The sequence below is a fragment of the Lampris incognitus genome, chromosome 18 (assembly GCF_029633865.1).
Source record: "Lampris incognitus isolate fLamInc1 chromosome 18, fLamInc1.hap2, whole genome shotgun sequence".
In the NCBI taxonomy this organism is placed as follows: domain Eukaryota; kingdom Metazoa; phylum Chordata; class Actinopteri; order Lampriformes; family Lampridae; genus Lampris; species Lampris incognitus.
In genome coordinates, this window is record NC_079228.1 from 10,507,075 (window position 1) to 10,579,163 (window position 72,089).

General features: G+C 44.8%; 1 protein-coding gene across 1 annotated transcript; it reads left to right on the top strand.

The window, feature by feature from the left end:
* The first annotated feature begins 10,553 nt into the window (after window positions 1–10,553).
* Window positions 10,554–15,574, top strand: paqr7a (progestin and adipoQ receptor family member VII, a). Its single transcript, XM_056298336.1, has 2 exons — window positions 10,554–11,087; window positions 11,928–15,574. The coding sequence occupies exon 2, from the start codon at window positions 11,979–11,981 to the stop codon at window positions 13,041–13,043; it is 1,065 nt and encodes a 354-aa protein (XP_056154311.1). The 5' UTR covers window positions 10,554–11,087; window positions 11,928–11,978; the 3' UTR covers window positions 13,044–15,574.
* The last annotated feature ends 56,515 nt before the right edge of the window (window positions 15,575–72,089 follow it).

Below are 72,089 nucleotides of genomic sequence, written 5' to 3' on the forward strand. Positions count from 1 at the left end.
CGTGACACATCCTTTTCCACGCAAAGGTTTGAAATGTAAAAATGTCAAGTTTTGCACGGCTCTGCTGCTGGGTTTGCTGAAAAAACATGGGAGGGGGGGGGTGTCTGTTTGTGAGAACTTTGGACAAACCCTCATGAATTTGAAAGTGTACGGAAAAGATTTACTTACTTAAAAGAGTCAGAGAAAACAAGGGGGGCAGAAGTTGCGTGATAGGAAAGAACACAGAGAAAAGTGCCACGATCAGCAGCCTTTATAATGCTATGTCATGTCCTTATGCAACGTGAAAATAGGAAAATATCACAAGGCTCTGTGCTATGAAATACATCCCATCCGATTCTGACAAAGTGGGACGCTTCCCCATATCTACAAACCACCCTCCCAGCCCCTCCCTATGGCCAATCCACTGATCAATTCCATGTAATTAGTGTAATTGGTGATACTGACCCTCTGCCCAGAGTGCGGCTTTTCGGCCTTTTGAGGAACGCGAGGCCATTACAGCTGGCGGGAAACTGCTGCCGTGCAGCTTCGAGCTTCTCTTCACTTCTGTCTCTTGGTGAATGTGGGATGCTCAAATCTCCCCTAAAATGAGTTTTAAGAGCCACAGAAGGAGACATCACACCCTGTATCGTTGCACACTCAAGTGCAACGTCAGAATATGCCCTATACTAAAACAGTGACTAATCAAATCAATTTTATTTGTATAGCCCAATATCACAAATTACAAATTTGCCCCAGTGGGCTTAACAGCAACACAACATCCTGTCCTTAGACCCTCTCATCGGATGAGGAACAACTCCCCTAAAAAACCCTTTAACAGGGAGAAAGAATAGGAGGAAGAAACCTCAGGTAGAGCAACAGAGGAGGGATCTCTCTCTCCCAAGACGGACAGCGTGCAATGGATGTTGTGTTCACGCAATTTACACAATACAACATAGAAAGAGGAGAACAGAATTATAATGGACATAAAATGTATGAAGAACATGATGCACAGGATGCCAAGCAGTGTCCACGTGCCAGCGGAGCAGTCCAGGACCCGAGCCACGCGACCAGCATCATCAAGTACTAAGAAAAACTTAGGCGAGTAGTGGAAGGGCAGGCCGCATCCAAATGGCGGCCACCATCACCATGGAGGCCTGGACTAATAGTGACAAGATACGCCTGTAAAATTAAATATCCAATATTGGCAAAATGGGAGCTTTTCTACTGGCCAGGTTTGGTTGCAGGAAAGGTTTAATCTGGAAGTAGGGATGTGGAATACTTTCCCAGTCTGTGTGATCCTGCTCACCGGGCTGCCATGCTAACAGCTTCAGCTTGCATGGCATAGTTGCACTGTAACCCTGCTACTCACATTATCTCCACAAGGGTTGGCATTTTTGGACTCACATTATTCCTATGAGGGTTGGTATTTTTTTTAGGCCAGTCTAAACTAAATATACTAGCAGCATCAGGCATTTAATCTGAACGTATACTCGCTTATTCCATCGTTCCGTCTATAGATACTGAACCGCTGAACTAGCCGCTGTGCTGTGAAACAGAAATGTGCAGAATCAATGATCATTAAAACTATTTAGGTCACATAAGATTGCATGAAAACACCTGGGGACGCAACTGGCTCAGGATGCTGTAGGTGGACTTTTCAAGCAACTTAACATCCAACAATTTCAAGTGATTTTCATCTCTCTTAACTACTTGAGCATTGATTAATTAATTAATTAATTGATCTACTTAACAGAATTTGTGGTTGGGGAAGATCAATATGTTATACTTCACCCCAATCCAAACACTATATTCTAAAGAGTTTGAGGTCAAACAGCTTGTTCATGATGGAATTGCTCCCATCCAGGATTGGGCAGTAACATGGGTTTAAAACACATTATAAAACACTGCCTCGGCTCGTGTTTAGCAAATTAAGAGGGTTCAAATATGGAAATCGACGAATTCACAAACGAGACCTATACATTATGCCTCCCCCCCTGATGATCAACTGGGTTACGGAAGGAAACACTGCCCCTTGGTGGATAAATCGTGTACTCACCAAAAAAAATGATAGCCCTCTTCTCCTCATCAACGATGGCTAAAAATCCTTAAAATGTCTCAGAAATTCATTACAATTGCATAATAAAATCTCTGAGACATGTCTTGGGAACAGGTGGGACAGCTTGAAAAGCACACAGGAAAGAATAAACCTTACAGGTTAGTCGAGGAAAGGAAGGAAACCCTACTCGTCCCTGCCCTCGCTCTTTTCACTTTAGTATTTTGGTATACAAAACTTCATTGAATTAAACTCTCAACGGTAAGGAAAGTGCTCAGCAATCTTATCTATCTATCTATCTATCTATCTATCTATCTATCTATCTATCTATCTATCTATCTATCTATCTATCTATCTATCTATCTATCTATCTATCTATCTATCTATCTATCTATCTATCTATCTATCTATCTATCTATCTATCTATCTATCTATCTATCTATCTGTCTATCTATCTATCTATCTATCTATCTATCTATCTATCTATCTATCTATCTATCTATCTATATCTATCTATCTATCTATCTATCTATCTATCTATCTATCTATCTATCTATCTATCTATCTATCTATCTATCTATCTATCTATCTATCTATCTATCTATCTATCTATCTATCTATCTATCTATCTATCTATCTATCTATCTATCTATCTATCTATCTATCTATACATATATATAGTATATCCATTCATACACACATATAGAACAACCCAGATATCCACTCGGTGTCATATAAAAGAAAACGAAGAAAAGCAATCAGGGATGTTTGACGATAAGCACAACTTTTAACAGTTAACACAACTCTTCATCGTCCCTGTATCTCTTGAAAACCAGACCTTTGTACTTCTTCTTCGACCGCGTAATGTTTGTACTTTGTTTGAGTGCCATGCTCAGACTGTTCCACAGTCTGACCCCGCAGAGCGAAGTGGCCCATGCTCTCCAAAGTTGTTCGAACACACAATTGTGTTCCCCTTATCGTCCAACGACACCGCGGTCGCCGACAACTTGAACACGTCGACAGTGGGAGCTGTTTAGAGTTCAGCCTCCCTCCGGGAGGAGGGCTGGCTTCTGGCCCTCCCTGAGGTCAACAGTCATCTCCAGCATTTACAGAACATTGAGCTCCAGGTTGGTCTGGCCAGACCGCCCCACCTCCCGTCTGTAGGCCCGCTGCTCCTGGCGCTTTATCAGCCCCATCAGCACTGTAATGTCAACAAACCACGGGGGTGGGGGGGGGGGAGAGGGGCCCTAGCTGAGGAAAAACAGAGGCAGCTGGTGTGAAGTGAGTTAAGTGAGACGGCAGCTCTTGTGAAGATGGTAAAGGCGTATATTAATTTCAAAATCAGTATCCGATCGTCTTTCAGAGATGTCAAAAGGCCCCTTTGTTTATATGTATTTGTCTACATGGTGATGCTGGTGGGTGGCGTGGCTCGGGTCCTGGGCTGTTCCGGTGCCGTCTGGACACTGCTCGGCATCCTGCGCATCGTATTCTTCATACATTGTATAAGTCCATTATAATTGTGTTATCCTCTTTCAGTGTTGTGTTGTGTACATTGTTTAAACACAACATCCATTGCACGTCTGTCCGTCTTGGGGGAGAGATCCCTCCTCTGTTGCTCTCCCTGTTTCTTCTCCCTGTTAAAGGGGCTTTTGGGGAGGGTCTAAGGACAGGATGTTGTGTTGCTGTAAAGCCCACTGAGGCAAATTTGTAACCTGTGATATTGGGCTACACACATAACACTGACTTGACTTGACTTGACTTGTGTAGTCTATTACACCGAGGACGGTCGCTTCCTGGTGCAGCATTTTAAACCGAGATGTGACTCTAAGAGTAGAATAGAATAGAATAGAACTTTATTTTAAAGTGCAGTTCTTATCAGTGCAAAGATCAGTATAAAAAGAATAAAAAAACCAAAACACACACATTCATTTATACAGTCTACTGCAGTGTTTCTCAACCGGGGGTCCGCGGACCCCTAGTGGTCCGTGGTGTAATTGCAAGGGGTCCGTGAAGATAAAATATCTTTAAAAAAAAGATCCTATGACATTTATAGAAATAGGATTATTTTACTCAGATGTGACTGAGACCTTTATCTACCTAAACTATAAAGGGTAACAGGACTTTTTCTCTAATTACATCTGTTTCACAAGTGTAATTTATTGTATTTTATTAAGAGATCTCGCTCCCGTTTGCATTGTTAAAAGTTACTGCATAAAAATTCTGTTGTTACATATATCTGAAAGTTACTGAATACATATTCTGTGTTGTTACATATATCTGAAAGTTACTGAATACATATTCTGTTTTGTTACATATATCTGAAAGTTACTGAATACATATTCTGTTTAGTTACATATATCTGAAAGTTACTGAATACATATTCTGTTTTGTTACATATATCTGAAAGTTACTGAATACATATTCTGTTTTGTTACATATATCTGAAAGTTACTGAATACATATTCTGTTTTGTTACATATATCTGAAAGTTACTGCATAAGAATTCTGTTTTGTTAACTATATCTAAGTTACAACTGAAAGCTCTTATTTTTGCCCCAAAGAGTGAATAAATGCTATAATGCAATTTAAAATGCAGTTTCTACTGTTTCTACCAAATTGCAACCCCCCTCCCCCAAGATCAGGTGGAGGGGTCCTCAGGGTAGATCAAAAATACGCAGGGGGTCCAGGACCCCAAAAAGGTTGAGAACCACTGGTCTACTGGACACCAACATGTTGCACAAAAAGTCAGGAATCAAGACTTAGCAGCATTTGGTGCAGTTATGGCCCGGGGGGTAGACGCTGTCTTCAGTCTGTTTGTCCGAGCTCTTATTGTCCTGTAACGTCTGCCCGAGGGCAGCAGTTCAGACACATGGTGTCCTGGGTGGGATGGGTCCTTGAGGATGCCATGGGCTTTTTTAGGCGGCGGGAACTGTATAGGGCTTCCAGGGAGGGGGGTGGGCATCCGATGATCTTCTGGGCGGTGGTGATGACCCTCTGGAGCGCTTTCCTCTCTGCTACTGTGCAGCTGGCAGACCAGACGCAGATGCAGCGGGTCAGTATGCTCCCTCCATGGAGCAGCGGTAGAAGGACACAAGCAGTGAGGTGGTGAGGTGGTTCTTCCTGAGGATCCTCAGGAAGTAGAGTCTCTGCTCTGCCTTCTTAACCAGCGCTGTGGCGTTAACGCTCCAGGTCAGGCCCTCTTCTATGTGTATGCCCAGAAACCGGAAGTCCGAGACACTCTCCACCGACGAAAACGGGGACGACTGTCCGTTTTGTTCGGTGTGTCATAAGGTGTCCTTTTCAGTCATGGGGGCTGTGACTTGAGACAAGTTCAGTTTCTGTATAAAGGTTTTGGTAAAGTGTTTGAAGGTGTGTCTAGTGATGAAGGGTTTCAGGTTGTGGCGAATGGCTGGAGCGCTGAATGCTTTTAAAGTGGAAGGCATAGTGTCCCAGGGTAGCAAGGTATCAACGACAGATCAAACATTGAATCAATCAGGGGCGTCCGGGTGGCGTGGCGGTCTATTCCGTTGCCTACCAACGCGGGGATCGCCGGTTCGAGTCCCCGCGTTACCTCCGGCTTGGTCGGACGTCCCTACAGACACAATTGGCCGTGTCTGCGGGTGGGAAGCCGGATGTGGGTATGCGTCCTGGTCGCTGCCCTAGCGCCTCCTCTGGTCGGTCGGTGCGCCTGCTCGGGGGGGGGGAACTGGGGGGGAATAGCGTGATCCGCCCACGCGCTACGCCCCCCCCTGGTGAAACTCCTCACTGTCAGGTGAAAAGAAGCGGCTGGCGACTCCACATGTATGGGAGGAGGCACGTGGTAGTCTGCAGCCCTCCCCGGTTCGGCAGAGGGGGTGGAGCAGCGACCGGGACGGATCGGAAAAATAGAGTAATTCGCCAAGTACAATTGGGGAGAAAAAGGGAGGGGGGAGGGGCTTGGTAATGAGGGCTGATCTGGGACCTTGCTTTTAAAGTTCATGACCAATATATTATAAACTGTTATAAACAATGACGTGGCGTGGACACCATGTCGAAAGAGGGCCTCAGTACAGGGTCACTTCCCTATAATATGACTGTATTTTGCAACAAACCTGGAGGCAGTGTGTCAGACTGCAAACTGTCAGCAGGGGGCAGGCTGACCTGAGTGTCTACCGACGAGATCAGAATAGACAAACAAGACCACTGAAGTGAGACTTAACTTTTATTACTTCTACTGTTTTATTTTCTCTCTCTCAGCCTGCTAAAGCTCCTATGAAACGCCACATTTACATTCCCTCCACCCCCGCCCCCGCTTTTTCTCCCCAGTTGTATCCGGCCAATTACCCCACCCCCTCCGCCGCTCCGGGGAGGGCCGCAGACTACCACGTGCCTCCTGCATGTGGAGTCACCAGCCGCTTCTTTTCACCTGACAGCGAGGAGTTTCACCAGGGGGGACGTAGCGCGTGGGAAGATCCCGCTATTCCAGTTCCCCCTCCCCCTCCTGAACAGGCTCCCCGGCCGACCAGAGGAGGCGCTAGTGCAGCGACCAGGACACATACCCACATCCGGCTTCCCACCCGCAGACACGGCCAATTGTATCTGTAGGGACGCCCGACCAAACCGGAGGTAACACGGGGATTCGAACCGGCGATCCCCGTGTTGGTAGGCAACGGAATAGACCGCCACGCCACCCGGACGCCCCAATCTCCACCTGTAATTGGAGCCCTTAAATAATGCAGTTCTGAAAGGTGCTTCTATTCAGGTTGGGAAGGGGCTGGTGCATGTTACCCTGTCCTGTTCCAAAACCAGCATCCTTCATCTCCAGTCCAGCACGTCACCCGGCTTGTGCAGAAGGGAGTGTTGAGGAAAAACATTTTTGCCTACAAAACATGTGATTGGGTCATGAAAATGATAAAAACTCAGACTGTTGTCGTCTGTTTTCAAGGTGTGCGTCTGCCAGCTCAGAAAATCAGATGGCTCGCTGGCTCCTTAAAGTACGTTATCCGCCGTCCCAAGTTGCAAAGAGCAAGAAAACAGGCATCTAAAGCAACTATATTGAGACAAACTTTAGCTAGTGCAGTAGGCTGCTTGATTAATGTAATAGGCTTTGTCTCTAATTCAAACAACAATGGAGGCCTTTGGTCAAAAATCTGTATTTATCCATACTGGGTACAGGATGCCAGAGGTTAATACAACTGGCACGGTACTATGGGCTTTAATCAGACTTTCCCAAAAAAAGCTGCTGGGGCCTTGAAAACAAGGACAGGGCCAGTGGTGCGTATTTCGAGAGATAAGTGTACAAAATGTGCTGACCTACTGAGGTGTGGCTACTGGACTCAGATTTTTTTGGCCTCACATCAGTTGTCAGAGGTCTACAATGTGAACAGTAGCATTCATTCATTCATTATCCAAACCGCTTATCCTGCTCTCAGGGTCGCGGGGATGCTGGAGCCTATCCCAGCAGCCACTGGGCGGCAGGTGGGGAGACACCCTGGACAGGCCGCCAGGCCAACACTGGGCCCAGTCATCTATGCACCATATATATATATATATATATATATATATTATATATTAGGGGTGGGACGATTCACAAATCTCCTCACGATCCAGGGCTCAGGTTTTCGATTCGGTACGATACAGTGGACGCCTTGGTGAGCGAGAGACCAAACCCCGTTGCAGTCCTCTATGTTTCATTCATTTTAAGAATTGGGCCCAACATCTTGGCATTATCGAGGTATTCAAATGTAACGCAAGTGCCAAAGCTCTAACAAAATGTTGTGCCGTCTTGTTGTGTAACACAATTGCTTTACTTTAAAACTTACAATTTTAAAAGCTACTAGAACGACCAAGGCAGTCATTTTGACCATTTTTTGGATTCTCAAAGTTTCATAACTTTGGGGCGTGGGGGGGGGGATACAGACCTGCCGCTCCCTGAATGCTCCTAAAATTGCATATATTTGCATTAAAAGGAGTTTTAGATCAATTGCACACACACAGACACACACACACACAAAAGCTATGATAAGATCTACCTAGGGATTCATGGCAGTCTTACAGAGGCTGACAGCACCACGTCCCGGGGTGAGCTATGAGGACGCGACAACCCCCCCCCTGCATTACTGCGGGTTATATACGAATAAAAAAATGAAGCAAAAAAATACACCTCCCTGACTGGGTTCGCAGGATTTTGCCAAGTGGAGGTAGGCAGTATTACAGGTAACCTGAACAAGTCTTGGCTCCTCGGTCTGGCCATAATTCTTCCGTAGTATTTACACAAGTCACATTCTTTCCCCGCCACGATGATAGTCGTCATTTCAAAACCACGCTGGGCTTCCAGCACGCTGGAGGTGAAAACGTTTTACGCAACAGCAAAAATGCTGGTTCTGACCCAACTGCGTCATTTGTTCCCCAGCTGCTATATAGTTCATAGACAAAACCCAGAATCCCGACTGTTAATTTAACTTCCTGAACACTGAGAGTGTCCAAATGGGTCCCGTTGGGTCCATTTGGACACTCTCAGTGTTAAAGGAACCCTCGGGGTTTTACTGCGCGCGTGACAGCGCCAGGAAGTGAGGGGCGCAGAGCCGCGGGCGCCGCTACCTGCCTCAGCCAGTCAAACCAGAAGCTAAAACCCCCCTCAGGGCAAATCACAGAGGGTTAAATCCGTTCATCCGGATGAACGGATTTAACCCTCTGTGATTTTCTTACCTGGATCATTGAGCATGCGCAAAGACCCTCAGGGCAAAACAAACTAAGTGGCGTTGATTGTCTCGAAATTCAACTGTTGCGGATACGCCTTTATTTATTTTATTTTATTTTAGAACAAAATTAAAATAAAATCTGCTTTTCCCCCACAAGTTCAGTTTTTTTATTGATTGATTTTATTTAGAACATGTTAAGATAACAAATTACACTGGTCTACAAAAATATAAAAAAAAACATTTTTCTTGCGTGGACTTTGGAAACTGTTTTTGGGCTAATTTTGGGCCGCTGAATCCAAATCTGAGCTCAGATTTGCTCTGTCGCATCAGGTTTTCGTGCTATCTGTACGCTCCTTATTCAGGATTTTACAAAAGTGGACCATCTAGTCTGGCAATCTTGGTGGGGATAAAAAATGACCCCTATTCGTTTCCTAAGTAATGTCATGCTAGGCTGAGTGTTTATTTATTCATTGTAATCATTTTTGCATCTATCGATCTTCTAATGCAACAGTGTTTTTTTTAACTTCCGAGTGTAAAATTGCTGTTTTATCCAAAAATAAGGATTTTTCATAGTTCAAAAACCTGATGTGATAGGCAAAAACTGATGCCAGATTTGGATTCAGCACCCAAAAGTGAGCTGGAATCCGTTGAAAAACCCCCATGCAAGAAACATTGTGTTGACCAGTGTAAGATATATAGGCAGGAACACAAAACAAGTGGCAGAAACAGTGAACATATTTTTGCAAACTCTCTGCAACAACACAAGTAATAACTAGTCCATGTTCGAAAAGGGGTGTAGGATGAAGTACAGAGCTTTTCTGGTCCTACCCCCCTTTTTTTATACATTATCAATCCCCGCGTGCCGCCCAATAACCCCTGGGATTGGCTCCAGCATCCCTGCGACCATGGATGGATGGATGGATGGATGGGTGGCTCAATCAAATCAAACCAAACCAAAACTTTCAAAAACAAAATAAAAGTGGGAAAAAAAGAAAGAAAGGCCTAGAAACCATAGAAACCAAAAAATAAACAACAACAAAATAAACAAAACGGCACAAGTCAGCCAAGGCGCCTTGCACGTCCTCATCCACAATGAGCAGTGAGATGACTTTTTGGCAAACTCCGAAAATTGTCCAACAAACATCCGGATAAACATCCATCTACAACGTACAGTCACTGTGAAAACGTGCGAACTGGCGCCCAGAGAGTAAAGTGGCAGTAGTGACGGTAAGAGTCGTGACTCATGTGAACCAGACTCTGACTGAACGTGTTCTGCTTTTCCTGAACGTGTTAAAACCAGCATGTTGGCAGGCAGCCCCGGAACATGAATTCACCTCCGCCCGCCATCGGAACCTTTCTACCGAGGGCCCCCCCACACACACAGGAAAACGTAGACCCTGTTTACACTTGGTTTTAAAATGCGTTTTGGGGGCGATCGGATCACAAGCGGACGGCGAGACACGTCAGGCGTCCCGCTGAGCACTTGTGATCAGATGTCGTCACTCCGGAGTAGAAGAGCTCCTGCTGCGTCCTTGTCGGGGACGCATCAGGACGCATTAGCGTTTACGCTCCAAAAGACGTGCGGTCAAATGCGTCCAAGTCCACTTCGGCAAGTGGTTTTGAGTAAGCGGTTCACGAGACGTTTCGGTGGTCGTTTACACTTGTGTTTTGCGCCGTCCACTTGTGACCCGATCGCAAAAAAAAAGGAAAAAAAACGCATTTTAAAACCGAGTGTAAACGGGGTCATAGAGTCACTTCTTTATCTTCACCCTCCACATGTCAACGGTTCGTCGAATCGCAACACGTTTATCTCGCCCCCTTTTCCCGGCGTCGTAAGGAGCGGCCGGAGAGGAGGCGGAGAGCACATTCTTCTTGATGGAACGGGGTTTTTTTTGTTTCCCCTTTGTACGCGTCTTTACGGTACGGAGACCGGGAGGTGACGCGGACAAAAAAAACCCCAAAAAAAACAATGATAAGTTAAGTCGCGCGCGCGCGCTTTAAAGTTAACTCGCGCGCGCGCGCGCGTTTCTAAGTCTCCCGCGCGCCATACCCGTCTTTGTCTCTCCACGCCTCGCCTTTAGCGAAACCGGTCACGACCGGTACAGCGTTCGGCGGCGCCGAGCCGAGCGGTCCAACAAGAGGTTCCGTGGGGGAGTCGGCTCGGCAAGCCCTCGCGGAAGTCGCTTTTTTGTTTGACAGCGAAGGAAACGACCGCCCCCCTTCTCACCCCCCTTCCCCTCCCCTCCCTCCCCTCCCCGGGCACCTTGCATAGCCGCCCTCCCGGACTGGCGAGACGCATCCTGAGCCGACGCGTCGCGGTGGATCTGAAACAGCCGGAGAGGAGCGAAAAACACCCACAAACCGGCCGGGACGAGGTAAGACGTTCAACCGGGCGAACGGGGGGGTCGCCGTGTCCCCCCTCCCCAGCTGCCCCGCAACACACCGGTGGGGAGGGGGGGGGGCGAAACTTTTCAGCCGAGCCGGCCCGGCGGCGTCATCACCCGGAGACCCGCCGTGGGAAGACCCGCTCTCTCGCTCCTCTCCCCGGCCGAGCAAGTTCGGACGGACACCGACTGCTAGTCACGTGTACTTATACTTAAGTGTTTCGGGTTCTCCTAACACCCCCACCCCCCCATCCCTGAAAAGTATACTTGGAAGTTTATTTCATCAAGTACAGCTCAAGCGTGTGTACTAGCAGTAGACTTGTAAGTATAATTCTGTTTAGTGTATCGCTGGTAAGTGCTTATAAAGTAAACGAAGTGTGCTCACTGGTTTTAGTATAAAGTAAAGTATACTAACGGCACACTTGACTGAGCTATGTGTCCTAGATCCTGGAAGCCTGGAAATTAATGTAATCTTTGACAGTATCTTACTTTTCTCATCAGTAATGACGTATTTAAACGATGTCATGTTGATTAAAAGAGTGTTTTTATTTCCTCTCAAACTTATCATTCAGACCCATATAGGCGTGCTGATCTGCAGATGATGAGCTACTCTCTCTCTCTCTCTCTCTCTCTCTCTCTCTCTCTCTCTCTCTCTCTCTCTCTATAGCAGGAGGAGGCCGTTTATCAGATCATTGCTAAGGCCGCATTACTTTAAACGATGTCATAAAATGTTACAAGCAGGACAACTTTGGCATAAGTCTTTATGTAACCATGATCTGGGTTCGTTCTTGTTTGAATGGTATTCTAACAAAAGTGTTCTTTCTGCCCCAGCCATCCGCTGTTCGAAGCCAAACAGTTGGCAGCGATCATCCATTGACAACCATGGCAACAATAGTCATGGAGAGAATTGGCCGCCTGTTCATCAGCTTGCAGCAGGTCAGAGAGGTGCCCCGAATGCTCACTGAGGCAGCTCCGTCCATGCCTGGCACGGTGAAAGACCACGAGGTCCCGTACTACTTCAGAGAGCGCTACATCCACTCCGGCTACCGGCCGCTTCACCAGAACTGGCGCTACTACTTCCTGTCCCTCTTCCAGCGTCACAATGAGACCATCAACATCTGGACTCACCTGCTTGGGTTGCTCGTTGTCCTGGCTAAATTCTGTCAGCTTGCCGAGACTGTGGATTTTTCAAGTGACCCCCATTCATGGCCCCTGTTAATCCTCCTGCTGTCCTCGGTGAATTACATGTTGTGCAGTGTGGCTGCCCACCTGCTGGCAAGCAAGTCGGAGCTCTGTCACTACGTCCTCTTCTTTCTGGACTATATGGGTGTAGGACAGTACCAGTATGGCAGCGCCGTTGCACACTTTTACTATGCGGTGGAAGCAAACTGGCACGGGCATGTGCAGGGTATCTTCATGCCTATTGCCAGTGTTCTCTGCTGTCTGTCATGCTTTGGCTGCTGCTATGGGAAGTATTGCAACCACAGCCTACCTGACTGGGTACGTAAGGTGGGTCAGGTGGTGCCCTCAGCTGTGGCCTACGCGTGGGACACCAGCCCTGTATTCCAGCGACTCGTTTTCTGGTCTGCGGCCAGTGAAGACTCAGCCCTTTTTTTCCACCTTGGTCAGGTGGCCTTCTTTCTTGCCAGTGCCTTCTTCTTCACCCTGCCACTACCGCAGCGCTGGTTTCCCGGGCACTGTGATTTCGTGGGCCAGGGTCATCAGGTGTTCCACGTGTTTCTGGCTCTCTGTACCCTGAATCAGATCCAAGCGTCTCACCTTGACTACTTGGGTCGCAGGACACTTTATTCACAGCTTCACAGAGACGGTGACGCTGCTCACTTTGTGCGGTTGTATGTTTTCACTGTGGCTGCTTGTGCGATGATTGTAGCCTTTATGACCGGCAAAGTTAAGCTACTGCTCCACCGCCACGCCAAGTCCAAGTAATAGATACGACGTGGTAAGAGTTGTGCTGCCAAAGTATTAATGCTGCCTTGATCGGGATACACTGCCCTGCCAGACTTGGTGTCAACTCCTTAACATTCTGTATACTTGATTATTATGGGACTAAAATGCGGCTTAACTGTAACAGAAGAGTTTATTTCTACTCTTGATTTATGTTATAATTCATCTTGGCACTGAGATTTGAAAAAAAAAATCCTTAAAATGTTCCTTAAGTGCACTTTTCTGTAAATGTAAATGGGAGATATAGAGTGGACCATCCAGCTAAATAAGACTATCTGTTTTGTGTTTGAATTTGGCACGATGGTTCGGTAGGTAATCATTTTATAGATTAACTGAGGCTATTATAACTTCAAGGAATAGAAGCTGAGGCCATCTATTCACAAATACTATCATGCTTATCAACACTGTAGTGTCTGCCTGATCATTTAAACGACGGTGGTACGAAGTCGTATCATGCTACTGAACTTCATATGTATAACAGGTCTATTGGGACTGCACTGTTACTGTAATATCACCAAATAACACCTTGAATGGATTGTTTAGGGTCGTGCCAGCCATGGTGACAGAAAGTGTAGATGGAATTTAAAAGTATATCTGAACGAATCCGGGTTGATTTTTGTTTTTAGTTGAGATTCGGAGTAATGTCCAGCATTTACTAGAATCAAGTGACGGCTCACCAGGACGTGTTGCTACCCCACACTGTTGGGGTTTCTCCACCTCGGCTGAAGGCGTGATGTTGAACACTTTGTATGGCGATGTGTAGAACGGCGATAATGGTGTGTGTATATATATATATATATATATATATATATATACCCAGGTTGGCAAGTCAGATAACACTAACACATGGCTTCAAAATACTTTTGATTTCATGGGCTGTAATCCATCCCTGTGTAGGGTTGGAAGCACCATCGACACTCGGGATTTTTAACGCGTTGCCATTTTAATTGACATCCGGTTCCTGTGGTTTTGTGCTGAATAGATATCACCACTCGACCCGTGGTGACGGTTTAGAAATCAAAGTATCTAGATTTACCTGAAGTGACGCCACTTTTTCTGATCTGTGGCGTTATGACAACGCCACAGAGGAAGACTATCAGAGGAAGAATTCCCCCTTTGTTCCTCTTGAATGAAGCAGTCTACATATTTTCACCCCTGGGCTCGTGGTGTTTTACTAAAGCGTCGGGGTAATAGTAGATTTGAGGTCTTTAAGGGGTACGTGCTCCGATGGACGAGACATATTTGTCCAACATTACGCCGCAGTACTTCTGGATATACCTCACGCTGACGGGCGCCGTAAGGCCATGTGGAGAGCTGGGTGTCTCTGTAAGGGACTACACAATGGTGGCCTGCGACACGTTTCCTCGTGAATACTTGGTACACAAGACCCTGAGCTGATACCGGGAGGCCATTGTGTATTAGGTTTGCTGAGCATTCAGTTGTCCCTTTATAAGTGCTGCATAGTGTTAACGTGTGCCTCGTGAGTCAAAACTAGCAGTTTGTGATTAAACTGGTCTAAATTACAGGGTACCGCTGTACATCTATTCGGAAGATGACGATGCCTGTCACTACTACCTTCTCATTTGGCTTCCTTATATGAAATGTGATTACTTTGTATTACTTTCGTGTACTTTTTGCTTAACGTTCGAGAGAAACGATTATTCTCTAAAATAAGACATTGCCCACTGAAGTGCTGTAATGTCTGCTGGCACTGGGTTTTATAGTTCAGTTTGTTATTCCACCAGAACTCTAACATTGTTTTTTTTGTGTAAATTTGCATAATGTACCAAGCTAACTTTTACCTGAAGGGATATTCGTGGGAGTCAGAATGGATTACGCTGTGTTTAACCCTGCATTTTATTTGGTTTCGCTGCAAACTGCTGCATTTTATTTCTTCTTTTTGTGCGCGCGTGTGTGTTTGTGGTGCTGATGGTGGGTGGATGTGTACTGATGTGTGTGTGTGTGTGGGGGGGGGGGTTGGAGTTACTATTGCATTTTAAAGAAAGAACGGAAGGGGAAAGAGTAATATCCAATATGATGTGATTCTGGAGGCAACCCTGTCTCATTCCTCCTCTTCCTCTGCTGGTTTGCACAGCGCTGTGACGCACGCCAGCTCTCAGAGCCGCACTCATTGGCTCTCACCGGGAGGTCGCCATGGTGACCTCTACTTAAACACTGGTTTTGTCAGCAGGCCTTTAATGGAGGCAAGATGGAAAAAGAGCTGCGCATCTTTAGTGCATACAAATGTGCCTATTAACGTTTTCCTCTGGCCACTTTCCCCGTGTTTGTTGTTGTGGGCCGTGTCCTGTTGGAAAAACTAGTCTCACCCTAATGTGACATACGTACATGACTCAACAACGCGTCAATGGTGTTTTGTTTTTTGTTTTTAACATTGTCACTTCCTGTTTAGAAAGTCAGGAAAATACTCATGTATCTCTGTCTGTCTCTTTCTGGGGGGAAATGATAGAATCTCTAACAGACCAATAAAGTTTCTCTTTGAATTAAAATGATCACCAAAGCAATATCTTGAACCTTTCATTTCATCTGTTCCACACTAAATTAACAGGAATGTGGAACGATCCATATACACACACACACACACACACACACACACACACACACACACACACACATATATGTGTGTACGTATATATATATATATACACACATACACATACACACACATATACATATATATTATACATATACGTGTGTATATATATATACACACACAATACACACACATATATATGTGTATATATATACACACATATATATATGTATATATATATGTGTGTGTGTACGTATGTGTGTGTGTATATATATATATACATATACATACACACATATAAATATGTATATATGTATATATATGTATATATATACATATACACGTGTATATACACACACATATATATGTATATGTATATATATGTATATGTGTATATATACACACATACACACATAAATATATGTGTGTACATGTATATATATACACATATACATATATATAATAATTTTTTTTAAATTGGAGATATACATTTTTTGGGTCCGGGGAGCGTGGCGGTCTACTCCGTTGCCTACCAATATGGAGGTCGCTCGTTCGAATCCCCGTGTTGCCTCCGGTTTGGTCGGGCGTCCCTACAGACACAATTGGCCGTGTCTGCGGGTGGGAAGCCGGATGTGGATATGTGTCCTGGTTGCTGCACTAGCGCCTCCTCTGGTCGGTTCCCAGGGGGGAGGAGGAACTGGGGGGAATAGCGTGCTCCTCCCACGCGCTACGTCCCCCTCTTGTCAGGTGAAACCCCTCACTGTCAGGTGAAAAGAAGCCGCTGGCGACTCCACATGTATGGGAGGATGCATGTGGTAGCCTGCAGCCCTCCCCGGATGGGCAGAGGGGATGGAGCAGCGACCGGGACGACTTGGGAGAGTGGGGTAACTGGACGGATACAATTTGGGGGATGGGGGGGTTGGAGATATTCTCTCCAGCAGACAGATTGACCATTCAGATAATCATCATGCAGCCACATCATGACGGTGAAGCCCACCAGTCTCAGGTGGACTGTCCTGAAGTCGGGTCTCAGAGGATGCTGGCGATTGGTTCTCAAACCTCATAACGCGAGACTGAAAGCAGCACAACTAACTAAATCTAACCAGGTGGCAAGATTTCAGTTCAGTTCGTAATGTTTGCTTTATCACCCACATATCACCCGTCTTTAAAGCAGCAGAAACGGTACTGATATGACGTCATCCCTTAAAAGAAAAACTCGACATGGCTCCAGGTGGCTCTTCGTCAAGGAGACGTTTATAGTTTTACTGCCTCCTGGTGGAAGTGATGTGAACTTCGGGTGCACACACACGAGCTGATCAGCACAGATAACTTAAGGGTGTGGTTTTCCACGAATAAAGCAGAACGTTTCCCTTTCCTGACACCTCTCTCTGAAAGTTGAGACTGTTCACTGTGTGTGGGGGGGGGGGGTGGGGGGGACGTCTGAGTAACCGTGCTGCCTGTGTTTTGGCTCCCTGCTTCAGATGGTGCCTGGTGGCGGGACTATTTGGTTGGTTTACACTGGTCCTTCCCGAGCGGCTGAGTGTCCCAGGAAAAACCTGATTCAGCAGAATAATCCCAGTGTTGGACTCCCTCCCACATTCCAACGTGTACGGCTCACAATGTGTGAGACCTGCCTGCTCTCCTTTGAGCAAACGTCAGCGGCAGGCCAAACGAAGACGTTTTATCACCGCTTACTTAGTGGTCGCCAAATAATTATTCCAGTTATTAGCAAATTCCATATTTGAACTCTGATGAGGATTTTGCTATGTTACGTAACACCCATGTGTCAATGACCTGGCATCTGTGAGCTCGGGTGGAGCTGGTGGCGCAGCTGGTGTTTTGTTCAGATTATATTTTTGGGGAGACTTTGGTGTAACGTTCCAATACAATTATCTTTATAGTAGCACACGATATTGATCGTTTAACGCCACTTTGAGCTCACCGGCAGCTCTGTACTTGAATTCTTTTGCAGGTGTATTAAACCTAACATGCATGTCTTTTTGATGGTGTGAGAGAGATACGATGTTCTTGCAGTAGATAAAGCGCGCTTGTATTTCAATAAACACTCGTGCCACAATAGGTAAAAAATTCCAGTTTTGATTTTCGCCATTTACGCTCCAGTCTCCTGCAGGAGACTGGAACGTCATTAAACCAGGGTGTAGGCCTGTCTCATCATTAAACCAGGATGTAAGCCTCTTTAGTCACCTAGCTCTGATAGTGAGAGGTGCAACTGAATCGAGGAGACTAGAGAGGGCCACATTTAAGTCACTAGTGAAATTTTCAACAGAGTCATTTACCACAGTGAAAGGAGCCAAGACTTCAGGCAGCTGCTGGCCAAATGCAGCTGCAGTGGAGGGACCAATATGGCGAGTGGCAATTACATCTGTGCTGACATTAACTGGACAGGCCAATAATGCTTCAAATTTGATGAGAAAATGATCTGACACAGCAGATGTGGTTGGTAAGACATTCAGATCAGAAACTATAAAACCAAATCAAGGGTGTTACCACTGCAATGAGTCGACTCCTGAACAAACTGAGGGAACCCAAAAGTATCAGCTAGTGCCAGAAAGGCTTTACTTAGAGGATGAGCAGCCTTATTCAGATGAATATGGAAATCACCAAGAATTAGATTCTCATCAGAGTGAGTAACAAGGCCTGAGACAAATTCACCAAATTCTTCAAGAAATAACGAGTAGCAGCCAGGAGGCCGATAGAGTATCACAATTTGGACTGAGCCGAGTCTATTCATGGCTGAGGGAGATGGACCAAGAATAAGAGACTCAAAAGACTGGAATTTAGATTCAAGTCTAGACGTCAGATTGAAAATAGATTTATATATTAAGGCAACACCCCCACCTTGTTTATATGCCCGAGCTACATGGGCATAAGTATAGTCAGGTGGGGAAGCTTCATTTAAGGGAAGGAAAACATTTGGTTTCAGTTATGTTTCACATAACCCAATCATATCAAAACTATGTTCAAGAATCAGATCATTTATTAGTAAGGCTTTGGTAGACAGTGATCTGATATTTATGAAACCAGATTTAAGCGTCTTGTGGAAGTGATCAGTAGTAGGCAGAGCTTTAGAGCTACCAATAGGTGAAAGATTAATTGGAATTAGACACCTTGTTGAGAGTTTTAGCCACCAACGCTTTGGACAATATGTGGTCACATTCTTGATAACATTAGCTGTTTGGTTTTGTAGATTATTAGGTACTTTGTCGCACATCTCACCACTACCAGTGGTAGGAATAATTACTAGATTAATGTGATTCACACATTTAGGAGAGGAGAGCTTGGGAGCAATACAGCAGGGTAGGGAGACAGTCTCAATGTTATAGACCAAGCTATCAGGCTGATAATCTACACGATGAGAAATTCCCTGACTAATATTAATTAAACTACTTGACTCCACATCCACACTAGATTTGAACCCAGCAGGTTCTCTAATCACCTGCAACCTGCTGAATGATAAGTCTCTAGTGTCAAACTAAAACAATTACATACACCGATCAGCCAAAACATTAAAACCACCTGAGGCCACCGGCATCAGGGAATACTGTTGCCATGAAGGGGTATACTTCATGTAGGTGGTAAATGTCAAAGTAACATCCTCATGAATGCCGGTTTCCCAACAGAACATTGCCCAGAGCATCACACAGACCTCTGCCGGCTTACCTTTCTTCCCATAGTGATTCCTGGTGCCATCTCTTCCTCAGATACACAATGCACACACCCTGCTGTCCAAATGATGCAAAAGAAGGGGGGAAGGCTCTGACTGTTGTTTGTGCTTATGCAGCAAATAGCAGTTTGGAGTATCCGGCCTTCTTGGAGTCTCTGGATGGTGTCCTGGATAGAGTTCCGCCTGGGGACTCTATAGTTCTGCTGGGGGACTTCAGCACTCACGTGGAGAATGATGGAGAAACCTGGAAGGGGGTGATTGGGAGGAACGGTCTCCCCGATCAGAACCCGAGCGGTGTCTTGTTAATGGACTTCTGTGCGAGTCATGGATTGGCCATAACAAACACCGTGTTTGAACATAAGGTAGTTCATAAGTGTACTTGGTACCAGAACACCTTAGGCCGAAGATCGATGATAGACTTTGTGGTCGTATCATCAGATCTGCGGTCGTATATTCTGGACACTCGAGTAAAGAGAGGAGAGGGGCTGTCAACTGATTACTACCTGGTTAGGTGGTGAGTTGGATCAGATGGCGAGGAGGGCTACCGGACAGACCTGGCAAACCAAAACATGTAGTGAGGGTGAGCTGGGAACATCTGGTGGAGGCCCCTGTCCGTGAAGTCTTCTGCAGAAGAAGTTCTTGTGTATCCCGAGAGAGGCTGGTGACATGGAGTCTGAGTGGGCCATATTCAAAGCCTCTATTGCAGATGCAGATCACTCCTTCTGTAGAAGTCACTGAAAAAATGCAGAGGTCCTAAACTTTGTATGGGCCCATGTTATAGTGTGTTTGTGTTCTCCAACTATATGATGTTGTGTTTGGGGATACATGGTTGAGACTCAAGGACAGCCATCAGACCAGCTGCTCACCTCTGGAGTGAAAACCTCACGGTATTTTAAGAGAAACACCAGCTCCTCTCAACACCTGTGGAGGCTCAAGGTACCACCATGTCTCTGTTCTTACTGAGCTGCTGTCACACCTAACAATCTTCCTCCCTGTGTGTTACTCACATTGTCTAGTGGTGGCTTTGATTTACTGTAGTCAGCATACAACTGCCCTCCATCCATTAACACTGTCTCTTTGTAGACACCAGCCGAGTATGAAGCGGAGGCAGAGATCCGGTCTGAGGCCAGAGACTTTAGCCCAAGCTGCCTTGATGACCTTAAGCAGGTAAGGGCTCTCTTTCCATCATTCACATTTAGGAGTCAAACTTCTTCTTCAAGGCCTCTTCGTTAGCGAGGGTTGCCAGCACCATCAGGATGACATGCTTGACAAACAAGTCTCCTCCAGTTCTTTCTGTCCTGAGCTGATCTTGTTGCCTCTGATATTTTCAGACTAAGCCATTCTCTGACGTCATCATGATACTGCCTTTTTGGTCGGCCTCTCTTGCGCTTTGCTGGAGTAGTTCCCAAAATCGCCGTCTTGGTTAATTTACTTCCACCTGGACGAGAGATATGTCCAAAGAATGACAGCTTTCTTTTCATTATATGTGCCATTAGTCCTCTTTTTGTTCCTAATTAATGAAGGATGCTCGTATTCGTTCGTTTCTCTGTCCAACAGGAGTCCAACATGAGGACATTTTATAAGGTTTTCTTACAATCAAAAGAACCTCGAGTACTTCTCATTACGTAGCATCATGGACTGGTTTGACCATATACTTGACCCTTGTCCTCCAATACTTTTCTAGGCCCTCACATCTCAGGCAGGAGACTGTGTGACACAGGACAGTGAGCTGGATGAGTTCATGGACCTGCTGAAGAAAATGCTGCAGATGGATGCAGACCTCAGAATAACACCTGACCTCAGAATAACCCCTGACCTCAGAATAACACCTGACCTCAGAATAACACCTGACCAGGTCCTGCAGCATCCCTTCATCACCAGAGACCATGCTGAGGACCACCTCTCTCACAACCCCCAGTAAGAGAGAGAGAGAGAGAGAGAGAGAGAGAGGGAGAGAGAGAGAGAGAAAGAGAGAGAGAGTGTGTGTGTGTGTGTGTGTGAATGAGTGTGTGAGTGTGTGAGTGTGAGTGAGTGTGAGTGAGTGAGTGAGTGTGTGTTTTATGGGCTGTTTCAACAATAATTACTACACCTGTGCTGATATGCAAAACTTTCCATCCCAGTAGAATATTAACACTACCATCCAGCTAAAACATTTCAGAACGTTTGACTAAACTATGCAGTCGACACGAAGTGGGTCAACAGAGGTTTATATTGGAGGACACAGTTTTGACAAAATGAGTTTTATTTAGTTGTGAGCTCTGTTTAATTAGGCCTTCTTAGGTCAAACCCATTCCATGATAATCGAGTTAAAAGGTCTTCTTACAGCCTAACACCATCAAAGATCTCAAAATTACACCAAGCTTTTTACACCATCTCCATTTCCTTTCCATCTCTTCATCCATCCATCCAACTATCCACCTCTGTAAGTCAACATAACTGCATTAGTACTATGGTACACTAATCATAATCTCTTAGCTTTTTATCTTTGGAACAATTGTGTTTGGACCCAATTCATGCCACATGCAATGTTATTTGCATCATCATCATCATCATCATCATCATTATTATTATTATTAATATTATTATTATTATTGTTATTAATGCTGGACTGCATTTATATAGTGCTTTTCTTGTCTGCTATAACCAGTCAAAGTGCTTTACAGTGTCTGCCTCACATTCGCCCATTCACACACACATTCATACACTGATGGTGAAGGCTGCCATGCAAGGTGCCAACCTGCTCACCAGGAGCAGTTAGGGGTTCAGTGTCTTGCTCAAGGACACTTCAACATGCTCTCTGGAGGAGCCGGGGATTGAACCGGCGACCTCCTGATTATTAGATGATCCACTGTACCTCCTGAGTCATGCCGTCACATTTTATTGTCATTATTAGTAGTAGTATTATTAGTATTATCATTATTATTAGTATTATTATTATTATTATTATTATTATTATTAACTGTAGTTGCATGTTATTGTAAAGTGTCAATCATTTCTCATGTGGCCTTGGGGAGCTCCATCGACCAATCACCATTCACGGAGAATGGAACTTAATGATGTCATAATGTTCTAGAACCTGTGGAGAATATATTCCGCCGAGGTGAGATGTCCGTCATTTTACCTTTTTTCTTCAGGCAGAAGGTACTAAACACAGCACGATGAGTTTCTCTCAAGCAGTTTTGGATAAAGAAAGCAGCAAATGTAAAATGAATGTAATGCATGGTAAGTCTATTTGATTAACCAACACATTTTTGTCATAAATTACATAGAAAGTGTGTAAAAAATAGTTTTTCTGACCCGGTCAGCAGTTAAAACCATTCACATTAGTTGGAGATTGACTGGTAGAAGTAGTAAAAGGGGTCTGAGACGGACAGACAGATTTTATGTCTGTTACCACAAACCAGTCATTCCAGAGTTTGAAAGGTCCACTGGTAGGTGAGGGGATGTGTTAGACTACACAACACGCAACAATAAGGAAAATGTTCATCTCGTTAGAAAGCAGTGAAAATAGTGTGTGAACAAAAGTGGCATGGCGAGTGAAACATCCCAGCCCTGCATATGAAGTCTTAGATTAGTAGGTGTGTTCATAGATGTATTGTTGACATTGACATGTTGGGTTGTGTTGATATCCATCCTTATCTATGTGAAGCCGAGAGTTCCCAGCAGCGGGTGTTGTCCCCTGCTGTGGCCGAGGAGCCCTCCTCCTCTCCATCAGCACAACACTTCCAGGTAGCCACAGGTGATGTTCTGCATGCCGCATCCTCACGCTATCTGGTGCTGGACTTCCTTGGGGAAGGCAGCTATGGACAAGTCGCTAAGTGTGTGGACACAAACACCAACACAGTAGTAGCCGTCAAACTCTCCAAGAGGGATCGGAACGCAGTGATGCTGGCTCTGCAAGAGGTGACACAGAAATTGGTGTATCAGTGTATATGTTGAGATGTTGCATATAAAACCTGTGTTTTTGCCAACCCAATATGCACGTTCATAAAGAAACAGAGACACGATGGTCAAAACTAATTTCCGTGCTGGTGTTTTGGTGTCCTGGTCCACACTGGCGAACAAAGGCCCTGTTTTCAATCTAATGTTAAAGCTGTAGGACTCACCGTCTGACCTGTGATGTATGTCTTAGGTGGCCATCCTCAGACAGCTGAAGGCTCTGGATTCAGAGCAGTGTAACTTGGTGACGTGGAACGGCAGCTTCATCCACAGAGGTCACATTTGTCTGGAGTTTGAACTCCTGGACATGAGTCTGGCCGACTTGCTGGACCAGAGAGATTTGGAGCCGCTGCCTATGGAGGACATAAGGGGGATTCTGTACCAGGTGGGCCACACTTGGCCGTTCTCATGCTAACATATTGATGGGCGCTACACTAGAAGAGACCCTTCCATTTGCATCTATTCCCAGGAGATATTGTTTGAAAGTTTTAAGATGTGCTGTGAAAAGCAAGAGTTTTGGTGTGTTGTCATACTTATAAGATTTCATAGTGACCATTTTAATCTGCTGTGTCAGATCCAAGAAACAATTGCCTGTAGCGTTGCGCGTGATAAATACACAAAGAGGACAGCTAAATAAATCTGAATAAATGTTGGACAACTGATTTGAATGTGAATAAACTGAATGCAAAACCCACATGTCTTTTCAGCTGGCCACAGCCCTCAAGCATTTAAAGACCGTTGGGATTATTCATGGTGACCTCAAGCCTGCCAATATAATGTTGGTGGACAGTGTTAAGATGCCTCTGACCGTCAAACTGATTGACTTTGGTTTAGCCCGCCATGTGTCACAGATGACGTTGGGGACCTTTTTCGGCACCTTGGACTACGTGTGAGTGACTGACAACATGCGTAAGGTGTGATGTTAGTTTTGAGGACTGTTGTGTTGAATGTGTTGCTGCTGGTGTCCTCTCAGCTCTCCAGAGATGCTGCTAGGCCTGCCCTGTACGGAGGCTGTGGACATGTGGGCCCTCGGCTGTGTGGCCGCCGAACTGCTGCTGGGCTTCCCTCTCTATCCCGGGGACTGTCCTTACGACATGGTCAGTGTCTCACTTTAACACGACAGAAAGTCCTTTATATGACCGAACACACAGAAACAGCTTCACCAGTAACAATATGTTTGGAAGACGGTGACAATGAGGAGGAATCAGAGAGATCACTCTGCTGATTTAAGAGGATCTGGGACCAGTTGCCAGACCAGCAGAATTTGTCCACATTAGGGGCACCTGGGTAGCGTAGCGGTCTATTCCGTTGCCTACCAACACGGGGATCGCCGGTTCAAATCCCCGCGTTACCTCCGGCTTGGTCGGGCGTCCCTGCAGACACAATTGGCCGTGCCTGCGGGTGGGAAGACGGATGTGGGTATGTGTCCTGGTCGCTGCACTAGCGCCTCCTGTGGTTGGCTGGGGCACCTTTTCAGAGCAGTAGGGCGAACTGGAGGGAATAGCGTGACCGTGATGCTGTCCTAGTACTTATATGCAATGATACAAATGGAGCTGGAGAGTTTCCCTCATCAGTCCTTCTGTAGAAGTCACTGAGGAGATGCAGAGGTCATGAACTCTGTATGGGCCCATGTTATAGTGTGTTTGTGTTCTCCAACTATATGACGTTGTGTTTGGTGTGTAGGTGAGATACATGGTTGAGACTCAAGGACAGCCATCAGACAAGCTGCTCTCCTCTGGAGTGATAAGCTCACAGTATTTTCAGAGAAACGCCAGCTCCTCTCAACACCTGTGGAGGCTCAAGGTACCACCATGTCTCTGTTCTCACTGAGCTGCTGTCACACCTAACAAGCTTCCTCCCTGTGTGTTACTCACATTGTCTAGTGGTGGCTTTGATTTACTGTGGTCAGGATACAACTGCCCTCCATCCATTAACACTGTCTCTTTGTAGACACCAGCCGAGTATGAAGCTGAGTCAGGGATCTGGTCTGAGGACAGAGACTTTAGCCCGAGCTGCCTTGATGACCTTAAGCAGGTAAGGGCTCTCTGTCCATCATTCACATTTAGGAGTCCAACATGAGGACATCTGATAAGACTTTCTTACAATCAAAAGAACCTCGAGTACTTCTCATTACGTAGCATCATGGACTGGTTTGACCATATACTTGACCCTTGTCCTCCAATACATTTCTAGGCCCTCATATTTCAGGCAGGAGACTGTGTGACACAGGACAGTGAGCTGGATCAGTTCGTGGACCTGCTGAAGGAAATGCTGCAGATGGATGCAGACCTCAGAATAACACCTGACCAGGTCCTGCAGCATCCCTTCATTACCAGAGACCATGCTGAGGACCACCTCTCTCACAACTCTCAGTAAGTGTGTGTGTGTGTGTGTGTGTGTGTGTGTGTGTGTGTGTGTGTGTGTGGTTAGTAATTGACTTGTGGTATGAGGGGAGAGGCTTCATGTGAAGAGCAGAGAGAGAAGCAACATGTGGCTGTGATTTTGTGTCATATTCCTCTAATGACCTTTGACATTCAAGAGGTTGACGTTTCCATTGGTTTCAGCAGCATTTCGGAGACACCAGGATGTAAAAAGAGCTGCTCAGCTGGACGTCAGGACAACGGAGACGGGTATGAACACTGTCACGATGGCTTCAGTTATTATTCAATTGAATTTTCACAATTCAAAAACTACTAAAATATCCACCATATCCTCTGTAAAGAGGCTAAAGGACGTGATAGTTCAGTTGTTTGAGCCATGCTTTCATTTTTCATTTTGAACGTGGTGTGTTGACAGAGAGTTGATCCAATTCCTTTATGGAGAATATATTTTCACAAGCTCGTTTCAATTGGTGACCATTTCAGAGTAACCAGAGACAATAACACAAGAAAAAGAGAATAATATTACCCAATTTTATTACCTAATAATAATAGTATCACTATATTAATTGATTAATTATATATATTAATACATTATGTTATTATTATTAATTATTATCAGTATTATCCCCAATGTTATTTACCTACCTATTAATTTAATTATTGTTTTTTTTAATTATCACCCAACTTGCCCTCGGGGAAGAATAAAGTATTGGTAGTGGTAGTAGTAGTAGTGGTGGTGGTAGTGGTAGTGGTAGTAGTAATAGTAGTACTAGTAGTAATAGTAGTAGTAGTTGTGGTGGTAGTGTAGTGGTAGTAGTGGTAGTAGTAGTAGTGGTGGTGGTAGTGGTAGTGGTAGTAGTAGTAGTGGTGGTAGTAGTAGTAGTAGTAGTAGTAGTAGTAGAAGTAGTGGTGGTGGTAGTGTAGTGGTAGTAGTAGTAGTAGTAGTAGCATTAGTAGTAGTACTGGTAGTGATGGTAGTAGTAGTAGTAGTAGTAGTAGTAGTAGTAGTAGTGGTGGTGGTGGTAGTAGTAGTAGTACTGGTAGTGATGGTAGTAGTAGTAGTAGTAGTACTGGTAGTGATGGTAGTAGTAGTAGTAGTAGTAGTAGTAGTAGTAGTGATGGTGGTGGTAGTGTAGTGGTAGTAGTAGTAGTAGTAGTAGTAGTAGTAGTGGTGGTGGTGGTAGTGTAGTGGTAGTAGTAGTAGTAGTAGTAGTAGTAGCATTAGTAGTAGTACTGGTAGTGATGGTAGTAGTAGTATTAGTAGTAGTAGTAGTGGTGGTGGTGGTAGTGTAGTGGTAGTAGTAGTAGTAGTAGTAGTAGCATTAGTAGTAGTACTGGTAGTGATGGTAGTAGTAGTAGTAGTAGTACTTCTCTCAAAAGTGGCTTGTGGGTAGTTCAGTCCTGACAGCTGCTTTTTTTATTGCATATTGTGAATGTTGTGTGTTGAATGTTGTGAGTATAATGTTGTGAGTTGAATGTTGTGTGTTGAATGTTGTGTGTTGAATGTTGTGTGGTGAATGTTGTGAGTTGAATGTTGTGTGTTGAATGTTGTGAGTTGAATGTTGTGAGTTGAATGTTGTGTGTTGAATGTTGTGTGTTGAATGTTGTGTGGTGAATGTTGTGTGTTGAATGTTGTGTGTTGAATGTTGTGTGGTGAATGTTGTGTGTTGAATGTTGTGTGTTGAATGTTGTGAGTTGAATGTTGTGTGTTGAATGTTGTGTGTTGAATGTTGTGTGTTGAATGTTGTGTGTTGAATGTTGTGTGGTGAATGTTGTGTGGTGAATGTTGTGAGTTGAATGTTGTGTGTTGAATGTTGTGTGTTGAATGTTGTGTGTTGAATGTTGTGTGGTGAATGTTGTGTGTTGAATGTTGTGTGTTGAATGTTGTGTGGTGAATGTTGTGTGTTGAATGTTGTGAGTTGAATGTTGTGTGGTGAATGTTGTGTGGTGAATGTTGTGTGTTGAATGTTGTGTGTTGAATGTTGTGTGTTGAATGTTGTCTGTTGAATGTTGTGTGGTGAATGTTGTGTGTTGAATGTTGTGAGTTGAATGTTGTGTGTTGAATGTTGTGTGTTGAATGTTGTGAGTTGAATGTTGTGTGTTGAATGTTGTGTGGTGAATGTTGTGAGTTGAATGTTGTGTGTTGAATGTTGTGTGTTGAATGTTGTGTGTTGAATGTTGTGAGTTGAATGTTGTGTGGTCAATGTTGTGTGGTGAATGTTGTGTGTTGAATGTTGTGTGGTGAATGTTGTGTGTTGAATGTTGTGTGGTGAATGTTGTGTGTTGAATGTTGTGTGGTGAATGTTGTGTGTTGAATGTTGTGTGGTGAATGTTGTGTGTTGAATGTTGTGTGTTGAATGTTGTGTGGTGAATGTTGTGTGTTGGAGGGAATTCATCTGATGTCTTGGTGGGGAATAGATTTTCACACACTCACAATAAGCAGAAACACAACAAATAAAGAGTAATTTGTAAAATCCTGTCTACAAAGGAAGTTAATGTAAAGAGCAGAGTAAAGAGTGAACACCTTCACACCACTTCTTCACATTTCATAGACTGTGAGCAGGTCGATGGTTTGTGAGGGTTTTGTCACAAGTTCCCTCTGCTTGTGAGGACGGTGTTCATAAAGAAACCCTGACATGTGGTCCAGACCCCCGTCTTACTGTGGACCTGCTGCCAGATGGAAGAAACAACGCACATTATACACAAGCGCATCTTTGCCATATTGCTCAGCAAAATGGACCAGAGGAGATTGTGTTCATGTGTGAATAGTTGTGTATTGAAAGTGGGATGTATTGTATGTGTGTATTGTATATGTGTGTCACTGTACTGACGAGAGTTCTGGACTTGGACTTTGCAGAGTTTCATGTAAAACCTCTGAGGGAAAAGCTGTCACCAAACCATCCGGTGAGTCCTCCAGCCAGAAAGACCAGGTGCTAGAAGTAACAGACATCCAGCCAGGTCAGTAAGACGTCTAAAGGGTGCGCCCCCTTGAGTTTAGCTGCAGCATGGCACCAACCAACGCCATTTTTGTGATTTTTCAGAACTTGTTACCAAGTCCAAGAGGTGCCGCGTCAGGGGCTTCTTTCGCAGGATTTGCAGGGCGCTTTGCTGCTGTTTTATGGCTGATGATGAAGACGAGGATGATGATGAGAGAGAGCCTCTTCCCCAGCCTGCTGTTTAACGTTACTAACTGCAGCCACAATAATTAAAGTTACCTGTTTGTCAAATGTAGCATCATGTCTCATCTCATCATTTGTCCTCATCTCTCTGTCCCTATGCCATGCCGCTTCCTCTAGACCTCATGCAGGACTGCACCACAAAGATCTAGACCTCATGCAGGACTGCACCACAAAGATCTAGACTTCATGCAGGACTGCACCACAAAGATCTAGACCTCATGCAGGACTGTACCACAAAGATCTAGACCTCATGCAGGACTGTACCGCAAAGATCTAGACCTCATGCATGACTGTACCACAAAGATCTAGACCTCATGCAGGACTGCACCACAAAGATCTAGACCTCATGCAGGACTGCACCACAAAGATCTAGACCTCATGCAGGACTGCACCACAAAGATTTAGACCTCATGCAGGACTGCACCACAAAGATCTAGACCTCATGCAGGACTGCACCACAAAGATCTAGACCTCATGCAGGACTGCACCACAAAGATCTAGACCTCATGCAGGCCTGCACCACAAAGATCTAGACCTCATGCAGGACTGCACCACAAAGCTGCAATGGAAGGTTACCATCTTACACTCACCTTTCTTTTTTTAACATATATTTATTGGTTTTCAGTTTGCAAATCACATCAAATTGTACATCAGCTGTCGAGAAGAAAGAACAAAAAAAGAACCATTAAAAAGAAAGAAGGTGTAAAGGGTGTTTGTCTGGTCAGTGTACACGATCATATAAAGCTGCCCTACTCCCCCAGAGCTTGTTCTTGCTGAAGCGGGTTGCCAACATTAACATTATGCCTTAAGGAGAACATAAAGGGTCTCCAGATATCATCACAACATTGTGTTTACGTCTAACAACATACCTTATCTTTTCCATTGACACGTTTGACGCCATTTCTTTGATCCACGTTCCAATTCTTGGTCCATCCACATTTTTCCAGTTAAGAGCAGTTAAAGGTTTAGCTTGTAGTGTACACACGTCTATGAAGCTGAACTCTCTGCTTTGTAAATGTGGGTTGGGAGGATATATACCAAGAATAGAGAGCTTGGGATCCAACGCTCATTTCTTTGACAACATTTGATAAGTCATATCAATAACATCTTGCCAAAAGGTTTTCACTTTCACACATTGCCATATACAATGATACAGTGTTGCTCTTGTGTCCTTACACGTGATACAAGTATCAGGAATGTCCTCATTAAGCTTGTGTCATTTAACAGGAGTTATGTATGTCCACATCAGCCGTTTATACTGGATGGGTTTCAAGCTGCTGCTGATTGTCTGCCTCTGTGCCTCCTTGCATGCCTCACTCCAGTCTTCTGCAGATATTTCCTCCCCTATATCTTCCTCCCATAGTCTCAGTTTTGATGCAGATGAATCATCAGATCCAGACACAAACAAGTCTTACAGAGTTGAAATTAAACCTTCATCATAACAGTGTCTTGTGACTGCTCCCTCTAGTGTAGAAATGCCAGGTTTATCTAACGAACGGCTTTGAGATGAGGATATAAAGCTCCTGAGTTGAAGATATTTGAGAAAATGATTCTTTGGAACGTCACATTTGGTTGATATTTCTGCTAAGGACATAAATACTTCCTCTTCACTGTACATGTCTTGCACTTTCCTTGACCCCTTTTCAGCCCACATTGGAAATCCTGGATCACTTTCCCCCCGGTTTGAAACTGGCATTACCCCAAATAGGACTGAAGCGTGACCAGGAAGAGTTTATATTGAAATATTTACAAGCGTCAAACCAAGCATCACTCATATTCAATACTGTAACAGGGTTCTCTGTGTTGTTCCTCAGGTATTTACCACCTGCTGAATACCAATATAAGTGCAATGGTAATTGTAGTGTAACAGAAGAGGATTCCAAGTCCAACCAAGCTGGGGGGGGGGGGGGCTGTCCGGGTGAAAAATAAAACAAAAATAAAAACTGCAATTGAGCTGCCCAGGAATACCATTGGATGTTTGGGCGTTTAAGGCCTCCTCGGTCATATGGTAGATAGAGTAAAGACTGACGTAATCTGGGACGCTTGTTTTGCCAAATAAAGTTGGTAAACAATTTATTGATTCTAGTAAACAAAGACGAGGGAGGGGCACACACGTTACACACACTAGTTTCTATTGCTGTGGTGAAAAAGACAAATGTTGTGTGGTAGTAGGTGTGTAATGTAGATATGCGGCACAAGGCAGGTATTCTTTAAGGACACCAGAGGTTTTAATAATGTTTCCTACGAGGGAATTTATAACTATCAGTTCACAATCTTATTTATTTGGCTGTTGTTTTTTTCTTATTTGTCTATGACTCATAATCCATTTGTGACACATTATACTATAAAAGTTGGTGGATTTCACGTGGGAACTTTTGGTCCTTCAGAGGTCAACAGTGTAATAATTTGGGGTAAGATGACTTCAGTGAATTTCCGGTGAGCTTGGGACACAGTTTTAGTCATGCTTTACCGATAACACCATCAGCACATAAATGACCATGTTTCCATCCATGTCAGTACAACAACGTTACTCCTGGTCTGTAAGTAAACCAGGACTGCTTGAATTCACGTCAAACACACTTGCATTGTCCTCAGAACTAATCATTATCCATTCCACACCTTGATGAACAACTCAGCAATACAAGTCTTTGGTGTGGTTTCATGTCAGGGTCTCTGCAGGCCATGCTAGGGGATGTCTATGGATTTAGTGACATCTAGTAAAATGTCTCCTGCAGCCAGTCCTATCAGATAAACCTACCTACTGACAGCTCTGCTGATAAAACAGTGTTGCCCACAGTGGTGGAAATTAGCATCGACCAAGAAGATAAATATATTTTCATAAGAGACAAAGGATGAAAACATTTAAAACCGTAAATGTACAAGACAAGCAGTTTATTGACATGTGATTTTGCATCAGCTTCCATCCCTCATCTTCCACTGAGTGCTGACAAAGCCCCACAGCTGATCTCTGACGTCACACCATGATGGCAAGGTGTCAGTGTTGATGGGGTGGCTGGGTCTGTTCCATAGTGTACTGCAATGAGAAAATAACAGACAAAGTAAATGTTGACAACTCAGGACAACATGTTAACTCTGGCAGCCACAGAATAAAGGTCCGTCCACACCAAGAATCATAACTATAATGATAACTATAATAACTATGATGAAAACTATGACAATAACTATGATGATAACTATAATGAAAACAATGATGGTAACTATAATAACTATGATGATGACTATGATGACAACTATCATGATAACTATGATGATGACTATGATGATAACTATGATGATAACTATAATGATAACTATAATGACATATAATGATAACTATAATGATAACTATGATGATAACTATAATGATAACTATGATGATATCTATAATGATAACTATGATGATAACTATAATAACTGATGATATCTATAATGATAACTATAATAACTATAATGATAACTATGATGATATCTATAATGATAACTATAATAACTATAATGATAACTATGATGATAACTATAATGATAACTATGATGATAACTATAATGGTAACTATAACGATAACAATGATGATAACTATAATGATAACTATGATATCTATAATCATAACTATGACGATAACTGTAATGATAACTATGATGCTAACTATAATGATAACTATAATGATAACTATAATAACTATAATTATAACTATGATGATAACTATGATGATAACTATAATGATAACTATGATGATAACTATAATGATATCTATGATAACTATAATGATAACTATGATGATATCTATAATGATAACTATGATGATATCTATAATGATAACTATAATGATAACTATGATGATAACTATAATAACTATAATGATAACTATGATGATAACTATGATGATAACTATAATGATAGCTATAATGATAACTATGATGATATCTATAATGATAACTATAATGATGAATAAAATCAAATCAATTTTATTTGTATAGCCCAATATCACAAATTACAAATTTGCCTCAGTGGGCTTAACAGCAACACAACATCCTGTCCTTAGACCCTCTCAACGGATAAGGAACAACTCCCTAAAAAAACCCTTTAACAGGGAGAAAAAGAAGAAACCTCAGGGAGAGCAACAGAGGAGGGGTCTCTCTCCCAAGACGGACAGCGTGCAATGGCTGTTGTGTTCACGCAATTTACATAATACAAAATTGAAAGAGGATAACAGAATTATAATGGACATAACATTTATGAAGAACATGAGGCACAGGATGCCAAGCAGTTTCCACGTGCCAACGGAGCAGTCCAGGACCCAAGCCACACAACCAGCATCATCATGTAAAAAAAGAAAAACTTATGTGAGGAGAGGAAGGGCAGGCAGCATCCAAATGGCGGCCACCATCACCACGGAGACCTGGGAGGATAACCGACTGCACATGCACGCAAGAGAGACTCACATGACACCATTCAAACACAGAAAAGAGAGAGGAGAATACATCATTCAGAGAGAGAGAAAAGACCTGTTAGAGAAGAGAACAGTTTGCAATAGTCATTAGCCATAATCAATTAAGTCATCAACTAGTCATAATCTATACTCTGTAATCTATACTCGATAATCTGGTCGGCAGAACAGTGGTTGGTAAATTCATTGAGACAGCAAACCAACCCGCCATCCAGTACAGGATGTGAAGCACTCAACTTAAAGGCAACTAATTGTAAGCTAAGGCAAAAAGATGAGTTTTAAGTTTGGATTTAAAGACTCAGCAGACTCTGATTGTCTGATAGCAGCAGGCAGGTTATTCCACAACAATGGAGCCCGATAGGAAAAGGCCCTGCTGCCACCAGCTGACTTCTTTTTAACTTTGGGTACACACAGGAGCCCTGTATTTTGAGAGAGGAGAGCTCGAGATGGCATGTAAGGTTTAAGGAGATCAGACAGGTAGGATGGGGCAAGCCCATTTAGGATTTTATAAGTCAGCAGAAGCACCTTGTAATCTGATCTAACATGGACAGAAAATTACAGTAATCAAGTCTGGATGAAATAAGTGCATGTATTAGAATCTCTGCGTCAGCCATGGAGAGAAAAGACCGGATTTTAGCTATGTTACGTAAGTGAAAAAAGGCAGTCTTGGTGATTTCTTTAATGTGCTAATCAAAGGAAAGGCTGGGATCAAACGTAACACCAAGATTTTTGGCTGCCACACTTTGTGAAACCACAGAGTTGTCGATTGTTATCGTTACTTGATCCAATTGGTGTCTCTGTCTAGCAGGGCCAGCGACTAGCATCTCGGTTTTATCTGAATTTAAAAGCAGAAAGTTAATTGACATCAGAGAAAACTATAACTATAACTATGACGATAACTATAATGATAACTATGATGATAACTATGATGACAACTATAATGATCACTATGATGATAACTATAATGATCACTATGATGATAACTATAACTATAACTATGACGATAACTATAACTATAACTATAACTATGACGATAACTATAATGATAACTATGATGATAGCTATGTTGATAACTATGACGATAACTATAATGATAACTATGATGATAACTGTGCTGTCAGTATTAGTTAATATGTACTGTGTCTTTAAGAGTGTTCTGTTCACTGATGATGTCACCATCACCATAGCGATAATACAGGAAGTGCAGTAGTCAACAGAAAACCTGATAAAGCCTTGAGACGTTTTGTTCACGATATCACTATTCTCTACATACATTTCATGCTTTTGGATGCACTGTCGTTTTACTGTTCTGCCGTAGGCAGCCTCTTCAGCCTGGTGATTGGAGGAGGAGTTGTCTATCTGCCAGCTTATGCAGGGCGTATAGGGGTGGCAGAACAGTAAAATGACAGCTTCCCAACGGGCTGAGATACAGCAGAGCAGGTCAGTGCTATCACAACAAAACAATGAAACAGGCTTACAACAGAACACCAGTTTAACAATCAGGCTTCCACGACATTATGGAAGAACAGGGGTCACGATCCCCAGCTGTATTAGCTGGTCTGGTGGGTCAGCAACATCTAAACGCTCTCGCGGCTCCTGTTTTAGCTCAGCGGCTTCCATAGCCTTTGCAGAGACTGAAGAGGCCAAAGCTAAAGCAAAATATGCAGAAAAGGAAATGCAGATTCAAATGCAAAAAGCACACTTGGATGCAGAGAAAGTATGCTTAGATGCACAACTTGATGTCCTAAATGCTGAAAAAACAGCAGCAGCAGCAGTTGCAAAGGCCGAAGCATTGGCAGCAGCCCTCGTGTGCAACAAAGAATCAGACTTTGAGTTGAAAAGTGATGTAGGATTCAGTGCTCATGATTCTGCTCAGCAAACCATTGACTATGTTCAAGAGCAGACCAGACTACGGACTGACGCTCAGGCAGACCCAGTCATAACAGCAGAAGAGCCAAGGCCACCACCAGTGCCATCCCAAAAGTATGGCCTTGACACAGAGAGTAGCTTTCCCCATAGCAGGCCATCTAAAAGAGCCACCTATGATGTTGAAACATATTTCCCTAGTGGACGCACAATCAGCGTGGAGAGACAAGTTATCTACTCCGTTGCAAACACTACCAGGCCATCACAAACCACAGAGCATTCAGGCTTTAGAGAGCAGAAGCACAAAGCTCATTTGGGCCATGTCAGACCACCTGAGAATCACAGTTACTTAGCTGCAGATACTCTCCACCATGGTGTGGCGCAGCCACCAGCCCTAACCCCAGCGCCACAATCTCAGACTTACCCACAGGTCAAGCCACACCCACCTTCACCAAAAACACATGCCCAGTTTCCTGTTAGCACCCCACATGCTCACTATGGAGACAATCAGAATATGTCTGATCTTGTTAGGTTCATGGCACGTAGAGAATTTATTGCCACAGGCCTACTGCAGTTTGATGATCGCTCAGAAAATGATAGGGCCTGGAAAGCGTCATTCTTGAACACCACAATAGGCCTTCACCTCTCAGTTAAAGAACAAATGGATCTCCTAGTTGAGTAGTTAGGTGCAGAGTCAAGAGAAAAAGCAAAAAGGATAAGAGCCATACATGTCTATAACCCAGAAAAGGGACTTCAGATGATTTGGCAGCGACTTGATGAATGCTTTGGGGCACCTGATGAGGTCATTAAGAGTGCATTACTCAAAAGAGTTGACAGCTTCCCGAAGATTTCAAACACAGACTGGAAGAAACTGAGAGAACTGGGAGACCTGTTGAGGGAGCTTCAAGCAGCAACATCAGAGGGAGTGGTTTCTGGTCTTGCCTGTTGAGATACAGCACGGGGCGTAACCAGCATAATTCAAAAACTGCCCTTTAATCTACAAGAGAGATGGATGATGCTAGGCTACACGTTCAAAAAGCAGCATGGGGTCTCCTTTCCTCCATTTTCTGTCCTTGTTGAGTCCATATCAGATCAAGCAAAGATGCGCAATGACCCTAGTTTCTTTCTCCCTCTCCATGCAGACCACACAAAACTCAAACAGAACATCTGTCTCAGTCCACAAAACAGACATCTCTCTGAATAAAACAGCAGACGAAGACATGCAAAAGGCTAACATTGATCCAGCAAAGCTGTGTCCAATTCATAAGAAACCACACCCTTTACACAAATGCAGAGGGTTCAGGAAAAAGTCTCTGGAAGACAGGAAAGCCTTTCTAAAGTAGAATGGCATTTGCTTTAAATGCATAGTGTCAACCACACACCTAGCAAGGTATTGCGAAAGGTCTTTAAAGTGTAATCAGTGCGGCAGTGAGCGGCATCACTCTGCTCTACACCCAGGGCCTGCACCCGAGTTTGTAAACGCCCTCACCCCTACTGAAGATCATGGCGGGGAGTGGAGTGATATTTCCAAAGAAGATGTGTCAGCCAATTACACTGAAGTCTGTGGAGGAAATCTGAGTGGTAAAACCTGCTCAAAGACCTGCCTCGTCAAAGTGTTTCTGAATGGTCAGCAGGATAAGGCAATCAAGGTGTATGCTGTCATTGATGACCAGAGTAATCGTTCCTTGGTGAGACCAGAATTCTCACCAAGGAACAGCCACAGTTCTCCTTACCGTCTAAAAACCTGCGCCGGTGTGGCAGAGACAAGTGGGAGACGAGCACATGGCTTTCAAGTAAGTTCCATAGATGGACATGTCACTCTTTCTCTTCCGACCTTAATAGAGTGTAACAACATTCCAAATAACCCATTGGAGATCCCTACACCACAAGCTGCTCTTCATCACCCACACTTACAGCCTATAGCAGGCCAGGTCCCAGAGCTCGAGCATGATGCTCCAATCATGATGCTACTTGGCAGAGATATTATCAGAATACATAAAGCAAGAGGACAGATAAATGGACTACATGATGCACCATATGCCCAAAAACTAGACCTTGGGTGGGTCCTAGTCGGTAACGTTTGTTTGGGCAGAGTCCATAAGCCACTTAGCGTCAAGTCTTCTTTACCAACACTCTGGAAAATGGTAGGCAGTCACTCTTTACACCATGCCCTAACACTTTTCATGTGAAGGAAAGTGTCTGTAAAGTGTAGGCCCGAGGAATGCACACTAATGTCTCAGCTAAGAAACCGACACGAGACAAGGGCAGATTTCATATGGGAGATAATGGGAACGGAAGATGATGAAAAGCTAGCCCCTTCCATCGAAGACCTGACCTTCCTTCATATCATGAAACAAAGCTTCTACAAAGATAAAGGAAACAGTTGGGTAGCCCCCCTGCCCTTCAAGCGTCAGAGACGGCATCTACCCAATAACAGAGAACAGGCCGTGAATCGTTTCAGGTCATTAGAGCGGTCTTTCTCAAGGAAACCTGACATGAAGACACACTTCTTTGGCTTTATGGAGAAGATACTGGAGCAAGGCCATGCCGAAGTGGCTCCTCCACAAGAAGTTGGAGTCACCTGGGACCTTAAGAGCGACACACTTACATTCCAGGTGTCAAGCGACCGGAAGCAATTCACCCGCCGTGGAGTCCTGTCTACTGTGAATGGCTTATACGATCCTCTTGGGTTTGCTGCCCCAGTCGTCATACGAAACAAGGCTTTGCTCAGAGACCTTACAGCAGACTCTAAAGACTGGGGCGTGCCTTTACCCCTTGGAAAGCTGGAAATGTGGGAACAGTGGAGATAATCCCTGCAAGAGCTCCAATATCTTCACATCCCCAGGCCTTACACCCAAGCATCCCCTTCCACTGCTCTAAACAGAGAGCTCTGCATCTTCTCAGTTGCTTCTGTCTTAGCAATAGGTGTAGTGGCATACCTGAAGATCTAAGACTCACATGGGAACCATCAGACAGGTTTTATTCCTGGGAAGCCAAGCTTGCCGCATGTCCAGACTTAACCATCCCCCACCTTGAACTCTGTGCTGCCATGTTAGTTGTGGATGTGGCTGAGCTCATAAGATTGGAGATGGACATTGAATTTGACAAGGAGAACATCACAGAAGGGACTGTAGTGCTTATGAAAGACTCTCAGCCCAAAACGAATGACTGGCCGTTAGAGCGCATCAGTAAAGTATTCCTGAGTGATGACGGAAAAATCCATAAGGTGGAAATCAAGGTTGTGGATAAAGAAAGGATGAAGTTTTTCCCAAGACCTATAACTCAAGTAGTGAAACTCCTTCCCGCAGAGTAATGATAGGTCAGTTTTTCTTCTGTTTGTGTTGTTACAGGCAAGGGTAGTGGCATCCTAGGATACCAGGCGGGGAGTGTGCTGTCAGTATTAGTTGATGTGTACTGTCTCTTTAAGAGTCTTCTGTTCACTGATGACATCACCAGCACCACAGCGACAATACAGGAAGTGCAGTAGTCAACAGAAAACCTGATAAAGCCTTGAGACGTTTCGTTCACAATACCACGATTCTCTACATACATTTCATGCTTTTGGATGCACTGTCATTTTACTATTCTGCCACCCCTATACGCCCTGCATAAGCTGGCAGAAAAACAACTCCTCCTCCAATCACCACGCTGAAGAGGCTGCCTACTTCCAGTCAACCATTAAACAGAGTGGAACTGAGCAGCCTCTTCAGCGTGGTGATTGGAGGGGGAGTTGTCTATCTGCCAGCTTATGCAGGGCGTATAGGGGTGGCAGAATAATAACCATAATGATAACTGTGACGATAACTATAATGCTAACTATATTGATAACTATGATGATATCTATAATGATATATATAATGATAACTGTGACGATTACTATAATGATAACTGTGACGATATGATATCTAAAATGATAAATATGATAACTATGACGCTAACTATAATGGTAGCTATGACGATATCTATATTGATAACTATGATGATATCTATAATGATATATATAATGATAACTATGATGATATCTATAATGATATATACAATGATAACTGTGATGATAACTATAATGTTAACTATGATGATATGATATATATAATGATAAATATGATAACTATGACGATAACTATAACGGTAGCTATGACGATATCCATATATTGATAACTATGATGATATCTACAATGATAAATATAATGATAACTATGACAATAACTATAATGGTAGCTATGACGATATCTATAAATATCATGATAACTATAATGATAACTGTGACGGTATCTATAATGAGAATTATAATGATAACTATGACGATATCTATAATGATAAATATAATGATAACTATAATGATAACTATGTGAGCATCCACATTGATGAACAATTATGTTGTGAGTAAGAGCAATCCAGCTGTGTTGACGGTTTAGGAAATTGGATATTAATGGATAATATTTCTGCCGCTAGTCTAATACAGTAGAGGTGAACTGAGTTTACTTTGTGCTGCTCACAGCTTTGTAAACTCACAGCTAGAAACATTCAAAAGCAACATCAGCGTCCTCCATCACTCCTACTCTGAATAATCCACACACCCCACCATCGATAACGTTCAGCATAAAGACTTTCTACCTAATAAAAAAGATTGTATGAAAACTGCTGACAAGGAATCTTTGTTTTTGAAATTAGTCAGTTTTTAATGTTTTTGCTTTGGGATTTATTAAATTTCACTTTAACCATGTTTTCATCACCAAAAACCATATGGTGCTGAGAACATGGTTAGTTAGAATTAAAACGTCTCTGAGGTGGAGATATCAGAATTTACGCAACTGACATGAAAACTATCTGCAAGACGAGACTGCGAGAAATGAATGTTTTTGGTTTTTGTTTGTTTCTTTTGGGCCTGTCAAAATGGCATACTAACATACTGCCTGCTGCATACTCAGTCAGTATGTACTGCGTACTGCCTACTGAATGCAGTTGAGGTATGCCGTTACCAGCAGACTGTTCTCAAGCAAGACAGCCAAGTATCCCAGAATGCATTTCACACAACCGGCAGCAACGGTGGAGATTTTAAACCAGGCTAAAATCTGTGGTAATTTTGGCTCTTGGGCGGTACGGTGGCGCAGTGGTTACACCAGCCACCTGCATGTCCTCTCTCTCCACATCTATAAACCTCCTCTTTGGCTTTCCTCATCCCTGGCAGCTCCATATTCAGCATCCTTCTCCCAATATACCCAGCATCTCTCCTCCACACATGTCCAAGCCATCTCAATCTTGCCTCTCTTGCTTTGTCTCCAACCCGTCCAACATACGTGGTCTCACAACCATCTTGTAAACGTTCCCTTTAACTCTTGCTGGTACCCTTCTGTCGCAAATCACTCCTGACACTCTTCTCCACCCACTCCACCCTGACTACACTCTCTTCTTCACCTCTCTTCTGCACTCCCCGTTACCTTGGACAGTTGACCCCAAGTATTTAAACTCATACGCCTTCGTCACCTCCACTCCTTGCATCCTCACCATTTCACTGTCCTCCCTCTCATTCACGCACAGGTATTCCATCTTGCACCTGCTGAGTTTCATTCTTCTCTCCAGTGCATACCTCCACCTCTCCAGGCTCTCCACCTGCACCCTACTCTCACTACAGATCACAATGTCACCCGCAAACATCATAGTCCACGGAGACTCCTGCCTGATCTTGTCCGTCAACCTGTCCATCACCAGTGCAAACAAGAAAGGGCTCAGAGCCGATCCTTGATGTAATCCCACCTCCACCTTGAACCCATCTGTCATTCCAACCACACAGCTCACCACCGTCACACTGCCCTCATACATATCCTGCACCACTCCTACATACTTCTCTGCCACTCCCGACGTCCTCATACAATACAACACTTCCTCTCTCGGCACCCTGTCGTATGCTTTCTCTAAATCTACAAAGACACAATGTGACTCCTTCTGGCCTTCTCTATACTTCTCCATCAACATTCTCAAAGCAAACATCACATCTGTGGTGCTCTTTCATGGCATGAAACCATACTGCTGCTCGCTGATCATCACCTCTCCTCTTATTACTCTTTCCCATATCTTCATGCTGTAGCTGATCAACTTTATACCTCTGTAGTTGCTACAGTTCTGCACATCGCCCTTGTTCTTGAAAATCGGTACCAGTATGCTTCTTCTCCACTCCTCAGGCATCCTCTCACTTTCCAGGATTGTGTTAAACAATCTAGTTGAAAACCCCACTGCCATCTCTCCTAAACACCTCCATGCCTCCACAGGTATGTCATCTGGACCAACTGCCTTTCCACTCTTCATCCTCTTCCCACATCATCTAACCCTCTCTCCCTCTCTCATTTTCTTCATTCATCAGCCCCTCAAAGTATTCCTCCCACCTTCTCAGCACACTCTCCTCGCTTGTCAGCACAATTCCACCTTTATCCTTGATCGCCCTAACCTGCTGCACATCCTTCCCAGCTCGGTCCCTCTCTTTAGCCAATCGGTACAAGTCCTTTTCTCCCTCCTTGGTGTCTAACCTGTCATACAACTCACCATACTCCTTTTCCTTTGCCTTCGCCACTTCTGTCTTTGCTTTATGCTGCATCTCCTTGTACTCCTGTCTACTTTCTTCATCTCTCTGACTATCCCACTTCTTCTTTGCCAACCTCTTCCTCTGTATATTTTGATGTACTTCCTCATTCCACCACCAAGTCTCCTTGTCTTCCTTCCTCTGTCCTGATGACACACCAAGTACCTTCCTAGCTGTCTCCCTCACTATTTCTGCAGTGGTTTTCCAGCCATCCAGTAACTCTTCACTACCACCCAGTGCCTGTCTTACCTCCTCCCTGAACTCCACACAAGTCTTCCTTCTTCAACTTCCACCATTTGATCCTTGGCTGTCTTCACTCTCTTCCCCTTCTTGGTCTCCAAAGTCATCCTATAGACCACCATCCGATACTGCCTAGCTACGTTCTCCCCTGTCACCACCTTGTAGTCTCCAATCCCTTTTAGATGGCGCCTTCTACATAAGATATAGTCCACCGGTGTGCACTTTCCTCCACTCTTGTACGTCACCCTGTGTTCCTCCCTCTTCTTTCAACCCACAACCACTTACAACAAAATGGACCAAGAGCGCCCCTCAATGAATAAAATATCTTCAAATTACAAAACAAGAAGCATCACATGCATTATAAACCATAAACATTACAACCCTCTTTTCCTGGCTTTTTTTTAGCACTAACTGTTAGCCAGTCCAACTCAAATCTTTCCTTTACATTTTACCTTTCAGCCCATTCACAACTCAAAATCAGTGAGGTAAGACGGGGTCCTCTGTTTACTCTGACTGGGTATCTACAAACAGGTGACTGTGACTTCAGGGGTTCGGGGGCTAAGGGCTCTGGGGTTTGTTCAGGATGGATTTCACTCCTCCGAGAATCGTCACCTTAACATTGTGACGATTCTCGACACCTTTGTTGTCGTGTCATCAGCTCTGCGGCCGAGATCAGGCAGGAGTCTCCGTGGACTATGATATTTGCGGGTGACATTGTGATCTGTAGCGGGAGTAGGGTGCAGGTTGAGGAGAGCCTGGAGAGGTGGAGGTATGCACTGGAGAGAAGAGGAATCAAAGTCAGTAGGAGCAAGACGGAATATCTGTGCGTCAAGGGAGGACAGTGGAATGGTGAGGATGCAAGGAATGGAGGTGACGAAGGCGTATGAGTTTAAATACTTGGGGTCAACTGTCCAAAGTAACGGGGCGTGTAGAAGAGAGGTGAAGAAGAGAGTGCAGGCAGGGTGGAAGGGTGGAGAAGAGTGTCAGGAGTGATGTGTGACAGAAGGGTATCAGCAAGAGTTAAAGGGGAGGTTTACAAGATGGTTGTGAGACCAGCTATGTTATATGGTTTGGAGACGGTGGCACTGATGAAAAGACAGGAGGTGGAGCTGGAGGTGGCAGAGATGAAGATGCTAAGATTTTCATTGGGAGTGATGAAGAAGGACAGGATTAGGAACGAGTATATTAGAGGGACCGCTCAGGTTGGACGGTTTGGAGACAAAGCAAGACAGGCAAGATTGAGATGGTTTGGACATGTGTGGAGGAGAGATGCTGAGTATATTGGGAGAAGGATGCTGAATATGGAGCTACCAGGGAAGAGGAGAAGAGGAAGGCCAAAGAGGAGGTTTATGGATGTGGTGAGGGGGGACATGCAGGTGGCTGGTGCAACCACTGCGCCACCGTACCGCCCAAGAGCCAAAATTACCACAGATTTTAGCCTGGTTTAAAATCTCTGCCATCACTGCCGGTTGTGTGAAATGCATTCTGGGATACTTGGCTGTCTTGCTTGAGTATACGTCAGTGTGAACAGTCTGCTGGTGACGGCATACTTCATCTGCATTCAGTAGTCAGTTATCGTCATAGTTATCATCATAGTTATTATTGTTATCGTTATATTTATCATCATAGTCATCATCACAGTTATCATCATAATTATCATCATAGTTACCATTATAGTTATCGCCATAGTTATCATCATAGTTACCATTATAGTTATCGCCATAGTTGTCCTCATAGTTACCATTATAGTTATCGCCATAGTTGTCATCATAGTTACCATTATAGTTATCGCCATAGTTATCATTGTAGAGCCGAAGGAACGGAGAAGACCGTAGGTTCACACTTTAGCCGTGTAGGCAACTTTCTTTAATCCACGGTAAATCAGAGAGAAAACCAAACCACAGCTCGACTGAGCGGAGGTGGCAAGAATAACCAGAAAACTGGCTGGACAACCATAACTTAACCCTGCGTTAACCTGCCAGGGCAACCATGACTTAACTCTTAGTTCCTGGGTTGAATTCTGTCCCCAATACGTGTCCACCACATTATCATAGTTATCATTATAGTTATCGCCATAGTTATCATCATAGTTATCATTATAGTTATCGCCATAGTTATCATCATAGTTACCATTATAGTTATCGCCATAGTTATCATCATAGTCATCATCATAGTTATTATTGTTATCGTTATATTTATCATCATAGTCATCATCACAGTTATCATTATAGTTATCATCATAGTTGTCATCATAGTTATCATCATAGTTATCATTATAGTTATCATTATAGTTATCTTCATAGTTATCATCATAGTTATCATTACAGTTATCATTATAGTTGTCGCCATAGTTATCATCATAGTTATCATTATAGTGTAAGGTAGTAATGTAAATCCGCCACTGGGTGGCACTGTTACGCTGTATGTTCCCCTGGGAATGCCGCAAATGGCGATGTTTGTCCCTTTTGCAACACCGTACCCCTAGTTATTGTCCCGGGCAAAAGGCTACGTTGATCACATTTTTTTTTTGTTTCTTCTGCCGGAAGCTGTGAGTATGATGAGGCCAGCGGCCAGCTGATTGATGAGAGGTGAAGTGTAAGCGAGTGCCAATAAAGTGTCCAGGTCTCAGCCACGATCCCAAGCCTCCGCCTCCTTCCTTTTCCACGCAAACACCATACTACAACAAACACAACGCAGAGTCCCAGGGCGTGTAGGGAGACGACGGCCGAACGCAAAGTGCGGGTTACATTATGGTGCCGTGACCAGGATCGTGGTGCTTCGAGATCCAAGGAGATACAGAGACTCGCGTCCTCGCCTTTGCTGCTGCTGCATTGAACTGCGTTACCTTCAGTGACTGGACAGTGTGGTGGACTGAACTACTGTCATCGGTGCTGCAGCATTGGCAAGATACTCACCTCTTCAAATATCCTTTGAAGACTGTTGAAAGCTTGCTATATCCATTTGAGGACTTTTTATGATATTTCGATAAACTTAACTGTTATTTGAGTTGTGTAAAAGTGTGCTATGTGAGATCCTGCTATAGGAACACTGTGTTTAACATTAAGCTGATATATATCATTCATAATTTTTTGGTTTTGGTTAAGGGTTGTGTATTGACCATCTGATTTTGACTCAAGTTTAATGTGAGTTTTGAGTTGATAGTGATTATTATTTTTTGATATATTTACTGGAAAAAAAGGGGAGCTTTTGCATACACATCTAAACTTATTCTGTGAACACAGTGAATCATTAATAGTCATCTGTTTTGACACCAACAGTTACACCAGTCATAGTGATTTAGAAAAAAATATATCAAAATGTTCAGTGACTATGCAGATTATCAGTCAAAGCAAGAAGGTGCCTCTGCTGCCACACCGGGTTCCCAACTGCCCCCCGATGCCCACAGCCAGCCACAACTGTGACACTCCAGCCCAGACACAACCCCACCTTTCAAGCAAGGGCGTAACAACCACCAGTGCTGCAAATCAACAGCAATCAGTGAGGCCAAAGCTTAACAACTACTTCACTAGCCCCACCACCACCCAACAGCTGATCCTCCCTCAAGACCACCACAGCAGTCAGCAGCCCCCATACCCAGGACTAAGTGCACCACTCACTCCACCACCCCCAATACTGTCACCTTACCCTATTCACTACTCCACTCCAGCTCATGCACCCACCTTGCCAGCCTCTAGAGCTCCAATGCAAGCACCCTCACTATGTTTTGACAGCAGCCCAGCTGCCAAACCAATCCACCGAAACAGCAGGCCAGACTACAGCCTGCCCAGTGCATCCCTTCCAGCCGTACAGATATTAGTGGAACCTAATCCCCCGGCCCAAGCCAGTGTGAACCAGCACACACACCCTTTGCCCATTCACAGCCTCTCGTGCCCCACCTCCACGGAAATGCAAACTGTACAGCGGCCGACCATGACTCACCCAGACACCCGTCCTTACCAAAGCCCTGCTGCCGAGCCTAAACCCCAGGTCTACACTGGTCCTGCATATAATCCCCCTGTGCCCCAGGCCCTCATGCCAAGCTTTCAAATGCCACCAATGATGAACATTATGAGCTACCCCTCTTCTACTGGCCAGACCCTTCAAAGTTTGCAGCATGGATCAATCCCCCAGCTGCATATGTCACAGCCTGCTGCCCTCTACCCCCAAGAGGTGACCACCCCACCAGCAGTGCAACATGTAGCCCCTAACCACACAGCCCCTGCCTCAGACCCTCGAGCTGTCATGTACCACAACACACTCCCACAACACCCCTCCACCACCCCGCACATGCACCCACGTCCGTATGAGCCCCCAATGAATGCTGCCGTCAGAGCCGCAGCCAACACAACCCTTCCACCGGCTGCATATGGTGGGTTCATGCAAACTCATCAGGTAAAAAATGTCCAAATCTTCACTGGCAATCCAGACAGCAAAATACTTGTAGAAGACTGGGTTCTTGATATGCAGTACATTCTGGAGGCAATCGAGCTCCCCACACACCTCCGCTTTTCGACTGTTGTGCGACACCTGAGCGGTGAGGCCAGGAAGCTAGTCCTGAACCTACCCCCCCACGACCAGACTCCAGAGAAGGCGTATGAGGAGCTCAGGGCTGAATACAGCGACACAAAGGCTCACTTGATCCACTAGCCGACTTCTATGAGCGCAGCCAGAGGTCCGGAGAGTCTGCCTGCTCTTATGCTATTGCTCTGGAGGCAACACTGAGAGCGGTAGAGGAAAGTCAGAGAGGGGGCAGGCAATTTCCTGATCGTGATAGTAAACTCACTCGACAGTTTCTAAGAGGGCTTATGGATGAGATGGTGTATGCAAGGATCGCACCAATGAAGCCCAGGCTTTTGAGTTTCCGGGAGCTGCAAGCAGAGCTTAGAAACCTTGCAAAAGAGACTCAGAAGTTCCAGTCACAACACAAGACAAAGAAAGCACTCACCCAGGTGCAGGTCACATCAGAATGTGATACTAATATGAGGTCAGAGAGGTCAAAACACACTTCAGAGTGGACAGAGCTTAAAGATATGGTCAAGAAATTAGCTCTTAGCCAAGAAGAACAGATGACCAGGTTGGCTCACCTTGAGTTGAGAATTGCTGCACCTACCCCTGCACCAGCCCCTGCACCCCCACTAAGGCCCCAACCATCTCCCAGAACAGTTACTCAGGGCTCCAGTGTTGTTTGCTACCGGTGTGGGAAGCAAGGGCATATAGCCCGAGTATGTCGAGCGGTGCTCCCAGATCCCAGTCCGCCCTGGACTCACCGACCCCAGCCTGCGACCTCCGCGGAGAGCACCACACCCCACTCAACGCAGCATTTAAACGCCTAGAGCCTGTGGTAACTGGGGCAACCATGGGCAAGCAGCAAGACCCCCCACTGCAGGTGAGCGATACTGATGATGGAGTAGAGGACATTCCTATTGTGGGTCCCAGGAATGAGGTTGAGGTGGAAGTCAATGGATTAAAGTGCAGGGCTCTTATCGATTCCGGCTCTCAGGTAACCAGTATTACTCACGGATACTGGTGTAACCACCCTGACCTCCATGGACAGAAACTACGGCCCTCTAAAATACCCATAGCAGGTGCAGCAGGTCAGGATGTGCCTTACTCTGGTGTCCTGCACATTAAGTTGAAAGTGCTGGGGAAAGAGTTCCAGAGTGTGCCGGGTTTTGTTGTCCCTGACTCCGAGTATCGCTCCTCCGTCCCACTGCTTGTGGGAACTAATGTCGTCCGTGCCGCCAGGAGGCACCTCCAAGCAACCTATGGGGAGCAATATCTTCAGCGGGTGAAGGAAAGCCATCCAGAGTGGTACACAGCTTTACTGGAAACTGGCGACACTGAATATACAGGAGCAGACGACATGGTGGGCCCTGCTGTGTACACTGGCCGTAAAATACGCATCCCGGGAGGGAAAGAGATGGACTTAATGTGCAAAATCAAAGCTGGCCCACAAAGAAAGACATACACAGCGCTAATTGAAGGCCACGCCTCCATTCGGCTTCCCCAGGACCTTATGGTCGCCAAAGTTCTTGCAGATGTGAAGAAAGGCTGTGCTCCTGTCAGAGTGATGAACCTGTCCCAACAAACTGTCACAATCAAACCACACACACAGCTGGCCAGCGCCTTCCTGGTGGACAGTGTTGTGGATTTTTCAGCCACGGAACAGGGTTGTCATCAAAATGAGGAGAACAAAGAGACATACCTGTGTCTGAACCAAGTTGTGAGCAGTGGTGGGGTGGACATAAGTGAAGCAGCAGTGGAGAATGAGCACCAGCGCGCCCTCCTAAAAGAGCTTGTAGAGAGGAATATGGGGGGGGGGGTTCTCACAGCACTCAATGGACTACGGCCACACAAAAACAGTGCAGCACGAAATCCCCCTGGTCGACTCAAAGCCCTTTCGACTCCCGTACCGCAAGATTCCCCCTTCACAGTGGCAGGATGTGAGGAAGTTGCTGACAGAAATGGAAACAGCAGGGGTTATCAGGCCTAGTAAGAGTCCATATGCTTCGCCAGTAGTGATTGTTACAAAGAAAGACGGATCACTAAGATTATGCATCGATTACCGAAGGCTTAACGTCTGCAGCACAAGAGATGCATTTCCACTGCCCAGAATAGAGGAGGCCCTGGAGGCTCTGGGTCAAGCAAAGTATTTCTCAACACTTGATCTCACATCTGGATACTGGCAGGTAGAGGTGGCGGAGCAGGACAAACACAAAACAGCATTCAGTACTCCCATGGGGCTGTTTGAAGTCAACAGAATGCCTTTCGGCCTTCAAAACGCCCCGTCCACCTTCCAGAGACTCATGACCTGCTGCTTTGGCGATCTGAACTTCACCCATCTCCTGATCTACCTTGATGATCTGATCATGTTCTCTAAAACCTTTGATGAGCATCTGGAGAGGCTGCAGCTGGTGTTCGATTGACTGAAGGAGCATGGCTTGAAGTTGAAGCCTTCCAAATGTCAGCTTGTGAGAAAGGAGGTGCACTACTTGGGTCACCTGGTGTCTGCGGAGGGCATCAGGACAGACCCAGAGAAGATCAGCAGAGTCAAGGACTGGGCGAGGCCCACGAATCGTAAAGAGGTGCTTCAGTTCCTGGGATTCACCGGATATTACAGGCGGTTTGTGTGCAGTTATTCCACCTTAGCCGCGCCCCTGTACCGCCTTACCGCTGGTGACCCTAGAAAGAAACGGAGAGGGGGGAAGAAGAGGTTGGTGCCTGACCCGCCCTTTGTCTGGACTGATGAGTGTGAGGAGGCATTTCAGTCACTGAGAGAAAGATTGACAACTGCTCCAGTGTTAGGCTATCCAGACTACAGCCTACCCTTTCTGCTCCAGACTGACGCCTCGGGGGAGGGGCTTGGTGCTGTATTAGCCCAAGTTCAGGACGGAGTCGAGAGAGTCGTACCTTATGGCAGCAGAGGCTTGAGCCCAGCAGAGACGAGGTATCCTGCACACAAACTAGAGTTCCTCGCTCTGAAATGGGCAGTGACCGACAAGTTCTATGACCATCTATATGGGCGCAAGTTCTCAGTCCAGACAGACAATAACCCCCTCAATTATGTCATGTCGTCTGCAAAATTGGATGCTACAGGTCAGCGGTGGGTGTCTCGGCTGTCAGCATTTGATTTTGATGTGCAGTATCGAAGGGCACAGAATAATGCGAACGCTGATGCCCTCTCCCGGCTGTCTAACCAGGAGGTCACCCAAGTCCTGCAAACCTGCCCTCAGCTTGTATCAGCCAAAGTACAAAGGTGTGTAGAGGAACAATCTCCCCAACAACTGGAAAGCTCCGCTTCAGAGGGACCTGAGCATCAAGAACCTCTGTCACACACGCTCGGTGAATCCTATCAAGATGTGGGGATGGACTCTCTACCTGCATTGACAAAACAGGAGATTCGTGCAGGGCAAAAAGAGGATGCTGTAATCGGTCCCGTTTTGCACTTTAAAAGTGTGAACCAAAAACCGAGCCGCAGCGAGAGGATTGATGGTGGCAGGCAGGTTTGCCTTCTCTTAAAAGAGTGGCGGAGGTTATTAGTAAGGGATGGAATAATGTATCGTCAGGTCCAAGACTGTCAAAGGGGAGTAGTAGAGCAGCTGGTACTACCAGAGAGATTTCACACATCCGTCAAGACTGCACTTCATGATGACTCAGGGCATTTAGGGTTTGAGAGAACGCTGCAGATGATAAGGGAGAGATTTTACTGGCCTAAGATGTTCCAGGAAATCAAGGCTTGGTGTGAGCAGTGTGAAAGGTGCTGCCTCAGAAAGACTCCAACTGCAGGCCTCAGGGCTCCCCTGGTCAGTATTCACAGCAGCGCTCCTATGGAACTTGTGTGTGTAGACTTTCTGACTCTGGAGAAATCAAAGGGAGGCATAGAAAATGTGCTTACTGTCACTGACCACTTCTCCCGGTACGCCCAGGCCTATCACACTAAAGACCAAAAAGCCTGTACAGTGGCGAAGGTACTGTGGAAGAACTTTTTCTGTCGGTTTGGATTCCCAGCAAAACTACATGCAGACCAGGGGCGTAATTTTGAAAGTGCTGTGGTGAAAGAGCTGTGTAAGTGTACTGGTGTCACTAAGACACACACAACCCCCTATCACCCCCAGGGTAACGGCACCACCGAAAGGTTCAACCGGACTCTCATGGACATGCTGGGGACACTAGAGCCTCACCTGAAACCCCACTGGCATGAGTATGTGGATGCAATGACACATGCGTATAACTGCACCAAACATGACTCTACTGGGTACACACCGTATTACCTAATGTTTGGTAGACATCCACGACTCCCAGTCGACCTGATTTTTGGGCTTTCTACCACCAAAGAGCCATGTGAGTATAGTGAATATGTCCAGACCCTGCATGACTGTCTGTCGGAAGCTTATACTCAGACTAACCAGGCCTCACGACATGCAAAAGAGCAGCAGAAAAGGTACTATGATCAAAAGGCAAAGAGTCAAGGTTTCAGCCCAGGGGACAGAGTCTTGGTCAAAATATGTCATGTGGAGGGACGGCAGAAACTGGGAGACAGATGGGAGTCACGCCCATACATTGTGGTGAAGAAACAACCCAGTATACCTGTGTATGTGGTCCGAACAGAGGATGGTGAAAAAGAGAGAGTGGTTCACCGCAACCTTCTTACACAGTGTATGTTTCTTCCGGTGGAGCGGGCTGGTGCAGCAACAAGTGCAGGAGTTGAGTCTGACATGGGGGACTGGGAGGTGGATGGCATGGAAGTAATGGGGGAGGAAGCCGAAAAAGTGAGTCAAGGGGGGGAAGAGGACATAAATGTCAGTGACACCAACGCACTTGATGGCCCCAGCCTGAGGAGGAACCCACAGAGAACTCGACGTCCCCCAAAGAAACTGTCTTACGAGTTGTAATATTTGCTAGTAATATTTGATTTGCTAATGTCCCTTACGGCTTTCCGTAGCGCCACAACAAAGTCACGTGATGTACGTAACAACGTCAGTGGGAATCCGGTCGATGAATAAACACCCAGCACGAGAGAAGTCGTCCTTGCTTTATTAATGTTATAAGTTAACATAGCCAGAGGGCACAGATCATTACATGGTGTCAGAGTAGCGGAGTTTAAATACCCAATATGGATTCGTACGGCGTTCCAGCTCCACGGATGGACTGGGAATCGGCGAACTTACCTGAAGCATGGAGACGATTTCGACAAACAACGGAGCTAATGTTCACGGGCCCCCTGCGCGGGAAGAATGAAGAGGAGAAATGCAGCTACCTCCTGCTCTGGATAGGGGAAAAAGGGCGAGATGTGCACAACACTTGGACACTCAGCGGAGAACAAGCCAAGAAGCTAGAAACGTACTACGATAAGTACACTGAGTACATCACCCCCAAAGCAAACCCGATTTATGCCAGATATAAATTTCATGAAAAGATGCAGGGAGAGAGTGAATCCTTCGAACAATTTATAACTGAGCTAAAGCTCCTAGTCAAAGACTGTGGCTACCCAAATGCCGACGAGATGGTCAGGGACCGCATCGTGTTTGCCACCAACTCACCCAGAGTGAGAGAAAAGCTACTTAGCCAGGGAGCTGAGCTAACGCTAGAAAAAGCCATAGATGTAGCCCGCTCACACGAGCTAGCAAAGCAACAGCTAACGTTTATGGGCCAGGGCAGCACACATGAAACGGTGCACGCAATAGGCAGAAAGACTTACAAACCGAACGCACCCAAAGCAGCTAACGCTAACTTCAGACAAAGGGACGTTAGCACCGCCGCCAGGGCGTGTAGCTATTGTGGAGGGCTACACGGCGCTAAAGCCACTTGCCCAGCTAAGGGTAAACAATGCATTAAATGCAAGAAGCTCAATCATTTTGCTAACGTATGCAAGTCTAGCTCCCAGGGACAGACAAAGTACTACCGCGGCACAGTACATGCCGTCGGAGAGAACCCAGAAGAGTACACCACTGACAGAGAGCAGGAAGAACTGTACTTCGACAACATTACAGTGGAGAGCACCGCTGTGGGAGAACAGACAGAGCTGTACATAGACTGCATCTCAATAGAGAACAACGGAAAAAGCAACGAGCAGGCTTACGTAGAGGTTGGAATTGGCACACCTCCACAGAAGGTAAAGTTTAAACTAGACACTGGGGCACAGGCCAATACTATTCCCACCAACCTGTTCCAGGCGCTGTTCAAAAATGTGACACTGAAACCAGCAATACACAGACTCACTGAATATGGAGGAGGCGCGCTGAGCGTGAAAGGCACATGCAAACTCAAATGTAAGTACAGAGACAATGCAATTATGCTGGACTTTTACGTCATTGACACAAACGCCCCACCAGTCATGGCAATGAAAACATGCCGTGACCTAAACTTGGTAAAAATAGTGATGGCTGTGAGCGAGGAAAACAATGTCACATCACAGAGCATAATGGATGAGTATGCAGATGTTTTCCAAGGAATAGGAGAGTTCCCAGGCGAGTGCACCTTCCGCGTCACACCAGATGCAACGCCGGTCGTCTGCCCGCCACGCAGAATCCCCATCGCCCTACGCAGCAAACTGAGGGACGAGCTTGACAGCATGGAGAAAGGCGGCATAATCTGTAAGGTAACAGAACCCACAGAATGGGTGAACGCACTCGTCATTGTTGAGAAGCCAAAGACAGGCAAACTTAGAGTGTGTTTAGACCCCAGAGCTCTTAACAAAGTGATACAACGACCTCACTACCCCCTCCCCACGCTGGAGGACGCCACCACAAAGCTTGCTGGAGCTGAGTACTTTAGCGTGTTAGACGCGCGGTCAGGCTATTGGGCCATCAAACTGAGCACTGAATCCTCAATGTTGACGACATTTAACACAGTGTTTGGCAGGTATCGTTTCCTCAGACTGCCATTCGGAATCGTGTCCGCTCAAGACGAGTTCCAGAGACGCGTGGATGAAACATATGAAGGATTGGACGGTGTGACGGCCATAGTGGACGATATACTAGTGTTCGGCAAGACTAAAGAGGAACATGACCAGCGTCTCAGAGCGATGCTGAAGCGCACAAGGGAGCGAGGGGTGAGGCTCAACCCCGACAAGTGTCACATATGCGTGTCCGAGGTAAGCTACTTCGGCCACACGCTCTCACACGAAGGCATCAAACCAGACCCACACAAGGTGAAGGCGGTCAAGGACATGCAACCCCCACAGAACAAAGCAGAGCTGGAGACAGTCCTCGGCATGATCAACTACCTCGCCAGATTCGCTCCACACCTCTCACAGATAAACTCACCCCTCAGACAGCTTCTGAAACAGGACAGTGAGTTTGTGTGGGATGCAGTCCACGACAAGGCGTTCCAAGAGATGAAGAATCTCATTACACAGCACCCAGGTCCAGTACTCTCATATTTCGACCCGCAGAAAGAGCTGCGACTCCAAGTGGATGCATCCAAAAGTGGCCTTGGGGCTGTCATGCTCCAAGATGGCAAACCAATTGCCTATGCGTCCAAGTCACTCAACAGCACTGAAGAAAACTACGCACAGATAGAGAAGGAGCTCTACGCTGTGGTCTTCGGCTGCAAGAGGTTCCACGAGTACATGTATGGACGAAAAGTGATTGTGGAGTCAGACCACAAGCCTCTGGAGGCAATACTAAAAAAGCCACTGGCAGCAGCACCACCCCGGCTGCAACGGATGATCCTGGCACTCCAAAAATACGACATCCAAATCATCCACCGCCCCGGTAAGGACATACCGGTGGCCGACACACTGTCACGCAAGTCAATAGAACACCACGACAGTGACCTACAGGAAGGGATGGAGGCCCAAGTGCACACAGTCCTCAGCAACATCCCTGTGAGCGACACAAGACTCACAGAAATCAAGCAGGAAACAGCGCAAGATCCACAGCTCACCGCACTCAGACGAGCCACACTCACTGGCTGGCCAGACACAAAGAAAAAGTGCCCGCCCAGCATCCAGGAATACTGGAACCACAGAGCAGAAATCTCAGAAATGGACGGTATCCTGTTCAAAGGTGAGAGAATCATTGTCCCCCAAAAGCTTCGCAAGGACATGATACAGCGCATCCATGCCAGCCACCTTGGCGTGGAAAAAAGCAAATGCCGAGCAAGAGACTTACTGTTCTGGCCTGGCATGGGGAAACAGATCGAGGATGCGGTAGCAGACTGCAGCATATGCCAAGAACGGCGCAGCGCAAATGCAAAGGAACCAATGAGGTCACACGCCATACCCGAGCGGCCGTGGCAAGTGATAGGCACAGACCTATTCACATGGAACTCACAGGACTTCATAGTCACTGTGGACTACTACTCCAGATTCTTCGAGCTAGAAAGACTTTACAGCTGCACCTCATCTGCCGTCATCATGAAGCTGAAAGCAGCAATGGCTCGACACGGAATCCCCGAGACTATCATCAGCGACAACGGTCCGTGCTACAGCTCTGGTGAGTTCCGCAACTTCTCACAGACATGGGGTTTCTCACACACCACCACAAGCCCCCACTACCCACAGAGCAACGGCCTCTCCGAGAAGACTGTCCAGACGGCCAAACGCATCCTGGACAAAGCCAAAGCTGAGAACAAAGACCCCTACATGAGCTTACTGGAGTATCGCAACACACCGGTGGACAACCTGAAATCACCGGCACAGCTACTGATGAGTCGGAGGCTGCGGTCCATTCTCCCATCAACAGCAAAACACCTGCAGCCACAGATCGCCAGTCAGGAGGATGTTCACAAAAGGAGAGAGGTATGTCAACAGCGCCAGCAGGCATACTACAACCGAACAGCCAAACCTCTGCCCCACCTGCCCGCAGGCACACCAATCCGCTTCCGGCAGGAGGATGGATCCTGGAGACCTGCAACTGTGGAAAGACCAGCGAACACAGACAGGAGCTACCACATCCAAACCAAAGAAGGTCAGATCTACCGACGCAACCGTCAACACCTGCGACAAAGCAGAGTGAACACTCACACTACACACACACACACTTCACAGCAGACTGTTACCAGCGCTAACAACAACACACAAGCCCATCAGCAAGAGCATGCTGAACCTCCAGACACGAACAATCAGCGACAACCAGACACACAGCCTGGTTACACCACGAGGTCAGGTCGCACGGTCAAACCAAGACAAATCCTTGACTTATGAATGTAAAAAAAAAAAAAAAAAAAAAAAGATGAAATGTTATTACGGTGTCACATTTAGACAGGGAAGGAAATGTTTTACACTACTTTGTTGCAGTCCAGTTATATAAGAGTTCCATTTTCATATTCTTTCTTATTAAGATTGTATTCGTTTATAAACGTGCTCAACGTGGTCTGTATCTCTGCAGAGAAAGCAGCACTTTTCAGAAAAAGGGAGATGTAATATTTGCTAGTAATATTTGATTTGCTAATGTCCCTTACGGCTTTCCGTAGCGCCACAACAAAGTCACGTGATGTACGTAACAACGTCAGTGGGAATCCGGTCGATGAATAAACACCCAGCACGAGAGAAGTCGTCCTTGCTTTATTAATGTTATAAGTTAACATAGCCAGAGGGCACAGATCATTACACGAGTCACAGGTGGTGAGATCAAAAGAGGAACAGCAGAAGATAGAGAGGGGCTGGACATTGTGGCAGAGGGCCATAGCAGAGAGAGTAGCAAGGCATGTATAATCCACGGGAAAAAAAAACAAACAAGTTTTATTAATGGTTTATTTACTTTGATTGCATTTACACATCTACATTTCATATGCAACTCATGGTATTAATACGTCACTTTCAGTGTGATCTGTTTTAATGTTTATGCTCATAAGTTTTATTTGTTTTGTTTTGTTTGGTCTGATGGCTGGGACGCCATCAATTAAAGAAGGGGTAGATGTAAGGTAGTAATGTAAATCCGCCACAGGGTGGCACTGTTACGCTGTATGTTCCCCTGGGAATGCCGCAAATGGCGATGTTTGTCCCTTTTGCAACACCGTACCCCTAAGTCTTGTCCCGGGCAAAAGGCTACGTTGATCAAATGTTTTATTGTTTCTTCTGCCGGAAGGTGAGCAGTGTTACTGGCGGTCTGCATTATCATAAAATTATTGATTTATATCGCACATATTGTCTAACTGTTTATTCTGTGGTGTTAATAGACAAGTTTGCTTATAACCTAGTTAAAGTTTGATGTCGAACATTGTATTTGGCAAGAGAAATGTGACCAAAAGTGTTGGCTAGCCTGTTGAGCATTAGCATGGCATATAACGCAGGATGCAGTGTTATTTGAGCAGATTATCCATGGTTTTTTTGTTTAATTTTATGGGTAATAAGTGCCTTATTTAATTTATAATGGATGACATTTGCTGTGGTTTTTTGCCGTATGGTAGCATTTTGATATGAGATGTGTTTATTTGCACATTTGCACTTTTTATTTTAATTTTATTGAGAAAGAAAAATGTTTTTTTTGTTTCTTCTGCCGGAAGCTGTGAGTATGATGAGGCCAGCGGCCAGCTGATTGATGAGAGGTGAAGTGTAAGAGTGCCAATAAAGTGTCAGGTCTCAGCCACGATCCCAAGCCTCCGCCTCCTTCCTTTTCCACGCAAACATCATACCACAACAAACACAACGCAGAGTCCCAGGGCGTGTAGGGAGACGACGGCCGAACGCAAAGTGCGGGTTACACACACAAACAAAAAAACGCAACTTCGAACAAGATTCCTCCCTGCTCTGTATAACTGCATGAGAACGGAAGACGACAGAACTGCCCATGCTTTGTTATGACGTTAGGTGTTACAGTGCTGCCCTCTATTGGTTGTTTTCGGTACTGTTAGTTTCACCAGCTGAGAGTCCATTTTGTTTCTCTTCCGTTTGGCTCGTTGGGAAGCAGCAAGCAGTGTGTGTGAAATGCGGTCCGTTTTTCTTCGTTTGAACCTTTGAGTATGTCTGTAAGTATCGGCGCTTACACGTTAGATCGGAAACGTAATTTTGTAAGTTAAGTTGCATATTACTAGAAGACGTTTCTTGTTGTCTTGATGTTGCTAGCTAACCTATTTTAGCTAACTCGGAAGCTCATTCAACCCGACAGCTCCCTAGCTAGCATCTGACTAATTGACACACGTTCTCATGTTTGCTGAGTTCTTATGCTAGTCTTATTGGTTGGGCGTCTATATCTGGATAACGCTAGAGAAAGGAATGTTATCGTTAATTGTGACATGTTATATTTTATGTTAAAAAGCAATTTCATGTAAGCTGTATGTGTTTAGTAATCTATACCCCTTGTTTGTATTTTCAGTTTTACAATGTTGAAACCAGTAAAACCACACTCTGTTGAAGACGGGTTTATTGAGGATTCTTTTTGTTAGCTATCTGTCTAGCCTTGCTCAGACACAATTGCGAGGACAGAATAATGATAACTATGACGATAACTGTGACGATATCTATAATGATAACTATGACGATATCTATAATGATAACTATGATGATAACTATAATGCTAACCATAATGATAACTATGATGATAACTATAATGATCACTATGATGATAACTATGATGATAACTATGACGATAACTATAATGCTAGCCATAATGATAACTATAATGCTAACCATAATGATAACTATGATGATAACTATAATGATCACTATGATGATAACTATGACGATATCTATAATGATAACTATGATGATATCTATGACGATATCTATAATGATATCTATAATGATAACTATGATGATAACTATGACGATATCTATAATGCTAACCATAATGATAACTATAATGCTAACCATAATGATAACTATGATGATAACTATAATGATCACTATGATGATATCTATAATGATAACTATGATGATAACTATGACGCTAACTGACGATAACTATAATAACTATGATGATAACTTTAGTGACAACTATAATGATAACTATGATGATAACTTTAGTGACAACTATAATGATAACGATGTGAGCATCCACACTGATGAAAGATGACATTGTGTAAACAGTGGCACCAAGCACGCGCTACACAATCCAGCTGTGCTGGCAGTTTAGCAAATTGGATATTAATGGATAATATTTCTGCCGCTTGTCTAATACAGTAGAGGTGAACTGAGTTTACTTTGTGCTGCTCACAGCTTTGTAAACTCACATCTAGAAAAATTCAAAAGCAACATCAGTGTCCTCCATCACTCCTACTCTGATTAATCCACACACCCCACCATCGATAGTTTTCAGTGTAAAGACTTTCTACCTAATAAAAAATATTATATGAAAACTGCTGACAAGAAATCTTTGGATTATCCGGAGCAAGGAGTACTTTGTTTTTGAAATTAGTCAGTTTTTAATGTTTTTACTTTGGAATTTATTAAATTTCACTATAACCATATTTTCGTCACCAAAAACCATATGGTGCTGAAAACGTGGGTGGAGAGAGGTGGAGATATCAGAATTTATGCAACTTACACCGAAATATCTGCAAGGCGAGACTGCGAGAAATGAATGTCTGTTTTTGTTTGTTTCTTTTGTAATTTGGGCCTGTCTAAATCACATACTAACATACTCAGTTGCTGCATACTCAGTCAGTCTGTACTGCATACTGACTACTGAATGCAGATGAAGTATGCCGTTACCAGCAGACTGTTCACACTGACGTATACTCAAGCAAGACAGCCAAGTATCCCAGAATGCATTTCACACAACCAGCAGTGATGGCAGAGATTTTAAACCAGGTTAAAATCTGTGGTAATTCTGGCTCTTGGGCGGTACGGTGGCGCAGTGGTTATACCAGCCACCTGCATGTCCTCCCTCACCACATCCATAAACCTCCTCTTTGGCCTTCCTCTTCTCCTCTTCCCTGGCAGCTCCATATTCAGCATCCTTCTCCCAATATACCCAGCATCTCTCCTCCACACATGTCCAAACCATCTCAATCTTGCCTGTCTTGCTTTGTCTCCAAACCGTCCAACCTGATCTGTCCCTCTAATATACTCGTTCCTAATCCTGTCCTTCTTCATCACTCCCAATGAAAATCTTAGCATCTTCAACTCTGCCACCTCCAGCTCCACCTCCTGTCTTTTCATCAGTGCCACTGTCTCCAAACCATATAACATATTTGGTCTCGCTACCATCTTGTAAAGCTTCCCTTTAACTCTTGCTGGTACCCTTCTGTCACACATCACTCCTGACACTCTTCTCCACCCACTCCACCCTGCCTGCACTCTCTTCTTCACCTCTCTCCTGCACCCCCCGTTACTTCTGACAGTTGACCCCAAGTATTTAAACTCATACACCTTCGTCACCTCCATTCCTTGCATCCTCACCATTCCACTGTCCTCACTTGATGCACAGATCACAGATATTCCGTCTTGCTCCTACTGACTTTGATTCCTCTTCTCTCCAGTGCATACCTCCACCTCTCCAGGATCTCCTCAACCTGCACCCTACTCCCGCTACAGATCACAATGTCACCCGCAAATATCATAGTCCACGGAGACTCCTGCCTGATCTCGGCCGCAGAGCTGATGATACGGCAACAAAGGTGTCGAGAATCGTCACCATGTTAAGGTGACGATTCTCGGAGGAGTGAAATCCATCCTGAACAAACCCCAGAGCCCTTAGCCCCCGAACCCCTGAAGTCACAGTCACCTGTTTGTAGATACCCAGTCAGAGTAAACAGAGGACCCCGTCTTACCTCACTGATTTTGAGTTGTGAATGGGCTGAAAGGTAAAATGTAAAGGAAAGATTTGAGTTGGACTGGCTAACAGTTAGTGCTAAAAAAAAAGCCAGGAAAAGAGGGTTGTAATGTTTATGGTTTATAATGCATGTGATGCTTCTTGTTTGGTAATTTGATGATCTTTTATTCATTGAGGGGCGCTCTTGGTCCATTTTAGTGTAAGTGGTTGTGGGTTGAAAGAAGACGGGTGACGTACAAGAGTGGAGGAAAGTGCACACCGGTGGACTATATCTTATGCAGAAGGTGCGATCTAAAAGGGATTGGACAGTCTCCAATCCCTTTTAGAGGGATTGGAGAGGTGGTGACAGGGGAGAACATAGCTAGGCAGTATCGGATGGTGGTCTATAGGATGACTTTGGAGACCAAAAAGGGGAAAAGAGTGAAGGCAGAGCCGAAGATCAAATGGTGGAAGTTGAAGAAGGAAGACTTGTGTGGAGTTAAGGGAGGAGTTAAGACAGGCACTGGGTGGTAGTGAAGAGTTACTGGATGGCTGGGCAACCACTGCAGAAATAGTGAGGGAGACAGCTAGAAAGGTACTTGGTGTTTCATCAGTACAGAGGAAGGAAGACAAGGAGACTTGGTGGTGGAATGAGGAAGTACAGCAAAGTATACAGAGGAAGAGGTTGGCAAAGAAGAAGTGGGATAGTCAGAGAGATGAAGAAAGTAGACAGGGGTACAAGGAGATGCAGCGTAAAGTGGAGAGGTGGCAAAGGAAAAGGCGTATGGTGAGTTGTGTGACAGGTTAGACACCAAGGAGGGAGAAAAGGACTTGTCCCGATTGGCTAAAGAGAGGGATCGAGATGGGAAGGATGTGCAGCAAGTTAGGGCGATCAAGGATAGAGATGGAATTGTGCTAACAAGCGAGGAGAGTGTGCTGAGAAGGTGGGAGGAGTACTTTGAGGGGCTGATGAATGAAGAAAATGAGAGAGAGACAGAAGGTTAGATGATGTGGGAAGAGGATGAAGAGTGGAAAGGCAGTTGGTCCAGATGACATACCTGTGGAGGCATGGAGATGTTTAGGAGAGATGGCAGTGGGGTTTTTAACTAGATTGTTTAACACAATCTTGGAAAGTGAGAGGATGCCTGAGGAGTGGAGAAGAAGCAAACTGGTACCAATTTTCAAGAACAAGGGCGATGTGCAGAACTGTAGTAACTACAGAGGTATAAAGTTGATCAGCCACAGCATGAAGATTTGGGAAAGAGTAATAGAAGCTAGGTTAAGAGGAGAGGTGATGATTAGCCAGCAGCAGTATGGTTTCATGCAATGAAAGAGCACCACAGATGTGATGTTTGCTTTGAGAATGTTGATGGAGAAGTATAGAGAAGGCCAGAAGGAGTTACATTATGTCTTTGTAGATTTAGAGAAAGCATATGACAGGGTGCTGAGAGAGGAGGAGTGGTATTGTATGAGGAAGTCGGGAGTTGCAGAGAAGTATGTAGGAGTGGTGCAGGATATGTATGAGGGAAGTGTGACAGTGGTGAGGTGTGCAGTTGGAATGACAGATGGGTTCAAAGTGGAGGGGGGATAACATCAAGGATCGGCTCTGAGCCCTTTCTTGTTTGCAATGGTGATGGACAGGTTGATGAACGAGATCAGGCAGGAGTCTCCGTGGACTATGATGTTTGCGGATGACATTGTGATCTGGAGTGAGAGTAGGGTGCAGGTGGAGAGCCTGGAGAGGTGGAGGTATGCACTGGAGAGAAGAATGAAACTCAGCAGGTGCAAGATGGAATACCTGTGCGTGAATGAGAGGGAGGACAGTGAAATGGTGAGGATGCAAGGAGTGGAGGTGACGAAGGCGTATGAGTTTAAATACTTGGGGTCAACTGTCCAAAGTAACGGGGAGTGCAGAAGAGAGGTGAAGAAGAGAGTGTATTCAGGGTGGAGTAGGTGGAGAAGAATGTCAGGAGTGATTTGCGACAGAAGGGTACCAGCAAGAGTTAAAGGGAACGTTTACAAGATGGTTGTGAGACCAACTATGTTATATGGTTTGGAGACAGTTGCACGGATAAAAAGACAGGAGGCGGAGCTTGAGGTGACAGAACGAGTATATTAGAGGGACAGGTCAGGTTGGACGGTTTGGAGACAAAGCAAGACAGGCAAGATTGAGATGGTTTGGACATGTATGGAGGAGAGATGCTGGGTATATTGGGAGAAGGATGCTGAATATGGAGCTGCCAGGGAAGAGGAAAAGAGGAAGGCCAAAGAGGAGGTTTATGGATGTGGTGAGGGAGGACATGCAGGTGGCTGGTTTAATCACTGCGCCACCGTACCGCCCAAGAGCCAAAATTACCACAGATTTTAGCCTGGTTTAAAATCTCCACCGTTGCTGCCGGTTGTGTGAAATGCATTCTGGGATACTTGGCTGTCTTGCGTGAGAACAGTCTGCTGGTAACGGCATACCTCATCTGCATTCAGTAGGCAGTACGCAGTACATACTGACTGAGTATGCAGCAGGCAGTATGTTAGTATGCCATTTTGACAGGCCCAAAAGAAACAAACAAAAACCAAAAACATTCATTTCTCGCAGTCTCGTCTTGCAGATAGTTTTCCTGTCAGTTGCGTAAATTCTGATATCTCCACGTCAGAGACGTTTTAATTCTAACTAACCATGTTCTCAGCACCATATGGCTTTTGGTGATGAAAACATGGTTAAAGTGAAATTTAATAAATCCCAAAGCAAAAACATTAAAAACTGACTAATTTCAAAAACAAAGATTCCTTGTCAGCAGTTTTCATATAATCTTTTTTATTAGGTAGAAAGTCTTTACGCTGAACGTTATCGATGGTGGGGTGTGTGGATTATTCAGAGTAGGAGTGATGGAGGACGCTGATGTTGCTTTTGAATGTTTCTAGATGTGAGTTTACAAAGCTGTGAGCAGCACAAAGTAAACTCAGTTCACCTCTACTGTATTAGACTAGCGGCAGAAATATTATCCATTAATATCCAATTTCCTAAACCGTCGACACAGCTGGATTGCTCTTACTCACAACATCATTGTTCATCAATGTGCATGCTCACATAGTTATCATTATAGTTATCATTATAGATATCGTCGTAGTTATCATTATAGTTACCATTATAGATGTCGTCATAGCTACCATTATAGTTAGCGTCACAGTTATCATAGATATCATCATAGTTATCATTATAATTATCAATATAGTTAGCATTATAGTTATCGTCATAGTTATCATTATGGTTATTATTCTGCCACCCCTATACGCCCTGCATAAGCTGGCAGATAGACAACTCCCCTTCCAATCACCACGCTGAAGAGGCTGCTTAGTTCCTCTCTGTTTAATGGTTGACTGGAAGTAGGCAGCCTCTTCAGCGTGGTGATTGGAGGAGGAGTTGTCTATCTGCCAGCTTATGCAGGGCGTATAGGGGTGGCAGAATAGTAAAATGACAGTGCATCCAAAAGCATGAAATGTATGTTGAGAATCGTGGTATTGTGAACAAAACGTCTCAAGGCTTTATCAGGTTTTCTGTTGACTACTGCACTTCCTGTATTGTCGCTGTGGTGCTGGTGACGTCATAAGTGAACAGAAGACTCATAAAGAGACGGTACACATCAACTAATACTGACAGCACACTCCCCGCCTGGCATCCTAGGATGCCACTACCTTTGCCTGTAACAACACAAACAGAAGAAAAACTGACCTATCATTACTGTGCGGGAAGGAGTTTCACTATTTGAGTTATAGGTCTTGGGAAAAACTTCATCCTTTTGTAACCCACATGATTACATGTACCCTGTGACGTATGTAAGTTCCACGAGTTGCCTCTAGGAGGCACACGAGCTACAGAGAAAAAACCATGCAAACAACCGTCGACAATAGAGAAGAGAAATACGGATATTTAGAAATACGGACAACTTTGACTATGGATACCTGAATTATTGATATTTGAACTACGGATATTTGAGCTACAGGACATTTGAACTACGACAAAAAAGATCCCTCCCACGAAGCTTCCTTGGTGAGTCGCTAGCCAAAGCTAAAAAGTAAACAGCTTTCTGTGTTCCATGTAATCATAGCCATTTACGTAGGATATCTTGATTTTATCCAAAGACAGATGATCTCCTGTTGAAGGAAGAAGGAAGACTCTTTTCTCTTGTGTTTTGTACGCTGCTGGAATCCTGTACCCCGAACAACCCCCCTTGCTACACCGTTTGGAACCCTTGGATACCCCCTTTGGATTGCCCCCATCATCGCCCTGGATTTGGATTCATCATCATCGCCTCTACATTAACTTGCCCCTGTGATTGTGGTAGGATCTGGACATTGCACCTTGCACAGATTGGAAGACTGAATCATTCCCCCTTTTCTTTTCTTTATTATTTTCTTTGAGTGCACTCATACTTTATTTTGGATTATTTTCTTTAATTTGTTAGTGTAGAATATGGCTGCATAAGTAATATATTAGAAGGGTATAAAATAGAATATAGATAGATATAGACAATAAATAGAATATTAGGAAGAACTTTTAAAAAGTATAATAGAGTAAAATACATATATATATAACACATCTAATTTAGTATTGATATTGAAATAACTTTACTTTGAACTGTTGAAATAAATTGGTTTTTTTTTATTGTAAACTATACCCACGAGTGTGTGTGTTGTCTTTGGGGTGAGTACTAGAATCTGGTCTAGAAAAAAACCTACACCAATCTCCACTGAACTTAGACATTAGACTGTAAACTGTCCCTGCGCAAGCATAGGCCCATTCCCCTGTCGTGCAGGTTACAGAAAGTTGGCGAGCCAGCCAGGAGATTGGTTAATTAGCGTTTCAGGCCATATACTACCCCACTGACCACACCTCTCTATAAAATACTTGATTATATATTTTTTTATTTTGAAAATAACACAGTCAATATGGATCTTTGCAATCAGTATAAAGTCCATGGACAAAACTGCTTATTAGTTGAAGGTGTCAATGAAATGAGCTCTGCCGAAACGATAATAAGCTTCTTCGAACAACATGGGAAGATCTCATCCTGCATCAGAGTTGTGGATGAGCCCAACCAACCTAATGGTAGGGTAATAATAGAATTTGAGTGTGAAAAGTCAATCACCAGGATAACCCCAGATACCCTTGGCCTTATACCTAGCCCTGTTGATCCAACTACTCTATGGAATGTCAGAACAATTAGACAAATATGTCAAGAGGAAATAGGCAAAGACTTAGCCCAGCAATATCTCGAAGAACTCAGCGCTATTGGTGGTAGTGCCATGTCAGGCTATGCCTCCATCTTAGAAAATGAATTGAGGCGCATTCGGTCTTCAGCATCACAGAAAACTGACAACACGTCTTTACCGGAACACAGCCCTATGCAAGACACTAAGCCTAGCATTGATGTTGAGCACACGCCTAGTATGACCCAAGAATGTAACAGACGGCCATCTATATCTGACATTCACCGTGCTCCAACCACACACTCATCCGTGCGTAATTCAATGAGCCTTGAAGAAGACATCATTAATCCCCCGAGCATCCAGAACGTAGTAGTAGAACATGTTATTAGGAATGAGTCAACACAACCATACAGTAGCCCAAGCAAAATTCGAACCTTCTCAGGTAGGCTTCCAAAGCCAAATGGGGAAGTAGATTATGAAGCTTGGAGAACTCAAGTTGAGCTGCTTCTAAGTGACACCTATGTCACCGATTCACAAAAAATCAGAAAGGTTCTAGAGAGTTTGGTTGGTCCAGCTTCTGACATGGTGAAACCACTTGGTGTCAATGCAAACCCTGTTGCGTACGTAAACCACATCGAATCAGCCTTTGGAGTCGTAGAAGATGGAGAAGAGCTTTTTGCTGCATTCTTGAGTGCAAACCAGAATTCTGGAGAGAAGCCATCTGATTATTTATTCAGACTTCAGACCCTCCTCACTAAAGTCATCTCTAGAGGGGGAGCTTCACTTGTAGATTCAGAAAAACACTTAATAAGACAGTTCTGCAGAGGATGCTGGGACCACTCGTTGATTTTAGGTCTTCAGCTTGAACAGAAAAAAAATAGCCCACCCTCATTTCCTGAATTGCTTCATCAGCTTAGGACAGAAGAAGGCCGTCGTTCAGCTAAACTAGATAGGATGAAGAAACATCTAGGGAGCTCAAAAGCTTCAGTGCATGCCCACACTGTTTATGGAATCGAAGCCCCAGCCGAAAACAAAAATGAAGACACAGAAACTCCGCGATGAGGTAGCTGAGTTAAAGAAACAAATTGCAACCCTGTCCATCAAGGAAGAACCACAGCCAAACAGAACTCAGATTGAAACCAGCTGTATGGTCACGAATGCCTCCACACCTCGAATTTACACGCCTCGTTTTCCCAAGCCATGGTTCTGCTTTAAATGTGGTGGAGATGGTCACATTGCTGCCCACTGTGTGAGTGCCCCCAACCCCGCTCTTGTCCATCAAAAGAACACCAAACTGAGACAAAAACGTGAAGCTCACAGGAATACGCATACCTTCACCTCCATGCCTTTAAACTAGTAGCAGCTCCTGTTTCGGGACGTTCAGGAGCTAAGTACCAGCATAAGAGTCCCAAACCCATTAATGATATTATGAATGGAACCCAGACAAGAAAAAATAGATACAGACAAAGATACCAAAATAGCCAATCCCTTCCCTGTGAACTTGTAGGGCCACGCTGCACTGCATCTGTCTCCATTGAAGGAATAGAATGTGAATCAATCCTTGACACCGGTTCCCAAGTAACAACCATTTCAGAGACATTCTACTTGAACCACTTATCGTTCCTCCCCATCCAGCCCATTCAGACTCTTTTCCAGATAGAAGGTGCAGGTGGCCAACATGTTCCTTACCAGGGTTATATCCAAGCCCTCATCTCCTTCCCCAGCAACATCACTGGCGTAGCTGAACAGGTCTCTTCATTAGTTCTCATTGTGCCAAATTGCCATTTTAACAATCAGATTCCCCTATTGATTGGAACCAATGTCCTTGACAGATTATATGAAGGTGGCATAGAAAAGCATGGAAGAGAATTCTTACAAAGGCCCAATATCAATAGTGACTGTATCTTGCTGTTCCAGCATGTTGCCCTAAGTCATCAGGAAGAGATTTCAGCCAATCATGTTAAGTTGCATGGACGCCATCCTGTCACCATTCCACCAGGAAGAAAAGTGTCTGTCTTTGGAGATGTCAGAGTGAAGAAACATTTCCCACGTTCCCTTTTCGTGGTCGAATCCCCTGAAACCGTTTCCTTACCTGGTGGAGTGTTCGTTGAAAATTCCTTGATAGAAACTCCACTTCGATCTTTAAACAAGATTCCTGTCATTCTCAGAAATGTGACTGATCGTAGTGTCACACTGCATCCAAGGCAGGTGATAGCTGAAATGATGGTAGCACAGTATGTGATGCCGTCTGAATCCCAAAATATGACTGTGCCTGACATCCCCCAGTCTGAGTAACACCACCAACTTTGATTTGGAAGATTCCCCCATTCCAGAAGAGTGGAAAAAACGGATCACACACCAGCTGAACAGCATGCCAGAGGTGTTTGCTGTTGATGACTTGTCTCATGGTCATACGACTGCAGTAAAACATCGCATCCGACTCCAGGGTGAGGCCCCTTTTAGAGAGCGACCCAGACCCATTCATCCCTCTGACAGAGAAGCTGTCAAACAACATCTAAGAGAGCTGCTAGACGCTGGAATTATTCGCGAGTCAGAGTCTCCATTTGCTTCCCCCATTGTCGTTGTCAAGAAGAAGAATGGTGCAATAAGACTCTGCATAGATTTCAGGAAGCTGAACATGAGAACGATCAAAGATGCCTATGCTCTCCCCAACATCGAAGACACCTTCTCTGCTCTTAGTGGAGCCAAATGGTTTTCTGTCATGGATCTGAAGTCAGGGTACTATCAAGTAGAAGTTGCAGAGGAAGATAAGCACAAGACCGCTTTTGTCTGCCCTCTAGGCTTCTATGAGTTTAATCGTATGCCCCAAGGTGTGACAAATGCACCAAGCACCTTTCAGAGACTGATGGAGAAATGTGTTGGAGACCTGCATCTCAATGAAGTACTAGTATTTCTGGATGATCTGATTGTCTTCTCTGACACACTAGAAGAGCACGAGGCCAGATTGATGAAAGTGTTGAACCGGCTCAAAGACTATGGCCTAAATTTGTCCCCTGAAAAATGCCATTTTTTCCAGACTTCTGTTAAATACCTTGGCCATGTTGTAGATGCCAATGGAGTCCACACAGATCCAAGCAAAGTCTCTGCTTTGAGAGAATGGCCTCAACCCACCAACAGAAAAGAGCTCAAATGCTTCCTAGGATTTGCTGGATATTACCGACGTTTTGTGGAAGGGTACTCTAAAATAGCAAAGCCATTGAATGCTCTAACTGCTGGCTATGTTGCTCCAAGGAAAAGAGGGAAGATTTACAAGAAGGACAGGGTCAAGACTTCCATCAATCCCACCTTACCTTTTGGAAATGAGTGGACTGAAGAGTGTGACGTTGCTTTTAGAACTCTCATAGATAAACTGACTTCGGCCCCTGTTCTTGCCTTCGCCAATCCCAATCTTCCTTACGTCCTGCATACTGATGCCAGCCGCGATGGTCTCGGTGCTGCGCTCTATCAGGAACACGATGGGAAGCTGAGGGTTGTAGCTTATGCCAGCAGAGGACTATCCAGAAGTGAACAAAACTATCCTGCCCACAAGCAAGAGTACCTCGCCTTGAAATGGGCCATCTGTGAGAAATTCCATGATTACCTCTATGGAACAGAATTTCAGGTTTTAACAGACAATAATCCCCTAACTTATGTGTTGACCACAGCAAAGCTTGATGCAGCAGGACATCGCTGGTTAGCCGCTCTATCAACCTACAGATTCACCATAAAGTATAGGGCTGGGATCAGCAATCAAGACGCCGATGGGTTGTCCAGAAGACCTCAGAGTCCGTCAGAAGAAGATGAGGAGTTCAAGCAGGAGAAAGCGAGGATAGAAGAGCTGAAGCAAAGGGTTTTGGATGGAGAAAGCAAAACTGTTTCTGGTGACATGCTGTCTGCTTTATGTCAACGCCACTCTGTGACCACTTTGGCTGACTATTTGCAGCCAGAACTCCCCATTCTTGCTGAATCCTTAGCTTTAGATGCTTCTGCCATCCCTGATGACTTTGTGTTCTCTGGACAAGGCACCCTCCCTGGAATGACTCACAATGACTGGTATCAGTCTCAAAGACAGGATCCATCTATCAGACGTGTGATCAGTTTCATTCAAGGAAACCGAAAGCCCACTTTTCAAGAGATGTCCTCTGAACTGTCAGAAGTCAAGCTGCTCCTTAGAGAATGGAATAGACTAGAGCTTATATATGGAGTACTGTTCAGGAAATGTCTTGATCGTGGGAATCAGATCTATCAGCTGGTGCTGCCTAGTAGCCACAGAGAAAGAGCATTGCAAGGCCTTCATGATGAAGTCGGTCATCTTGGCGCTCAGCGTGTCCTTCATCTTGTTCGTTCCAGATTTTTCTGGCCAAAGATGTTTCAGTCTGTTGAACAGAAGTGTAGGACTTGTGAAAGATGCGTGAGGCGGAAAGCCAATTCCCAGCATGCTGCTCATATGGAGAATATACAGACCAGTTATCCCCTTGAACTGGTGTGTATGGATTACCTCTGTATTGAGCCTGATAGTAAGGACACTAGAAACATCCTCGTCATCACGGATCACTTCACCAAGTTTGCCGTTGCCATCCCCACGAAAGACCAAAAGGCGAATACGGTTGCCAAAACACTGTGGGAAAACTTCATTGTACAGTATGGTTTTCCAAGTCGCCTTCTCAGTGACCAGGGGAGAGATTTTGAATCCCACACCATCAAGGAGTTGTGCTGTCTGATTGGAACCGAAAAGATCAGAACCATGCCATACCATCCACGTGGAAACCCTGTCGAGAGATTTAACAGGACCCTTCTCAGCATGCTTGGGACACTAGAAGACAAGGATAAATATCATTGGAGGGACTTTGTCAAACCGCTAGTCCATGCATACAATTGCACGAAAAATGACACCACAGGCTACTCTCCATATGAATTGTTGTTTGGTAGGCAGCCAAGACTACCCATTGATCTGGTTCTAGGCCTTACACCAGACCAAATTGGATTCAAGTCGCATTCGGAGTATGTTAAACATCTTCGACAGCGCCTCCAAGACAGCTATGCACTTGCTTCTGAAAGCTCTAAGAAGATGGGAGAGAAGAATAAAGCCAGGTTTGATAAAAAGATCAGAGCCGCAGAACTTGTTCCCGGAGATAGAGTCCTGGTGAAGAATGTCAATTTAGGGGGAAAACATAAACTTGCGGACAGATGGGAAAAGGAAGTCCATACTGTGGTGAAGAGGATGGGAGATGGCCCGGTGTATGTCGTCAAGCAAGAACGGGGTGAAGGTCCACACCGTACCCTTCACAGAGACCTTCTTCTGCCCTGCGGCTTTCTACCTGTTACAGATAAAGTCTCAGAACCTGAAACAAACTTACCAACAAGGAGGCTGAGACGCAGGGAAGCAGTCTCGCAGCAGACCAGGCACGACAATATTGTTGACCCAGATATGCCCAGCAGTGACGAGGATGAGGATTGCTATCCACAGATCTCCACAAGGTTTCCCCAAAGCATTAGGACAACCACACAGGCCACCCCTCTAGCACGTGCCACGGAACTGTTGAACCCAGTCGCGTTGAATCCAAGTCCGTCGGAGTTCTCCCAATCTGATAGTCCACTCCTTAGTGAAGTACCCCATACCCCTGAGTCTGTTCACAATCAGTTACTTGAAAAGAAACCAATTGGGCGTGAGACAGAAGTAGTCACAGATGAATTCTCTCAACCTGTTCGAATACACTTACCTGAGGGAGACCCCGCATCATCTACTACTGTTGTACCTCAATTTGGACCTATTGAAGGACGTTCACCTGAAAACAACCCACTTGAACCCGAGAGTGCACCGCCCACTGGTGTGACAGGCCAGGCTGACCTGTCTGACGGAAACCCGTCTGAGAGCGAACCGATCAGAAGATCTATCAGAGAAAGACATCCCCCTGAGAGACTCTGTTATGGTGAACTAGGAAGACCTTTAGTCCTAGCCATGGCCTCATTTTTCGAAAGTTTGGGCAGAAATGTCCCTGATTCTTCTGGAGTGCCCTCTGCAAGACCATACAGTGTTTAGACGCATGCAGAGACTGATGCGGTTTAGAAGGGGAGAATGTAACCCACATGATTACATGTACCCTGTGACGTATGTAAGTTCCACGAGTTGCCTCTAGGAGGCACACGAGCTACAGAGAAAAAACCATGCAAACAACCGTCGACAATAGAGAAGAGAAATACGGATATTTAGAAATACGGACAACTTTGACTATGGATACCTGAATTATTGATATTTGAACTACGGATATTTGAGCTACAGGACATTTGAACTACGACAAAAAAGATCCCTCCCACGAAGCTTCCTTGGTGAGCCGCTAGCCAAAGCTAAAAAGTAAACAGCTTTCTGTGTTCCATGTAATCATAGCCATTTACGTAGGATATCTTGATTTTATCCAAAGACAGATGATCTCCTGTTGAAGGAAGAAGGAAGACTCTTTTCTCTTGTGTTTTGTACGCTGCTGGAATCCTGTACCCCGAACAACCCCCCTTGCTACACCGTTTGGAATCCTTGGATACCCCCTTTGGATTGCCCCCATCATCGCCCTGGATTTGGATTCATCATCATCGCCTCTACATTAACTTGCCCCTGTGATTGTGGTAGGATCTGGACATTGCACCTTGCACAGATTGGAAGACTGAATCATTCCCCCTTTTCTTTTCTTTATTATTTTCTTTGAGTGCACTCATACTTTATTTTGGATTATTTTCTTTAATTTGTTAGTGTAGAATATGGCTGCATAAGTAATATATTAGAAGGGTATAAAATAGAATATAGATAGATATAGACAATAAATAGAATATTAGG

Excerpts from the sequence above, each read along its gene's own strand:
- paqr7a (XM_056298336.1), top strand. The coding sequence starts at position 11,979 with ATGGCAACAATAGTCATGGAGAGAATTGGCCGCCTGTTCATCAGCTTG.